Raw genomic sequence first — 64,984 nt, 5'->3', positions numbered from 1 at the left:
ATCTGTCTATACTGATTTTGATGCTCCAGACTGACAGACTTGACTCATCCAATAACATAATAAAGAAGGATGCCCACCACTATGAAAAAAACCAAAAAGTCAGGTTTCAAACTTAAAACCTGAAGATCTCAAACATTAACATTGGATCAAAAGACTAACAACTTACATTGATTTTAATTTTTAACTACACGTGATAGAAATACGAACTTAGCTAAAAGAAGGACAAAAAGTTAGTTAAAAGAAAGGAAAAAAGTTTACCCCCACCAATCTATAAGTGACACATAGGTATAGCTCATCCGGATAGCGATTTTTTTGGATGACCAAAACGTTTTATTATCAATCTAGAAGTCTCATTTTCACTTTTGTAAATATTTAACATTAGATATTGACACCACAAGGCAACTATAATATAAAGTCATGGCAATTATAATATAAAGTCATGGTGTGCATGTTGTTCACTTGAGACTTGACATCTCAACTCCTAACAACTACTAGAAAAGAGAAAATTTCTATTAGAAATTTGCGTAGGAAATTGCTAAATATTTCAAATGAAATTTGCGTATTTAGCGTCAGTATACCGACCAAATAGTATCAAAAAGCATGGTCCTTGGAAATACAGGGGAAACTTTCTACCCATTTCCGATAAAATGTTTAGTTTTTTGAAGTTAACTATATAGATGGTTCATGCGGTTTAGAAAGATTAAATGTTTGGGATAATATATGATATCAAGTTAATAAGTTTGGGTTTATGATTTTAATATTGTAACAATGACGGAGTCTAGCACCGGCTACTTTTGTTAAATATAATGTTAGTTTCGTGGAAGATAGTTGTACTACTTTTTGTGAGGGCTCAAATGTAAGAAAATAAATAATAGTGGTTGTTTCTTAATAATTTTAAACAATTTAAGAAAAAACTAAAATCTGTCTACGCACTCTAAATAAGATGACATGCCAACAACAACAATCTTTGGCATTGCACCACACACTACTACATTTATTGTCGTTGATTTGGAGATTTTGTTGTCATTTTCTCCCCAATCATCGCACCCATTTATTCCATTACTATAAATAATGTTGCTACACACTGAGCACCACACTACCACTACCACTACCACTACCACATTGACTAGTACAGCGCTGCCACCACATCGACTACCAAGCTGTCACTTAACACCACTGCTACCGTATCTTTCCCACCATCGCCGTACCTCCATCACCATCGTACCAACGTGAAAGGTAGTATAAAACCTGGATATTTTTTATAGTTAAATTGTTGGTTGATTTTGTTAGATTAACTCTAGAAAACAAAGGGTTTTGGAAAGGGATTTTTTTTTTAAATAAAAAATACTACGCAATTATGAAAAAAATGTGAGTAAAAAAAATCCTATGAGTTTTGTTACGGAATTGCGACAACAAAAATCCTTAATTTTACGGACACAATTGTGTTGCAAAATCGTAGAAAAACTAATTTTTTCTTAATTTGAATCAATATATAATAATAATAATAATAATAATAATAATATAAAAATATGCATCAATTATATATTAATTATTATTTAGGATTATTGGATTAAAATAATCTCACCTTTAATGAGTTGGCCAATAATAATCCCACCTGAGTTATTTTCCTCTGGCAGTACCACCTTTTTCATGTTTTTTGTTTTATGATCCCCCGTTAAAAATAATTAACGGGGTTAACTTTTTGCTGATGTGGCTAGATGAGTTGGCACACACCCCCCCCCAAAAAACCTACAAGGCTTTTAAGATCGCGCACACACACCCCAAAACACATGGCTGCTACGAAGTCGTTTTGCACCTCACTGTTTCACACCAAAATATCCTCTAACCACCATCGGATAACTCTACCGTCTTTAACCTCTATCCTGACCTTCACCATCCGCTCACCTACCTCTCTTCAGTTATCAATACGCCGTCCGGCGGTGGTTTGTGGCAGCTTCCAACGCCGCAGGAGTCGATAAACCGGCAGTTTCGAATTAGAGTTCAGATGACATCAGATCATCTTCTTCGAATTAGGGTTCAGATGACATCAATTTTTTGATCGTCTTCTTCGAATTAGGGTTTAAAAGATACCGTCTTCAACCTCTATCCTGACCTTCACCAGCCGCTCACCTACCTCTCTCCGGTCATCAATACACCGTCCGGCGGTGGTTGCGTCACCTTCCAATGCCGTGAATGTCGAGAAACCAGCGGTTTCGAATTGTAGTTTAATAAAATCAAAGAAAGAAAGAAAGCCATGTAGGATTTTTAAAATGCCAACTCATCTAGCCACATCAGCAAAAAGTTAACCCCGTTAATTATTTTTAACGGGGGATCATAAAACAAAAAAAAAACATGGAAAAAGTGGGACTGCCAGAGGGAAATAGCTCAGGTTGGAGTATTATTGGCCAACTCATTAAAGGTGGGATTATTTTAATCCAATAATCCTATTATTTAAGACGTGTTTACTACGCACAATTTAATTAAACAGAAAAATACAAGTTTTGTCGCAAATGAGTCACAATATGATTTAATTTTTTATAGTTTACGTCGCAAAATCTACATATTTTAATAAAGTAAAATAATTGTGGACAGTTATCATGTTTTGGTTAATTATCACAATTTTTTTCATAAAAAACTAAGATCTTAATTAACCCTAATATATGTAATAGATTAATAATTATTCACTTTTCTTTTACACACTATTTATATTATATGTATACATGTTTATAAAAATAAATATTAACATATTATTTTACTATACATTTTAAAATACTTGACGATATCAAAAGTAACAAACCATGTTTTTCAGATATTGAAAAGAATATAATTTCAAATGTTATCATAAACATATTATACTATGTATATCGTAGAAGATTGTGAAGAAAAACAAAACTGGAATATGATTTCATTTTACAAAGTAATTTTTTTAATCATTAAATTATAAATATATTCTTAAAAGTCGATCCATTTAAAAAAATCAATCCATTTATCTATTATTATTGCCAATTGTCATATAAATTTATAAATTATAAATATATGTTTTAAATTTATCCATTTATTTTTCGGTTAATTTAGTAAACTATATATATTATAAATATATAGTTTAGCTTAGAAAAACATAGTTTTTGAAAAACATCTATCGTTACAATTGAATGTTCTCATTTCCTTCGATTGGTGGTAAATTGATAAATATCAATAAAGATAACGCTCCTTCTGTATTTAGGCTGAGTGGTTAGAACTACTATTGTATGAGAAATCTTATTTCCTAAATTGGTTCATAATAAAAAAAATTTAAATTATACATAAATGACGATAAGAATGCAATTTTCAAAAGAAAGAGCATTCTCTGATACGTTTTAGCATGTGTATCTTTTATTAAGTTTATTAAAAAAATCATTTTGTGATATAAATAAAATCAATTTATGTAAACATACTATATATACAAGAATAGATGTAATATTTTTGTTCATATAAGTTATGTAATTATGTACACATAGTATATGAAACTAATCTAAATTTTCGTATCGAATACATTCATGATATGCTTGAGGATCCGATAACTAAAAGTCTCACCCATAAATATTATGAAAGCGCTTATAATAAGGATGGGTTATTGATGACTATGCGCAACTGCATATTATATTATGAATGATTAACTATTTAAATTCCTCATCAGTTTTGATTTTGTACGTCTCTTTATATGTTTTGCGTGCATAATGACATATAGACGAATTAATATACAAATCAAATGTTCTGAAGGGCTTATTTGAAAATTTTGATCATAACTACTTAGGTTTTAGATAAGGACTGCAATATGATTAATGATGGTCTTGAGCTGATGTTCAATTCAATGACCGTATTTCTCTGCTCTAGTTTAAGTTTAAAGCTCAAATGAGTGTTAACTCCTGATTAGGCTTATCTAATACTCATAATAAATGATTACTCGACCAAGTGGGAGAAAGTAAGATTAAATATATAATTATATATATATATATATATATATTTATATATGGCTATTATAATCATTTATATTATAATAGATCAAAATATTAACTATACCTTATTATATATTAGTTTGGTAATTGTTGATGGACCATATTACATATAATTAACTAATAAAGGGTTTCTCCTTGGGTGTATATAAAGAGAGATAAATATTAACATCATAACCTAATCTCACACACATAACAATTTTGTGTGCCCTCTCTCCTAAATCGGGTTACTCTAAAAAACCCAAACACCATCCTTAACTATACATCATAAAGGGGAACTCGATCAAGATGATAAACACGCCGGCTACATCACTCTGCTGCGGTTACTACTCTTTATGCTGTAACAGGTTCATAGATTTATTTTATTCATTTTCTATTATTTACATGAAAAACTGATCAACAACTATAAGCTAATAAGACATCACTAAACATAACAAAGCATTTTGTAAATTGTAATTAGCATAAAAAAATCCCCTAGTTTAGAAATTAGATATCTACTTGTAATTCTGTGGTGCCCTCTCGTAGGCTGCGAACGGTGGTGGTAGCTGAAAATTACGGTGGTGGTAGCCGAAAATTTAAATCTGAAACGCTTCAAATGCAAAAAAATTGAATCATAAAATAAGTATTAAAAGTTCATAATTAGTAATTCACGTTAAAAATTGAAATCACAAATTCATTGATTTCAAGTGCATATATGCCATGTAACTCGATTACAAGTTTATAGCAATATGCCTAAAATCAACTCGCAATTATTGAATTTAACAGTGTTACACAAATTTAGAGTTATTGTCACTTGCCAGAATACAAAATCGAGTAGACTGGCTGAGAGAAATAGAGGGGGTGCAGAAAGAATCGTTGTCGGTGCCGCTTTTGGCGATGGAAGCGAGGTGTAAAAGTCGGGTACTCAAAAGGTCATATCAGAAGGCTAGTGACCCGTCGATAATTTAAATTGTCGTTCAAAAAAGAAAAGAAAAGAAAAGAAAAAGACAACATGTGTATAGTAAAATAACCCGGTGTAAAGTAAAAGAACTATACAAAAACTTGTACAATAGGCAATAACACATCTACATTATTTAACTTTTTAATATATATTAAATGTTAATATTAGATAGGTGACTAAAGTAAACTCATTACAATGATGCATTTAACATGTACATATGTGACTAAAGTAAATTCATTACAATGATGCATTTAACATGTACATATACACACCCATCATTTTCATTTAAATTTTATAATGTGCGTTTGATTATAACAATGTCCAAATTATAGAGTTTTTGTTTTTGTTGTTAACGAAGTTTGATTGTGCAACTATGCTAGTACCCTCCCATTAAAATGGCAACTTTTGAAAATGGCACGTCTGACTCACATATATTGAACTTCATGTAATAAAATGAAAGCAAGTAACCTTTGCAACGAAACTCATGTACACATATCGAATCTATCTCATACCATACTAAAACAAGTTCATAGATTAAATGATACGGATTCGTATACGAGTGGACGCTAGAAACCCTAGCGTGATAACCTGCCTTCGATTACCCGAAAGACAAAGAACAAATATTGTTTAAGAAAATTCTTATTACTTAAACCTGAACCATCCAATAAGAGATTACAATGTTTAAATAAGAAACTAGAAACGACAATTATGGAATTCAAAATAAGATAAACATAGAAAAGATTATTACTAAATTTAAAGAGATAAATATGAAAACCAAAAGATTGGATGGGCAAGACTAAAGGGCTGGCAGCCTCTAGTCATGGTTCAATGGGCCCGATGGTTCTTCGAGTGGGCTCTGATCCTTATCATCCCCCCCCCCCTCTAAAAATGGACTCGACCCCGAGTCACCTGCATCCTCGGGAACGTATGGTGTTAGATCGGCGACGTTAAAAATGGCGGACACTTTATAATGTCTCGGGAGATCGATCTTGTACGCATTATCATTGATTCGTCTCAGGACACGGAAAGGACCATAAGCCCGTGGTTGAAGCTTCCCAAAACGTCCTTGTGGAAAACGTTCACGTCGCAAATAAACCCAAACCAAATCACCTTCATTAAAAACCACTTTTCGCCGGTGTTTATTAACCCTCGTTTGATATTGCAAATTATGCTTCACAATCTGCTCCCTAACTTGTTCATGTAGCTTTTTAATTTGGTTGGCTTGTTCATCACCTTCTGCACTGTAGTGGTCGAGCTCAGGAAAAGGAGCCAAATCAAGTGGAGTGAAAGGGTTTCTCCCATACACAACGAAGAATGGACTTCGTCCTGTTGCACTATGGTTGGATCTATTATATGCAAATTCGGCTTGAGGCAAAACCAAATCCCACTTCTTTGGGTTATCACCTACAAGGGCCCGAAGTAAATTTCCCAAACTCCGGTTGGTCACCTCAGTTTGACTGTCCGTTTGTGGATGGTGTGAACTACTAAATTTTAACTTTGCACCTAAACGCTTCCACAATGTTCGCCAAAAATGGCTAATGAACTTGAAATCACGATCAGACGTAATCGTCTTTGGAACCCCATGCAAACGTACGATTCCTGCAAAATAAAGTCGTGCAACTTGCGAGGCATCAAATGTCTATGACACATGGAACAAAATGATCCATCTTAGAAAAACGATCAACGACAACCATAATCGAGTCCTTCTTTCGTTGTGTGAAGGGTAAACCCAATACAAAATCGAGACTAACATCCTCCCATGGTCCTGTAGGGGCGGGCAACGGTGTGTATAAACCTTGTTTGTATTGTGAGTTTTAGCAATGTGGCAAACACGACATCTCTTCAAAACCATGGTAACGTCCCGTGTTAATTTCGGCCAAAAGAAACGATCTTGAACTAAAGAAACTGTTTTAGCCCTTCCAAAATGACTAGATAAAGCCCCTTGGTGGCATTCAACAATATGGCTTCCCTATAGGAGGATTGAGGCACACACAAGCATTTCCCTTTGTAAAACAACCCATTTTTTTGTATGAACGACTGATATGGTGCAGTTCTACTCTTATCCCAAACAACATGAAAATCAGGGTCATCTTGGTACAAATTAGAAAACGATTCAAACCCGGTTACCTGAAAAGTGACGGTAGTGATGAAAGTTGGCCGACGGCTTAAAGCGTCCGCGACGGAGTTGGCCGAACCTGCTTTGTGCCGGATAATAAACGTGAAATCCTGTAGAGTTTCGACCCATTTTGCGTGCCGGGGATTTAACTTTGCTTGGCCTTGAATGTGTTAGGTATTACGTGTACGCGGCTGACCCGAAAGGAGTCGGATAGGGTGACAGAAATCAATACAATACAACGGTATTTCTAATTGATTTCTAAAACGAACAATAATACGTAAACGCAGCGGATAAACGAGAAGTAAAACTGAACCAATAAATAACCCAAACAGAAAACTGAAACGAAAGCAATGAACCTGATTCCGCTTCTTTTCTGAACGAGAGGGTCAAACTTGATATACACTGCTTTGACTTTGCAATGACAATTTCAATATTAAACAATAATGGCGGCGGCAGTATAACTCAAGAACACATATAACAAATTCCAATCACACACATTCCTATCATGTAATAATAATTGTTATATGGCAGTGGCTTTTCACAAGCACACAATCATCCAAACAAAACAATATAAATATGCTTTTGGTGGTGGCAGTGGGGTTTACGAAACACAGATTCAAAACACAATAATAATAATAATAATAATCGTAAAGCAATAAAGATGAACACGGGATTTACGTGGTTCGGTCACGGTGTGTAACCTACGTCCACGGGCAACGAACAGGGTCTCTTCTTTTATTGAGGTGTTAAAGAAATTACAAGATACAACATTGTTTATATAGGGAGGCTAACTAGGGTTTATTTCTTTCTCCATAAGTTACAAGAAATAATATAAAACGGGCCACTAAAGTTGAGTGGGTGGCCAGCCCATTCAACCCTTCTAGTCTTCAACTGCCCAACCCAAGACGGGCCGGGGCAACACCCGTATTAAACCCAACAGAATGAACTTAAGCGCCTGATGGTCTGAATAAAGAACGAATTCATTGGGGAGTAGGTAATGTCGCCAATATTCAAGACTCCTAACAATAGCATAAAATTCTTTGTCATACGTGCTATATCGTCTCCGTGTATCACTTAGTTTTTCGCTAAAAAAAGCAATAGGATGTTGTTGTTGGCTCAAAACGCCCCCGAGGCATCACATTCGACATGAATAACGTGTTCAAAGTTTGGTAAGGCAAGAACGGGTGCGTTGGTGACGACGGTTTTAAGAGCATCAAACGAGTGTTGGGCGGTGGAGGACCAAGTAAACTTACTACTTTTTAAGCATTCCGTAAGAGGGGTGACAATAGTGCTAAAGTTGCGAATGAAGCGGAGATAGAAAGACGCGAGACCGTGAAAACTTCTAACCTCATGAAGCGACTATGGGGATGGCCATGATGTAATGGCTGAAACTTTAGAGTCGTCCATGCGGATGCCGTCACCTGAGACTAGATAACCCAAAAATATAATCTTTGTTGTCAAGAATTGGCACTTTGTTTCATTGGCATAAAGCTTTTGCTCTTGGAGGATCATTAAAACATCACGTAAGTGGGTTAAATGTGTGGGGACATCTTTGCTAAAAATCAATATATCATCAAAATAAACGACAACGCACTGGCCGATAAGAGGTTTGAAAATGTGATTCATTAACCGTATAAAAGTACTCGGTGCATTAGATAACCCAAATGGCATTATCATCCACTCATATAACCCATCTCGCGTTTTGAACGCGGTTTTCCACTCATTGCCAGGTCGCATTCGGATTTGGTGATACCCACTACGTAAATCAATCTTGGAAAAGACCTTTGCGCAATATAAGTGATCGAGTAAATCATCAAAACGCGGAATAGGAAACCGGTATTTTATTGTAATTTTGTTAACCGCGCGGCTGTCAATACACATTCGAAAAGTGCCATTTGGTGGGCACGAGTAGAGCCGGGACTGCACATGGACTCATACTCTCCCGAATGAGGCCTTTTTCCAACAATTCTGTTACTTGGCGATGTAATTCAGTAAACTCTTTGGGATTCATTCGATACGCGGGCTTGTTTGGAATACTTGCACCTGGAAAAAAATCAATACAATGTTGGATTTCCCGTATGAGGGGAAGACCAGCGGGAATGTCGGTAGGCAAAGAATCACGAAACTCGGTCAAGAGGGGTTGCACTTCTCGTGGAACTAGCGATACAGTGGGGTTTTCTTCGGCAATTAATAGCCCAAAAATAAGATGTTCTTGGTTATTCTTGGTGAGTTTTGTGAGTTCTGACTTTGCTACCAACAATGATGTGGACTCTTTTTGCTTTGGATCCAAGGGTGCCAATGTGATATTAAGACCATCCTTTTTAAAGGTGTAAGTATTGAAGAAGCCATCATGTTTTACGCGACAGTCATAAAGCCATGGACAGCCCAATAAAAGATGACATGCGTCCATAGGAATGACCTCACACCATAGTTCGTCACTATATTTATTACCAATGGAGAAAGGAACTAAACACCGATGAGTAACTTTAAGAAGATTACCTTTTTTTAACCATGTTACTTGGTACGGGTTGGGGTGGTCTTGAAGCGGTAATCTGAGTTTTTCCACCATGGTACTTGCTACCATATTTTCACAACAACCGCCATCAATGATAACGGTACAAACATTGCCTTTAGATGTACACTTTGTGCGAAAAATGTTGTTACGAAGCCATTGCGTGTCATCGGATGAATCTGCTACGGACGTGTTTAGAATACGTTGAACAACAAGTGCTTCACCTCGATCGGGATAAAGAATTTCAGTTTCCTCGTCATCGTCCTCAGTATCATATTTTGGTGCGGGTTCGTCAACAAAAGCAAGGACGTGTTTATTGGGACAATCCCGTTTGAGGTGACCAATGCCTTGGCATTTGTAACACCGATCGCGAAACGTACCACTTGATGAACCTGTTTGAGGCCCCGGCGATGGGAGAGGGTCGGGTTTGATGGGTCCGCCCCGTGGTTGAAAAGAGGTCGATGTCGGAGGCCGAGCAGTGGTTGTAGTGCGGGTGTTTGGTCGATGTTTAGCTAGCAACTGTTTCTCCACTTGTAGAGCTAACCTGCAAACGTCATTAAATGACCAATACTATTGTAAATAAACAACGTCCGAGATTTCGGACCGGAGTACCCCTAAAAAATGAGCAATAGTCTGTTCTTCATCTTCCTCTATGCCGCAACGCATACGCAAGTGTTCAAATTCAGCAATAATTTCTTGTACATACAACGATTGCTGTCGCAAATTGTGATACTCTAAGAAAGATTCTTGGCCGGGCGAAAACTTTGCTCGCAACAGCCTCTTCATCTTGTCCCATGATTCCACCTTGTTTTTACCCTTCTGATATCGTTGTTTCTTCACATGTTCCCACCACAACGAAGCATGTTTTTTTAATTTAATAGCAACAAGTTTTACCTTGAGATTGTCGGGAACATCCCGGAGGTCGAATATTCGTTCCACCGTTTGAAGCCAATCGATGAAGTCATCTGGTTGCATGTTGCCCTCGAATTTTGGAATCTCTGTACGAATACCCAAAGCGCAAATGGGGTCTGACGGTGGTGGTGGTGGCGGCGTACCATGACGGCGGCGCCGACCGAATATGTTGTGAAACCCGTCGTTCTCTTCTTCCCATATAACCGACTCTGTAGCGGAGTCATCTGTGTTGTGATGCTGATTGAGTTCAAGTTCACGAACCCGTTGTTGAAGACGTTCAATATCAGCAGTGTCTTGAGGATCACGTTGTACATGATCGTTGCCTCCAGCGGCGAATCTTTGGTGTTGACGACGATCTCTCCCCTGTGCAGACATCCTGAGTAACCCGAGCTGCTGATACCACTTGATACGGATTCGTATACGAGTGGACGCTAGAAACCTAGCGTGATAACCTGCCTTCGATTACCCGAAAGACAAAGAACAAATATTGTTCAAGAAAATTCTTATTACTCAAAACTGAACCATCCAATAAGAGATTACAATGTTTAAATAAGAAACTAGAAACGACAATTATGGAATTCAAAATAAGATAAACATAGAAAAGATTATTACCAAATTTAAAGAGATAAATATGAAAACCAAAAGATTGGATGGACAAGACTAAAGGGCTGGCAGCCTCTAGTCATGGTTCAATGGGCCCGATGGTTCTTCGAGTGGGCTCTGATCCATATCATTAAATAACATAATTTATTAGGTTGTGCTAAACGCACCTCAAATATAATTTTTACTGAATGTACACCGGCTTAATCCTTCGTATCATTACTTTACTTTTAGTCACATAGTTCTATGAACCTAATATATTTGTTTATATTTATATTTAACCCACCCAATAATATTTCTGAAAATGATGCGTTTAGCATCATTGAGATTGAAGTACATATGTAGTACAAAACACCAAGTACTAACATTCCACGTATAAATATTCAACTTCCTACGATAAGTGATCACAGAGGAACCGAATCAAGTTTGAGGTGTTTGTTGAATGACGAAGATCAAGGCCGTTGTCTATCTATTGTTCCAAGTCTTACGTCTTTTTAACCAACTGTCTATCTATCATCTCAACAGATAGCTGGGTTAGTTATTTGTCCATCATATCTGTTTATTTATTTCACTTTTTCCTCTCAAATAGTAAGTATTTTACGAAAGAACGTTTTTTTAGCGAATAACGAAGAATTACTATTACTAATACTAATAAGGTTAAAGGATAAGTTTGGTGCCGCAAAGTCATCATTGGGCCACTTGAGACTTGACGGCAACTAATTAATCGGTGACATTTTTTTTGTTTGTTTGTTTTAGTTAAAGTATTGCATAAAGAACGTAATGGAAACTGTCCGAATACAAAACTTTTATCACCCCAGTGTTTACCAGCACGACTCCTGCCGGTGAAACACTAGTTTTTAAATTAATTAAAGTTATTACAATACATTTATTCATTAAGGAAATTGAAAACACACCATTTGTTTCAATGGCAAGTAACATAAATATAATATATTTATTCATCAAGAGGCATGTCATTAGTCTAAATTATTATTGACGTTAAAAAAAACATGTTAAATTTAAAAAAAAACATTGAATTATTTATCAAGGACTTTTGTGAGAAAACATAGAATACAAAATATCTTGGACTTTAAGGTATTTTGAAATACAATGAATAATTTAGTAAATTGTTTTGGAAGAGTGTTTGTGTCGAAGTTCTAGATTTTAGGTAATTAAAAATGCTAAAATTTAAACTAAATTTTTACGGCAATTTTTACTACTGTGTTGTAATTTTTATTCATTTTGTCTTTAGTTTTTTACTGCTAGAAAACCAAAGTAAGATATTTTAATAACATTTTAAAATTATTTAAAATTTTTATATGATCACATTAAAAATAAGTGAAAAACCGCATTAAAAATTAATAGGTAAAGATATGATTAAAATCAGTAAAAAACTTTGGTAAAAATTTAAAATAAGGGCACCCTCTCTTTTTTTACTTCTATTTTCGAATTAAATAATTTAAAAAGGCAATGCATGTTACTCTTTGTTACATATTTTTAAACAAAAATATATTTTTTACTTTTTTACAAACTTATCTAACCATATATCATCAATACGAACGCAATCAATTTTTAAAATTTATTTTTCCTTCAATAGATTCTCATTGATAAAGGTAAATCAATTTAGAACAACAATTGAAAAATATATTATTTTGTTTTTGAAAAAAAAATATCAAATAAATAAAACCCACTCAATTAGCATCATGGCCCATGGTCTTTGTCGTTCACAAACACGTTAAACTTCACAGACTTCATGAATACATACAAGTTAGGTGAGGATAAACAAGCAACGACGCAAGCTATATCAAGTAAATAAATCTTAATTATATATATATATATATATATATATATATATATATATATATATATTTTTTTTAATTCTTGCACTCTAGTGATTTTACCATGTGTATGTGAAATGCTAACAATTCACATATTCTTCTTTAGATTTAGCAAAAAAATTATGTTCATCTCTAAATTTCATTTTTCTCTGTATTAATCTTTATTTAATTAAATAATATATGTTATTAATAATTAAATAATAGGAATGTTTTATTTTCCGTATTAATATATGTTAAAAATAATGAGATCTTTGAAAAAAACACTCATTGAAAAACTTCCACTCAATCAATGGGGACGATTAACTCTTCTCAATTTTTGTTTCAAGAATTTCAATTCTTTATATCTTCATCATAAATATGATACAATTACAACAGACTGATAGAAAGACAGGTAAGCGGTCAATAAGCTGTGCTATAACCCTCTTTCAAATGGCAAAATTAATCTTACTGAGAAAAACAAAGCCATGGTTCTTCGCCGTCGAAAGAAATCGGTTCTTGAAAGTCTATCGACTTATTGTTAGTACGTTTTTTCTTATATGAAGCTCCTTGGAACGTGATTAATGGGGTGGATGTGAGCGAAAAAAAATAAATTGGGCCGCATGCTATAGGGTAACAAAGTATAAAGGAAGAGGAGGTTAGGCTTTGTGTCCACTTAAATATTATAACAACGCATTGATCTCGTCTCGAAATGGTCAAATGGGCATAGTAGAAGATCAAAGGCTATGGAACTAAATGAATGACATATTTGCTCCAATTTACTCGAACATTTACACATTTCTTATGCGAATGACAATACGAATTGGTTTACCGTTGTCAAATTAATGGGCAGAAAGAATATGGATTGCTTTGGAAAGGAACACCAGTGATGTTTTCAGCTTCAAATGGTGCAAAAGTGTCCCAAGTAAGTACAGTATCTTTGGAAGGAAGGCGGAGATGGATAGGATACCAACCCTAACGACTGTTACTAGAAGAAATATCCGAATCAGTTCACAATTATGCTTTCTCCCCCTTTTGATAATGGGTACTCAGCTGCGGCAGAGGCTCAACCTTCCTCTGAGCCTACAAGATGTGGTCAATAAGTGTTATGTCCATTTTGTGCTTACATTTCTGTTTGAATATAATTGTTGGGATATTACTACAAATACCTTCATGTGCATATCACTTTATATATTGTTCAGCCTTTAATGTTCAATGTTATAATTATTCAGACAAAGTGGTATTAGAGTAGAGCTAAGATGAGCAATTTAGACAAATCAGAATTAGAATAAAAGAATAGAACCTGGAAGATCCGGATCACATATTATTTCCATTTTTGCTCAGTTATGTTCCATCTTATATCTTAGACAAACATGTCAATCATATATATACTACTTCAGGAAGAACAGTCGTAATAGAATATATGATACATCAAAAGGAAACAGGAGAAGATTAGAGGCATCAACAATTCTGGACAAAGTTCTCAATCAAAAGCTGCATATGATACAATCAGAAAATCAGATCAGAAAAATAATGTCGATAAAAGCCATTAAACTCTGGAAGAATTTGAACATAAGCCGTAGAACATTGTAGGCAGATGTTTCTATTAAGAACCGCAACTTTCTAGACAGTAGAATATAAGAAACCAGAGTAGAAGATTTTGAATACTAGAAGAAACAAGTTCGACAAAGATCTCAATTAGGACCATCAAACGCAAGACCAAAATCGAAGAAAACAGAACATATATTAAGGTGTTGCAGTAAAAGGAGAATGGCATAAAATAAACACACTATTGTTGTGTGTTCTACAAAATATATTGAGTATATACGAAAGTGATATTTCATTTCCGTGTACATATTCCGTGTGAGTAAACTCATATTAGATTTTGAGAATATTGAAGTGGAGTTAGATGATGTGGATCAGGGTATCATCTTTCTAACATCTTTGCCATCATCTTACGAGCATTTTGTTGACACATTAATGTATGGGAGGGAAACTTAATTTATCCATGGAAGAGGTGTTAGCTGCTCCGAATTCAAAAGAATTAAAGAAATGGTCAGATCATAAAGAAGATGGTGGAGAAGGTTTATTTGTTAGAGAGAGGCATGATCAAAGAGGTTCAAAAGAATCTAATATTTTTAACATATTTTGAATGATTTTATGTTATTTGATTATGAAGGTGATTTAAGTTGTCACAGAAGAAACTGGACAATAAAATGGGCGATCATCTAGGCCGGAGCAACTGACATTCGGCATCAAGGTTATGGAAAACCTCACAATTGACTCTCGCGCCTAGTTAAGTAAAAACTCGGATCATGGGTTTTAATATCACAATCGATAACTCGCAATGGATAGAGACATTCACGATTCAAGTGTTAGTTCGACATTCAAGAGTCAATCGTTTGTTGAATAGGTTTATTACCTCTAATTTAGGGATTTGTATATTGTAATCTTATCTACTTCGTGATTAGTTGACGTTTGCTTCTAATTTCGATTAACTTAATAAAGATATAAAATGCAGGTCTAGTGCAATGATATTGGTTAACTGATCTTCCTGGTGACAATGATTTTGTTCCTCCGGGGTTATTTCATAAGGCTTATGTGAATACAAATCACGAAACTAATGGATGTTCGAGATTTCCATAAAAATCCATTATCAGGCTATTCAGTTTTTAAAAGCAGTCCCAAACACTCTCCAGAGTCAAGACAACTTCTTAGTTGAGCTAATAACATGTATTCGTGTATTCGTGTTGTATGTTCATGGCTATACTAATTTACTATCGGTAATTAAGCATGGATAAAAGGGCCCCGAATTTTCATTTCGCTTTTAATTGAAGGCCCCCCATGAGGGTTGAGGAGCCCTTGAATGTTCTTAACAAGTTTGTGGTTCTAAACTTCTATTATCCTTTCCTACAACACCAAAATCCAGTCTTTTATAATTTTTTTTAATAAAATACAACTAGGTAGCGCCTCCCTTGAGATTTTGATTTTAATTATAGTCTGACAGGGTTCGAGTCCTGATCTCACCCGGTTTTACCGCCTCCTCGCTGTCGTGCCGTTTGGCGGACGTGGGGGTCGGGTTTTATCCGGTGAATCCCTCAACAAGTGGACCGCTAGGGGCTCCGTCCGTCCGGACTAGTGGCCGGCTCGGGCTACCTTTAGCCAATGGGGGCCGCGTACGGGATACCCGGCGTTACTTAGTTGGCCGTTAAAAAAAAAATTATAGTCTGACATCAACATCAACATGTACTCATAATGTGGTCATCCTAGAGATTCACATCAAATTTAATTGTCTACACCAGATTTGTATAACTTTTTATATCTAAATAACAATAAAAATGAAAAGTGGTACAAATCACATTCAAGCAATAGCAATACCATTTATTAACTAGCTTGTAAACAGTAAGATGAGTCACGGTTTGGTTTTATTTATAAACTTTCGACGATGTAAAATTTTAAATTGTATTTTATAAATTCACGCGGATTTAATACTAGTTGAATTAAATATTCAAAACGTAACGAATCATGTAAAACATTAAAATGTATTGCATATGCATGGGGGCATATGGAGATTCGAGACATATTTTCAATAAAAAAAAAATTACGTACCTCCGCATCTTTGCTTAAAAAATCGAAAGCCATTGCAATTTGCAATACACGTGATGCTATTATATAGATTTTAGATGTCATTTATTTATAAACAGTATAAAAAAGCAAAGCAATAACGGCGACATATGTCGTCGTTGATGACCCGCCACTAAAGGTTGCCGGTAATGTGATTGCCAATGAGTCAAAACATAAGATACAAAATTTTACTAAAATTGTTCTTCATGCCTCAACAAATGAGTCAATACATAATTTATTTCTCACTAAAATCGTTCTTACATAATTATACATACAAACATGAGATGCAAACAACGTCAAACACGAGATACGTACATAATAGAAAACACGGTCGACCTTGACGGTGGTGTTTGACGGAGATCTTGACGTTGGCGGATATTAAGACAGTTGACGGTGGCTAGAGCTTGAAAAACGAAGTGGCGACGTTAGAGGAGCAATGTCTCCATTGGATCATGTTTTAATAAAGGGAAAATTCCAAAAATAGCCATTTTAACCAAGCCATTTCCAACTTTAGTCATGGTTTTGAGAATACCCAAAATAGCTACCACGTTTCCTCTTATCCGATGGAACATTAAAACCTCAATAACCATTAAAACCTCGCCATGTGTCAACGTATTAATAGACCCGACGAAATACGAAAGTATTCCATCGTTCGACGAAACCTGTTTCGTCACAGATTAGGATGCGTCTTCCATGGAACACACCATCTCCTACATCTCAAACCCTAAACATTCATAATCAACTTTCATCTCCATCTTTCTTGTTTCTCCGCAACATCCAGCAAATCCATAGTGTAAACACTTAATTTTTCAATGAGAACACAACCATAGTACTTCTTTTCCACGAATCACATATATGATGTTAAGAACTATGCGCAAGAGAGTGACGAACCCTAGAGTTCATAGTATAAAAATCCTAAGGGAAGGAAAACTGTCGGACCTTCCACTCTTCCGTGGGATTCAAAGGAAAATTTGTACACGTGGCGAATTGTTATAGGCTCAGCTAATCCGTTGGAGAAGGTTGTGTTTACCTTGGATTTGAAGGATTAGAACGCGTATTATGATTTAGTATTATAACTATGTTATGTAATTATGTAATTAATTATTCTAGTATCGAATAATAAAGGAAATTCCATAAAGAAATAAAAGTCTTCTTTTCTTTTCAAATTTTCATACGTTTTGAAAATTCATCGTCATTAATATTTGAGAAAAAAAAATTAGAGTTATTTGAGCGGTTAAGTGATTGGTTGACCAAGAGATTTGAAATATCTACAACACAATACTATAATATAAATTGACATGATTCTCGTATCAATTATTTATTATCAACAAAACAGATATCAATGATCTTTTCACATGTGAAATGCATGGTGATACTAAAACATCTCGCTGGGGACCAAAAATATATACTTTGTTTACTCAACACAAACACAGCTGAAGGGTACATATATACATACACATACATAGCCGGTATTGAGAATTCACGTGCCTCAGCTGAGTCGGAAAAAAATGTCCCTTAAGCATTAATGTACAAAAAAAATGTAAATATTGTTTTTAAATGACGATTAAAGTTATGACAATAAACATAACACTTAACAAAATCATGGTATTAGAATGAGTCTATAATATACTAAATAGGCTAATAGCTAACTAAGGATTTGTGAAGCTCTTCTAACATTCTTGATAGTGAATTGGTGAATCAACTCATCGCAGTTTATGCTCCCTTATATCACGTTTTCGAAAGCTATCATCGCCAACTCACTAAATCTTTCTTGGAGCATTGTGGATCGTAAATAAGATTTCAATACAATTTCAATAACTCTTTTATACAGATGCTACCGTGACCGATGATGTACGAATTCGACACTATTATCCCGCCTATTTGTTTCATTTATTTATTTTATTTAACTTTTATTAATTAATTTCAAGTAATGGACATATTTTTTTAATTTTTAATGGGCCAATAAATCTTTGGATGATTTGAAAAAAGTGGGTTTAAAAAGTATATGGGTATCGTAAAATTAGTGAGATTATAAGCGTTCGGGTATCCTACATATATAATATTGAGAATTTTTAAAAATTTATGTGCCCTCAAAAAAGACATGCCCCGACCGGACGCCCACTTCACCCACCCATGGAGCCGGCCCTGCATGCATACATACATACATACATACATACATACATACATATGATGAGTATCATTACAAAACTCTTAAATTATTTAAGAACTTGACGACACTAATAACAACTAACATTTTTTTATGAAAAAATCGTATGATAATGTTATTTTATGTCAACTTTCTTTGTTCGTTTTGAAACCCCGATGGCTTCTTTACTTTCTCTTTCCTTTGTGATTTCTTCTTACTTGTTCCTTCCGTATTTTTATTAACCACCGTATATATCACAGTCTTGATATCATTTGTTGAACTAGACAACTCCCCAATTTGATTCTCTACCGTATTTAACACCATTTTCTCCTTCTCTCTATTTGACCTGTCAAACACAGAATACTCCTATTCGATATCATCCTCGTGTACGCGAGGAATACGCATGATAGTAGCACATGACCTAGAATATTTATTTTCAAAAGAATAATCATATGAATTTGAAAAGATATTTACAATTAACTTACGGTTACCAAAGGTCATGAAAACTGTTCCATCTCGGCATTTGATATGAGCATTTGATGTTGCCAAAAACGGTCTCTCCAATATCACCCCGGGTTATTCTTCATTCTCAGCTGGTTCATAATCAAGAACAAGAAAGTCTTCAAGATAATAGAAGTCTCAAAACTTTACCACAACGCTAACCAAATTCCTTCCAAGGTGGTGTCAACTTCTTGTAAATGCCCAAAATCACACCGGTCATACACACTCCCGGTACAACACTCACATTCACACCATAATCAACAAGTGCCTTTGTAGTTTTGAACCCCCCTCCCCCCATTTGAATGGGAATGAGTGGTTCTCCCGTTTCAAATTATTCAACTATGACATTCACCACATTATATTCAATGGTGATGGTACTAATGTGTGCATTTATGGGGTTTGACGAATTGTTGCTTTGATGAATCGGGTTCTTCAAAGTATCATTCATGAGCTTTGATGGATTTATTTTGAAACTTGCTATATCTTCAACTATCTTACTCACTTGTTTATCCCTTGCAACATTAGCTTTCTCCTGCGACTCTAGTATTTGATTAACAACTTTATTCTGAGCTTCATTATCTGTCTTCATTTTTTTAGGATATCCATGACATCTTTGATTGATTCTTCTTTCTTTCCCCCAGAATTCCAATTCTATTGATCATATCCATACGACATCTGATTTCAGTTATAGCTCGTCCTCTACGAACTACCCTGAAATTCGGGTTTGATTGGGTACTAGCATTCCCATAACTAAAGTTGGGATGATTTCTGAGGCTCGAATGTCATGTTTTTGAATTCATATTATCATTATTGTACCGCTTTTCTTTCTTGAACATAATTTACCTCTTCCTCATTCTTTTCATCATAGAGAGCCCCACATGTAGTTATGTCATGCTCCAATTCTCCATATTGTTCACACACCGGGTATGTTTCACCCATTTGTTTCGCCTGTTGCCATCAACTTCTCTATTGCCTTTTCCATTTGAGTCATTCTATCTTCAGATACACCACTCCCCACAACTTTTAAAGTTGACCTTTTCACCTTCCTATTTGACTGAGTTTGGTGTTTTGAATTAATTGCGTCTCTTCAAAAGCTCGGTCAACATTTTCAGCATTAGTCAAAAACAAACCATTTGTGGTAGTCTGGATTCCCGAATATCATCATTTGACAAGCTTTTATGGAACACCTTTATCAATTCTCACTGCGCGATCACGTGTTGTGGGCATGTTCTCAACGGTAGCTTGAACCTTTGACATGTTTCACGAAAGGTTTCACCTGAATGCTATTAATTTTGTTTATAGAACTACTTGCCTCAGATGTTCTTTATGGCGCGTAGTACTCATCTAAGAATTGTTGTTCCAGATCATACCATGTATAGATGTTGGCTTATGGCATTGACAAAAACCACTGATTGGCTGAATCTTTTTAAACTAAACCGAAAGACCATTAGTTTAACCTCAACAATTGTGAACCCCTGATTTGAAATAGTGACACATATGGAGTTGAAGTCACTCAAGTGGATATATGGTTCTTCACTCGCTTTCCCATGAAACATTGGTAACCCAATCAAACTAGATTGTCTCACTTAAAAAGGTTCTTCATTTCCTCACCTGGACAATGATCGGAAGGGAGTTTGCTGTCACTTGTGGAATGAAATGACTTTGAACCTCGCTGACCGGTGGTGGAAAATAAGCTCACGGAACCCCGTGATCATAATTATAATATTGTGCTGATGGTGGTTTGGTACTTGTTGCTGCTGGTTATACGGATACTAGTGTTGGTTATGGTTTTTTTGATGCCGGTGGTTTTGATTTTGCTGGGTGCTTGGTTATACAGTTGGAATGATGCTGATTCTGTGGGTAATAATCTCCCTTTTCATCTTCATACTCTTCTTCTCCTTCATCCAAATAAAAATCAACCCATTCATTACCGACGTTCCAGACTTCAACTCTTGCATTATGATTACCCAAATTTCCATCTTCTTTGAACTCAATGCCTTTAACGGTTCTGTGGGGCTGATACGACTGAGCGGTTTTCATCCCCGTGACCTCTCCGATTGTTCTGTTCTTCCATTGATGAAATATTTGGCCTTGGTAACTGTGAGGCTCGATGTTTGGGTAGGCCAAATGATCAATTTTGAGGTTAACAGGTTGTCTATGATTCTGTTCACCACGTAGGTTAGCTCTGTTCCGGTTTTGGTTTTAACCGGGTGGCGATGATGGATCATTAAGTGGGATTGGGTATTCTTGATTGATGGGTTGGTCTTGGTTTTCAAGGAGGTTAAAGGGTGGTTCTTGATCTTCGTGTTGACTCATGTTTTTGATTTTGGGTTTTGATGATTCCATTTCTAACTTTCTATTTAAACCTGTTTTGTGAGTTTCTCGGTTTCTCTTAGTTGTTTTCTCAATTTCTGGATCAAATTGTAGCGGCCCCTTGCTTCTTGAATACCTTGTATGTATAAACCTAGAAGATTATTTGCACACATGAAACACAAAAACCCCGTGTAAAATCAAACAAATAAAAACAAAAGCAAACTACTAAACTAAAATAACACTTTGCGCATTGATTCCCCAGCAACAACGCCATTTTGAAGTAGATGTCGTGCTCTAGTAAAAAACAAGTATTTATTAAGCTTATATACTTAAAACTAGCAAGGGTAAGTAAGATCATCTCCACAAGGAATCAATGGAACGTGCAAATGACGGTCATAGTTTACTAATTAATTATCTTAAATCGGACAAACGATGTCAAGTGGTTTCAAAGATTTGGTTATGAAAACACGATTATTTGTAAATTCAATACAAGAAAAGCGTGACTATACATCAGGTTCAAGTAATGCAATGAATTGTACAATGGTATGTCATGGATAACCACATAGACATGGTTCGTTAACCAATTTTGAAAAATAATTACTAGACACAGTAGATTGGTTATGATGATTCACATGATTTAATCCAACGAATTGACACAACTAGACGTGGTCTACCTAATTACCAGTTTATTAGTATAGGACTCCAAATAGATTAATAATCAAAGGTAAATGGTTCAATGATGAAAAGAACTTTATCATAAATGTTGATCAACACAAACCAACTGATTGATACGAAATATAAATCCCAGAAAAAGAAATGTTTAATCAGTTTAAATAAATGTAAAGCTAGATTTACCGAATGATTAATCAAACATTAATCCAATCATAGATAGAAATCACAAAAATGATTAGTTCATACAAACCTTACACCTAGAGCGGTCAAGAATGGCTTAGCCTTGCCTCTGCATCTTGGTTCTCTTGATTCTTAGTTTGAAGGATGAATTCATGGATGATTTGGTGTCTAGAAGGTGCTAATATGATGAAAATAGCCCCAAAAGTATCCTTGGTGGCTAGCGTATGAACATCCCTCGACTAAGGGGTTAAACCGGGCTTAAATATGGAAGAAAAACCCAAAAAAGGTACTTGTACGTCGACCCCCGCCGTAAGCTTCAGTGCTTACGGTGGACCCTGCCTTTACGGCGTCTTGTTTCTGCCTTACTGCGGTTTTTCCTTAGTATCCACCATAAGCTACAGTGGAGCCATTGTAGCTTACGGTGGACTCAACACCAACTTTCTCTTTTTCTATATTCTTGATGTTTTATCGCTGTTTCGAACCACCAGTTGCTTCCTTTTATGCGTAACTTGATTCATCACCGTCTTAATTGCTTCAAATTAGTTCCTTTAACCTCCGAGCACCTGCAATCATAAAACCAATCAAATTTCTCATGTTCGATATATACAAACAAGTAAAACACCATGCATTAGACACTTAAAAGTACATCATTTCAGCCACACATCTTTTGTGAGTAAGTATGAGATTGCAAGCAACTGAGGAGGTGCACAGTGTAGCGAAAGATACATTGTATAAGTCTCACGAGCAGGCATAGGAATGCGAACGCTTTCATGAGGACGTGCGAAAGTCATGTTGGCGTGAGTGTCACAGACCAAATATTCAAATATCATATTGCTTGTTTGTGCTGAACGCTTGGGTTTGCTTGCTAGTCTAAGGCTTCATCGGACGCATCCTCAGCGAGATAATGGATGTGTACTTGCCTAGTTCTGTTTGCAGAATGGACACATAAATGGCCGTGAACTGTTGCCGCTCACCTGATGAGTTCAAGTCAAGAAGAAACCAATAGAGCCTTATCAAAAGTCGGTTTTACCCTTGAATTAACGATGAAAATTAAAAAAGTTAATAATTTGAACGTAATTAACAAAATCTGAGAAACCTTAATGACCCAGTTACACAAACAAAACCTTTTAAACAAAATCAGATAATTAACAAAACCTCATAAATGATATTTATACTTTACTCAAATTAATTCATTACTAATGTCTAGTAATACTTTTGGGTTGCATTTTGTTGAGCCAACTAAAAAACTAATAATACAAGTGGGATAAATACAAATATGAAAATGGACAAGTGGTATTTGCTAAGTTGCCGTCCTCGGCATGAATCCCTATTGAATTGGATCTCAATCTCTATGATAAGATTACGACACTAAAAGATTTCATAAATCATAAAAAACTATATTTTTTTGATAAATAATTACATAAAGATAATTTACTTTTATTAATTCAATAATATGATTACAATAAGTTGTATTGCAATATATTCCCAACCCATAGTCGCGAATGAAAGTTAACTCGACGGATCACAAATTTTCTGTTTTGTGTTTCTGAAAAATAAAATAAAATTTGCGAACATGATAGTCGGAAATGGCTATTTGTTTTCGGGTTTGATATTGAAGTTGAGTTGCAAACATTTGGCTTAATCGTTTTTAGACGGGATCAAACTGTAAAAATTCTTGTGAGCTTGAATCCTTTTCCTTGTCGTAACACAATTACTGGTAATTCGGGTAGGGGGCCGGATTAGTATGTGAGGAAATTTATGTTCTAAGCATTACGACTATAAAGTAAAGCCGTTTAAAAGTAATCATACTTTTACGTCTATAAATACCTATCTCACAACTTATTTACAATATTTCTAAACTCAAACTCACAATCACACACTATGGATAGAATACCATTAAGAGTTTGGACCTACGACAAAGAAACCTCATTGGCAGCGACTGTGATGAATGCCTTGGATAACCAAACTTAGGAGCCGAATTTTGGACGACAAGTTTAGCTGAGGGATTTGAAATGCAAGATTAACGTGTTCAATGAACTCTACAATCGCGCACTTGATGGATGAATGGAGGATTAAGCACTTGTTGATGCCCTTCGTGAGTAAATACACAATGATATAAATGCATTAAACACTTGGCAACATGGAACGTTCTAAAAGATCATCCACTTATTCAACCCCCATGACGTGATGATTCCACAAGTTTTTTTTAAAGCCAATATTAATAAAACCAAAAGAGTACGCAAGTAGTCGACATGTTATTGTATATACTGATTGAACAGCCTGACACGTGTCTTTATACAATATTCCTACTTGGCTATGGAAGAATTTCTTCAACTGACTCGAAATTGGCTCGTCTAGTATGTGTTCAATTTCTAACAAATAAATATGATTTCTTGAACTAAGTTAAAGAAGTAAAATGCTACTTGTAAAATAGAATAATCTGAACTAAAATGTTACTTGCAAAATAGAATAATCTAAACTTAATTACTGTTTTATATTATATAATAGAGGATTAGAGGTCTATTAATTATTGTGTTTAGCATGTGATTGGATGCTAAAGAACACACAACTCACAACTCAAAGTTACTATAGATAGAAAAATCATATTTTCGACTTTAAAAGTATATTTTAGTGTTTGTTTCCTGCTAAAATTTGACGAGTTGCTATTAAACAATGCTCTTACCATTGGATTGCTAACTTTCCTATGTACTTAAAGATTGTATGAATTGTTTATAAGAATAAATTATTACTACTATCTTAATTGAAAACGTGGGGTGGTAGGTACCATTTTGATTTACCAGCTAATAATATAAATTATTGATAACATAAACATAAGTTACGGGATAAACTAAAGAAATAGACAAGTGGCATATGCTACTTGTCTTCCTTAAATATATTAAGCCATTTTTCACTAATAAATAGTCGCCCAAATCTTGCTTTTAGAATCACACATCTTTCTTAATCATGTCTTCTTCACTACTTCCACTTAGCTCCTCATTCACTTCCACTAACACCCAACGAGCCTTCAAGACTCGAACCAAACAAACCCAAGGGTTCAGAGTCTCATGCAACAATGCACCTGATAATATTAACAACAATGACACGAAACTTGTAATACCCGAAGCACAAAAGCTTGTGTTGCCGAATGTGGATCGAAGGAACTTGCTCGTGGGTCTTGGCGGCATTTGCACGGCCGCCAACCTCGCGTCCATGCCTGGGGCAATGGCTGCTCCCATCACAACTCCTGATATCACGTCCATTTGCAAGGACGCGAGTGATGGGATTAGGGACAAAGAAAACGCCAAACGGACAGTAAAATGTTGTCCTCCTAGCCTTGGGAAGCAGATTCAAGACTTCAAGTTTCCTACCGAAAGGACGGTGAGGAAGAGATGGCCGGCACACGCAGGGACACCAAAGCAAGTGAATGATTACATCAGAGCCATCGCAGCCATGCGAGCTCTCCCAGATGATGATCCACGTAGCTTCGTTAACCAAGCTAAAATCCATTGTGCTTATTGCAATGGAGGGTACACTCAAGCCGATAGCGGTACTGGTTTCCCTAATATCAACATCCAGATTCACAACTCATGGCTCTTCTTTCCGTTCCATCGATGGTACCTCTATTTCTACGAAAGAATACTCGGAAGCTTGATTGATGAGCCCGAGTTCGCCTTACCTTTCTGGAAATGGGACGAACCAGCTGGAATGCCGATTCCAAGCATCTTTTTGCCAGGGGAACCAAACCCCTTGTTTGATCAATACAGAGACCCAAATCACATCGAAGACCGACTATTGGATCTGGATTACAGTGGCACGGATAAGGAGATCCCAGATCAGCAACAAATATATTGCAATTTGAGTACAGTGTACCGAGACTTGGTTAGGAATGGAGGCGATCAACTCAGTTTCTTTGGGGGCAAATATGTTGCTGGCGATTCGCCTGTTGCTAATGGTGCTCCATCAGTTGGATCCGTGGAAGCCGGTTCTCACACTGCTGTTCATAGATGGGTTGGTGATCCAAGCCAGCCTAATGGTGAGGACATGGCTAACTTCTACTCCGCGGGTTATGATCCTATCTTTTATGTCCACCATGCTAATGTCGACCGTATGTGGAAGCTATGGAAGGATTTACGCCTTCCTGGACACGTTGACATAACCGATCCAGACTGGTTAAACGCGTCTTATGTGTTCTATGATGAGAATCAGAATCTTGTGCGTGTGTATAACAAAGACTGTGTCAACATAGACAAGCTCAAGTATAGATACATTGAGAACTCTAAGGAAGTGTTCCCATGGCGCAACAGTCGCCCACCGCAACGTAGAAAGAGTGCCCAGGTTGCGACGACTGGAGATGTGAAGACGGTGGAACAAACCAAGTTCCCGGTGCGTCTGAACCAGATCTTTAAGGTTCGTGTGAAGCGGCCGGCTGTGAATAGGACTAAAGAGGATAAGGCGAAATCCAATGAGGTGTTGGTGATCGATGGCATCAAGTACGACGGTAGGAAGTATGTCAAGTTCGATGTGTTTGTGAATGACAAACTCAAAGAAGGTGAAATCACGACGCCATGTGATCCTGAGTACGCGGGTGGGTTTGCACAGATTCCACACAGTGGTATGAAGAACATGTTAATGAATAGTGCTGCAAGGTTTGGGCTAAATGAGTTGTTGGACGACACACATACCGAAGGCGAAGAGTATGCAACCGTGACATTGGTGCCAAGGACCGGGACTGATGATCTCACTGTCGGCAAAATCAAGATCGAGTTGGTTCCAATCTCTTAAGCCTAGATGCTCATGATCGTCTGGTCGGGTCGGAGTCTAGAAGGCTTTATTAAAGGTTTCCGTTTGTTTCTGTTTGAATAAGGAGAGTTCTGATCTGTTTGAGTTTGTTTCTGTTTGATCTTGTAACGTTATGTTGCCGACTTTTATGTGTTGAATAAACGTCCGTCGAATCTACAATTATTTATATGTTTGCACCAAATTTTTATCCAGCATTGTGGAATCAACACTTCCAGGTTTTGATCAGTTTAAGGCAATCTGAAGTATAAGATGAACTGGTTACAACAAGGAGGTGACCGTTCATGCCTTCAAGAATTGAATCAGTATCACCACCACCACATAACAAATAAACAAACACACAATATTTAGAAAAAACTCATTTGTACTATAATGAGATAAAATATCCATTGCAGTAATTGCTTATCATACCTTACGTACGAGAGTACTAACACCAATGATTTCTAAAAATGTGCGAGCCTTGAAATCACAAATACGCAACCTGTGTCGTTTTCTCCTCACATAGTTAAAATTCATCATCGTCTTTCAAGCCTTGAACTAATCCACTAGGTAATTGACATGTTTCTATATCAATTTCTGTATCTGTGGTGGCTTTATTGAAGGGCTTCAAACAATTAAGGTTTACCAAGCGCCGCTATTTTGATTCGTGCCTCAATCAACAGAATTTAACTGGAAAATAAAGCCGGTCAATTGATAAATTAAACCTTGAAATTGATTAGTGAAACTAAATATCAAGATTTCAAAATCATCGATCTATATCCTAATTATCAATCGATCTAATTTTGCATTGAGCGCAATTGATTTTAACCATGAGTGTGTTTCATATACACCTTGAACATAATTAGGTTTTGTAATTCGATTTGAGCGTAATTGGTTTTTAACCTTGAGCGTGATTCACATACGTAATGCATGATAATATTGTACAATAACTTGCCCTATTATAATTAAGAAACTAACTCAAAACAACTTACAATAACTCTTTTAATCAAACCCTATGTAACAGCCTAGCTGGCGCCGCATCATAATATTGGCCGCTTTGGCCAGGACATACCATCATCGTCTCACGGATTTGCTTTTGGTTGCCCAGGTGAATACTTCCCAGGAGGTCACCAATCCTGATACTACTTCCACTTATGCATGCTTAATTGTAGAGTTCTTCTCTCATCCACTACCATTAGGCGCCCAAAACGCGTTATGATTGTGAAGGTATCCACCTCCTTATAAAGAAGGCTTAGTTCTCCTCCCAGCCGATGTGGGATTTTACAATTCACCCCCTTAGAGGTCCAGCGTCCTCGCGGGACATAGCACCACCGTTTCGGCTCTGATTTTGATACATTCTGTAATAGCTAAGCTATCGCCGCACCATAATATTGTCTGATTTGGCCGGAGGTACCACCATCGCCTCATGGATTTGCTTTTGGTAGCTCAGGTGAAGACTTCCCAAGAGGTCACCCATCCTAATACTACTTCCATAAGTGTCGAGTTCTTCTCTCATCCACTACCATTAAGCACCCAAAACGCGTTATGATAAGGAATGTATCCACCTCATTATAAAGAAGGTTTAGTTCTCATCCCCAACCGATGTGGGATGTCACACCCTACTTTGTAATGATCTATATAACAAATGATCAAATTAGAATAGAGAGACAAGTAAGCTAGCAGCAAGCTGCACCACAACCCATATTTGCGTCGCAATCCTCTTTTGGGCCGCAATAAACTGCAAGCAAGAAAACTATTAAACCCTGCTACCACTTAATGGGTTTAACCACCCCTTGTTAGAAAACCGTGCCCGCCACTAACCTGGCTTAAATAGAGATTATCGGGGCTCCTTTCACCCCCTAATTATATAGAATATTTCTTTTGTGTACTCTTTCTCACTCTTATTTGCACTGTCGATTTTATGACCCTAGATCCGAGTGTTGTGTTACTATTATGTGTTTTTACACCGAGGATTGATCCAATGGTATTGCTAGATCCATTACCTAATTATCCAAGACCTACACTCCTAAATGTTGGACTTGTTATCTAGCTATTTTTCCCGATTGAACCAAATAGGTCATGACTCATGATCGTTCTTTTTTCTTGCTCGTTCTTGCAACTTCTTTTTTAATTGCTCGTTCTTGCTACATTTTTTTTTCACTTGCTCCTGCCTTCTTCCACCTTTTATTATTCTTTGTTTTCTTTTTCTTTCTTTCTTCATTCGTTCTTTCTTTCTTCATGCTCCAACTCAAAATCGAGTTTCTTACCCTTGTTCTAACTATAATGGGTTTTTTACACATGCTTTAATCAAAGTTTCAAATTGATTACTTACTTCGTACTTGCTCTTAGCCAACTTGCTAATTAATTTTTGGCCTGCTTGCTAACTAGATTTTCTTGCTCTTGACTTACTAGCTAGTCAAGTTTTGTTGCTACAACCTACTTGCTGATAATATTTTCTTGCTACTGATATACTTGATTTTCTGATTGACCTACTTGTTGATCAAAATATCTTGCTATTTGCTGAAGTATGACATGCTACTTACTTGACCCTTTTTTTCTTGTTTACTTTTTCACCATGCTTTACTTTATTTAACTGATGCCTTACCTTTTCAGCTCGCAGCCTAAATGCGTTGCTCATCGATCTTTCTCGAAAAAACAACTCTCAAAACCTAAAAGTTTTGATACCAATTGCTGGAAATCAGGTCGAATAAGAACAAGAAATTTGAACTCAACGATGATAGACTCTTTATGTTTATTATAGTTCTTGACACACCAATTAGATACCCCTAACCTTCGTTGATTAAATTACTAATCTAACTCAAACAAACATAAATTAATTAAGCATGCTCAAATTCCTAACTTGTAGACATTCAAACAAATTATATAAACTTGCAAAACATTCAAAAGTGAAATAGAATATATTAAAACTCTTTCGAATATAATCTCTTCAACTTTCAGTTTATTTCAAAACTGAATCATCAACTTTCGTGAGTTCCTTCCAAAATAGAATATATTAAGATAGTTAACTTAAATTTGATAATAGAAGTTAATACAACAATAAAGGGTCCATTAATTATTGTGTTAGAGCACGTGATTAGATGATAAAAGTATTAATTAACACACAACTCAAAGTTGCTAGATGATAGAAAAACGATTTTTTTTTCTTATTTAAAAGTATTTATGGTGTTAGGTATGCTACGTAAAGATTGTATAGAATATTTATGGTAATATATCTCACATGGATCACAATGAACTAGAAAACATAAAAAAAAAATAATAGCTTAAGCGCAAATACGGGATTAGATATTAAATGGACATATGGCACATGCTACTTGTTTTCCTCTCATAATTTTTTAATCGAATTTTAACATCTAAATCTAAGATAAATATGAGCCAAAGTTTGCATTTAGAAGCACCCATCATTCTTTTAATCATGTCTACATCACTGCTTCCACTCACATCCACCAACAACCAACGAGCTTTCAAGACTCGAACCAACCAAACCCAAGGGTTCAGAGTCTCATGCAACAATGCACAAGATAATAATAACAACAATGACAAGAAACTTGTGCTACCCGAAGCACAAAAGCTTGTAGTGCCCAATGTAGACCGGAGGAACCTCCTCGTGGGGCTTGGCGGCCTCTGCACGGCCGCCAACCTCGCGTCCTTGCCAGGAGCAATGGCTGCTCCAATAAAAACTCCTGATATCACTTCGATATGCAAGGACGCGAGCGATGGCATTAAGCCTGATGCCCCTACAAGGACATAAAAATGCTGCCCTCCTAGCCTTGGGAAAACGATTAAAGATTTCAAGTTTCCAACCGAAAACACGGTGCGAATGAGATGGCCAGCACATAATGGAACAAAAGAGCAAGTGGATAAATATAGAAGAGCCATCCAAGCCATGAGAGACCTCCCTATAGATCACCCGCATAGCTTTGTCAGCCAAGCTAAAATCCATTGTGCTTATTGCAATGGAGGGCACACTCAAGTCGATAGCGGTTTCCCTGATATTAACCTTCAGATTCACAACTCATGGCTCTTCTTTCCTTTCCATCGTTGGTACCTTTATTTCTACGAAAGAATACTTGGAAAGTTGATCAACGATCCAACTTTCGCTTTACCTTTCTGGAAATGGGACGAACCAGCAGGCATGCCGATTCCAGAAATATTTTTGCCGGATACAATGAGCAACCCGAGCGATTATAACTCCCTGTATGAGATTTTCAGGGACGCCGATCATATGAAAACCAAATTAGTGGATCTGGACTACAATAGCAAGAATAAGGCCATTCCAGAGCAGCAACAAATAGCTTGCAATCTTAGTACAGTGTACCGAGACTTGGTCAGGAATGGAGGTGATACATTAAGCTTCTTTGGCGGTGAATACCGAGCTGGTGATTCCCCAGTTCGTAATGGTGCTCCGTCAATTGGATCCGTGGAAGCTGGATCTCACACTGCTGTACATAAATGGGTTGGTGATCCGTGGCAGATAAACAACGAGGACATGGGTAACTTCTACTCCGCGGGGTATGACCCAGTGTTCTACATCCACCATTCAAATGTCGACCGTATGTGGAAGCTATGGAAGGATCTGGCCCTTCCCGGACACGTGGACCCAACCCACCCAGACTGGTTAAACGCATCATATGTGTTCTATGACGAGAATGAGGATCTTGTGCGTGTTTATAACAAAGACTGCATCGACATAAACAAGCTCAAATACAATTTCATCGAAAACTCAACCGAAGTTTTCCCATGGCGCAATAGTCGACCTCCCCAACGTGAAAAGAGCTTGCAAGTTGCATCGAACGCAGATGTTAAAACCGTGGATCAGACCAAATTCCCGGTGAGTCTAAAGGAGATCCAGAAGATTCGCGTGAAGCGACCCACGATCAATAGGACTAAAGAAGACAAGAAGAATGCGAACGAGGTGTTGCTTATAAAGGATATTAAATACAATGGCGGAAACTTTGTCAAGTTTGATGTGTTTGTGAGTGACAAACTTAAAGAAGGTGAAATCACGACGGAATGCGATCCTGAGTATGCGGGTGGGTTTACACAGATTCCACACAATGATTCAAAAAACATGATCATGACCGGTTCTGCAAGGTTTGGGCTAAATGAGTTACTGGATGACACAAATACAGAAGGCGAAGAGTATGCAACTGTGACATTGGTGCCAAGGACAGGGACTGATGATCTCACCGTTGGCGAGATCAAGATCGAGTTGGTTCCTATTCCTAAAGGTTAGCCTCATGGGTTTGTGATAAAGTCTCAAAGGCTGTTGAGTCAAGCTCCTAATCAGTGTCAATCGTCGATCAAGTTCTTATGTTGAGTCTGTTGGTTATTTCTCTATTCCTTTTTACTATTACGCTATATCTTGTAATCTCAGTTTTATGTTACCGAATAATATAGCAACAACCTTTGAGTACAACTGATTTCTATTGAATAGATCAAGCACGTAAACAACACACTTTCGGGATAATTTTCTGGGTTTGTTATTTATACATAAGGGATGCATTATTTTAATTAATTAATTTAACAAAAAGCTAAGAACAATTCGGCTATGCGTGGTGAGCGTGAAGTTTGGGCGAAAAGGGGCTACAACACCGCCCCTGGGCGAATTGGGGGGGGGGGGGGGTCCAAGCTTTTGTCGCCAGCTTATGTTGTTTAGTTATTAATGTTATTATATTGTGATTGAGAGAGAGGGATATATATATATATATGTATATATATATATAGATCTACAACACCATTACACCCCAAAAACAAAAACCTAACCTTGCTGACTGGGCGCCACACGGCGCAAAACGACCCATATTGTAGCCCCTCCACTACACATAGCCTTATAAAGAAGTTTCTCATATCCTGGCCAGTAAGCTTTTCCTCAGTTTCTTCTCTTGTGCTTGACACTTCCCCTTTTCTGAGCTTCTGATCTCTGGCTCTCTGCTTAGTATATCTTGTTGTGTCATTCTCCTATCATGTATAGACATCTTCTAAGTGTATTATGAATATAACCAAGGGGTTGTTTATCTGGTTACTTTTTTAACATAATAAAGTTATAATCCTCCTAAGCACCAAATTGATGACTATGGAGTCATGGAGATAATTTTAGAACCTAAATTTCTTGAAATGTATAATAAACGATTTAATGAAAATGCTGCAAGTATATCCGGTAGATCAAACTATTTCTAAGAGTTTGTAGCTATTTTTGGTTCCTTTTTGTTTAAAAAGAAAGTTAAAATCCTTTGATGGCCCCAAATATATGACCATGAAAATGAATATAGAACCTGAAAAGCATATCATTCGTAAATAAAAACAATCAAGTATTGATGCTGTCTCCTCTTAACTTTTCATAAACTTGTTATACGCTTGACAAAAACATTTTTTATGATTAGAATTGTTAAAAAAAATCTTAGAGATTAAAACATTTATCTATTTTATCAATTGAATAATAACACTTTTACATAAATCTTATTGAACTTAATCTAAATACTTAACTCGCAATTGTTAACTTTTTACTTTATTCTATGTGGGTAAGCCAACGGTTCTGCAATGTATTGTGCTTCATATATACGTCGTACACTTAATTGGCTTAGCAGGCCTGTTTTATTGATAACATAATAGGCTTAATATATAGGAAACCATGCAACTCAAAGTACATTCTAGGATACATAACAGTTATTGTACATTAGGTTTAGGCTAACTTAGAGGAATCAACTTGATTGCGATTTCACCAATGGTGAGATCGTCGGTCCCAACCCTTGGCACCAATGTCACCGTCGCATATTCTTCGCCTTCAGTATTTGTGTCCTCCAACAACTCTGTTAGCCCAAACCTGGCTGCACTAGACATGTTCATTTTCATTGTATCATTATGTGGAATTTGTGCAAAACCACCCGCGTATTCAGGATCACAAGGTGTCGTAACCACACCGTCCTTAAGCTTGTCATTAACAAACACGTCGAACTTCACAAACTTATCAGCGTTAAACTTAATTCCATTAATCAACAGAATCTCGTTGGCTTTCGCCTTTTCGGCCTCAGTCCTGTTCACAGCCGGCCTCTTCACACGAAACTTCAAGATATTGTCTAGACTCACTGGGAACTTCAATTGGTCCACCGTTTGTACCTCACCCGTGGATGCAATTTGGGTACTTGGGTCACGTTTAGCGGGTCGACTCTTGCGCCATGGGAACACTTCCTTGGAGTTTTCGATGTAATTGTACTTGAGCTTGTCTAAGTTAACCGAGTCTTTGTTATAAACACGTACAAGGTCCTGATTCTCGTCATAGAACACATATGACGCGTTTAACCAGTCTGGATCCGTCGGTTCAACGTGTCCTGGAAGGGCTAATTCCTTCCATAGCTTCCACATTCGGTCTACATTTGCGGGGTGGACGTATAAGATAGGGTCATATCCCGCGGAGGAGAAGTTACCCATGTCCTCGTTATTAGGTTGGGTCAAGTCGCCTACCCATCTATGCACTGCCGTGTGACTACCAGCTTCCACGGACCCGACTGACTTTGCACCATTAGCAACAGGTTGATCTCCGGCAGCGTATTCTCCCCCAAAGAAGCTTAGTGTATCCGCTCCGTTTCTAACCAAATCTCGGTACACTGTACTAAGATTGCATGCTATTTGTGTCTGATCAGGAACCCCCTTTTCGGATCCGTCGTAGTCCAAATTCGAGTAATGTGCCAGGCAAATGACGAGCATCGCGGTAAACGTCATACACCGAGTTTGGCTTGCCATCAATATCTTTGTTTCCAAAGATTTCTGGAAATGGCATACCCGTGGGCTCGTCCCATTTCCAGAAAGGTAAGGCGAAAGTGGGATCGTTAATCAGCTTTCCGAGTATTCTTTCGTAGAAATAAAGGTACCAGCGATGGAAGGGAAAGAAGAGCCATGAGTTGTGAATCTGAATATCGGTATCAGGGAAACCGCTATCGACTTGTGTGTAACCTCCGTTGCAATAAGCACAATGGATTTTAGCTTGGTTGGCAAAGCTGTGCGGGTGATCATCTGGAAGCGCTCTCATGGCTTCAATGGCTTTTCGATATTTATTTACCTGCTCTTTGGTCCCGTTATGTGCCGGCCATCTATTTCTCACCGTGGTTTCAGTCGGAAACGTGAAATCTTTAATCGTCTTCCCAACGCTAGGAGGGCAACATTTTTGTGTCCTTACCGCGTTTGTAACATCCCCAATGCCAGAATTCGCATCCTTGCATATTGACGTGATGTCAGGGGATGTTATGGGCCGGGAGGTTGGCGGTCGTGTACAGGCCACCAAGCCCCACGAGGAGGTTCCTTCGGTCAACATTGGGCAACACAAGCTTTTGGGCTTTTGGGAGTACAAGTTTCTTGTCATTGTTGTTATTATTATTATCTTGTGCATTGTTGCATGAGATTCTGAACCCTTGGGTTTGATTGGTTCGAGTCTTGAAGGCTCGTTGGGTGTTAGTGGAAGGAAAGACAGTGAGTGTGGAGGCAACCGGAAGAAGTGAAGAAGACATAATCAGCTTAGAATAGAAGAAGGGTGGTTTGAAACCTAGACTTTGATATCTTTTTATAATGGTATAGAAACGTGCATTTGAATAACTTTTTAATATAACTATTCATTTTGCAAACGTTGTAAATTGTAATAGTGTCCAAAATGTTTATAGTTAGAGCCGATCAAAATTCTTAATATGTAAACTCCTTTATAACTTTATAATGATGTTTTTAGAGAACACGTTTATAAAAATGGATTAAAAAACTTCTTAAAAAGTAACATAGTATCTTGGTATATATAATAGGGTTCGGTAACTAATACATCTCTAATATCTCTTGCTAGGTAAAACCGCTACCGCCGTTACTGGTGCGACATGCTAAATGCACTTAGAGCACCAACATGGGCTCTCTTTTCCACTCGTCCGGATGACGTGAACATTGGCTGCTCTGAGAATGCACGTTTCCCAGTCGAGCCAGAAAAAATATTTTCATTGGGCCTTAATAAACTAAATAATGAAACTGTTTTTTAAAACGATAATTAAAGTTATAATAATAAACATAACAATTAGCAAAATAATGGTCTTAGAATGAGTTTATTACACTAGTGACCTTATAAGTGTTCGGATATTCTAAAAATATATGTATAATAAACATAATAATTAGCAAAATAATGGTCTTAGAATGAGTTTATTACACTAGTGGGCTTGTAAGTGTTCAGAACTTTTAAAAATTTTTGTGCTCTAGAAAAAAAACGTTTGCACTGCCCCTGGACGTGGATCAAGGAGGAAAGGCAGTTTCAGACGATGCTTGATTTGGGCTGAAGTCCGCTGGGTAAGTCTGCGGAAGCATACACCATCCAGACATCCAATGCTAGGCTACTCCCTCCTCCAACTGCTTCATTTATTTTTTTTTTTAATAAAAATTAAAAGTATCACTGGAGCATGAATGAATAAGATGAACTGATGAAGGCTGGAGGAAAAGATTTCTATAGATCAAGAAAGTTTGTAAAGAGTTAGGAGGAAGAAAAAAGAATAGTACTAAGCAATTAATTGTTGTAAAAATCGCTAGTCGCTAGTCGGGCGTTGGGGTGAGAACTAGTGATAGGATTAATTAGATTGGATTTTAATGTATAATATTTAATACACACACATTTTTATACTTAATTTTCAGTTTTATACATACACAAACATATTTTGGCTGGAATCTCGCTTGAAATCGCTGGTTTTTGATGGAATCTCGCACGGAACCACTAATTTTGGTTGAATCTCGCTGGAGATCACTGATTTTGGACGGAATCTTGCCGGAAACCGACGATTTTGGCCAGATTTGACCGAAACCGCCGATTTTGGCCGGATTTGACCGAAACCGCCGATTTTGTTGGGATTTGACCATTGACCGATTAATTGGCCGACTAAGTGAAGACTAGCGATTAATCGAGGATTAATCGATGACTAATTGAGATCTTTGCAACACTGACTAGGTTTCTTTTAATTAATATTGTAATAAATTAATTTAAGTAATTTGATTTTTAGTTTTAGCGGACAAGTGTGTTTCAATATCTTATGTTTAATTTATATTGAACGAATATTCTTTGTTAACATACATTTTTGTTCTTAATTTTATAATTTTCTAGCTATCAACTAACACTAACCAATTGTATCTATCTTAACGGTTATTAACTACCTTTATACGAATAACATATTGTTAGTGACATAATTAAATAATATAACACGTTAAGTTTAATACTAATCAAGGCCATCCCCTAAACTTAGTGTTAGAAGACAACTTTGGTGAGGAGACATACCTTCTTCTTCTTCTTCTTCTTCTTCTTCTTCTTCTTCTTCTTCTTCTTCTTCCTCCTCCTCCTGGCATGCATGCTGCCAAAGTGTTGTCATCTAACACAAAGGATTGATTATACCGTGACGTTTAGCCATGTGATTAAATCTACAACCATTCGTACAATTATGTATATTGCTTTCTCTTGGGAACGGGCTATATGCGAGGTGGATGCTAACAATGTCTTTCTTCATGGTGGTAATTACCCATGTGTTGCGTTGCCAGCATCGTCGGCCACCGACCACCATGGTGAGGCTAACCATTAGGTTCCCATAAGCCCATTTTTGTCCACCTACAAGTCTCCCACAAGGTTCATATCCATTTTAATAGAGAGTGGCCTAAGGGTGTTAGCCTCTTAATATGTATGTTTCAAAAACATATTGAACCATTAATTCAGAGGTTACCTCTTAATCAATGAGTCAGATCTCTTAATGTTTCAATACTAAAATATAATTTCGTACTTTGTTGAATGAGCTAGCCAATCAATCTACTAGGAAAATTCCCTAAAGAGTCTTTTTTAAGAGAGAAAAAAATGTGTTTTAGCTCTAAATCATCTAATATTTCTAAAATAGCCCATAAAATTTGGACTGAGACGACACATTAAGAAAATATCCGACCATATTTCTAAACTAATAGTATTTTGACACGTGTAAAGATTTCGGAAAATCCGACCAAATTTTTGAAAATATTGAGAGATCCGTCCATATTTCTCACTAAATCTTCTCCTCAAAAGCAGTCTTGCTAGACGGTTTTTAATGTTTCCTACCTGATCCCTAAAAATTCTAAAAACATGGAAATTGTGTCTTTAAATTCCGTCTTCCAAGACGCATTTGAGATGAATTTGTACCAAGGAGACAGTATTTTGGTTTTGTTCTTATAAGTTGAAATCTCGTCCACACAGACAAGATTAATTTTTAATCCGTCCACACCAACAATATTTAAGTTAATTCTGCCCACCCCGACATGTTCGTCCATTGAATATAATTTTCATTATTTTTCTTGTTTGTATATAATTTCCTTCGTATTCTTCCTCCTTCATCCATTAATAAACCTTCACCTTCGACCATTGTTCCATTGATTTTTTCAACTGCTTAATTGCTAGAGGTGCCTCAAATTAATATTTTCAGTGACCAGCTTTGCACCCTCATTTAAAATCGATGAAGATGAAGGTTTATCAATGGAAGAATGGATGGAGGAAGAAAATGAAGGAAATTATATACAAAATCCCTCAATTCATCCAAATTGAACGAGGGCTTTGGATCCAAGGATGATTTAAAACAACTTTGATGTACAAACCTACACAGGATTTGTTGAAGAATTCGAGAAGATAAAGAACTTGAACTTTGAAAGTCAAAGAGGCGGGAACTTGAGAAGTAGGGCACCAAATCACGATTGCAAGTGGAATAAAGGAGTAACAACAAATGAACATAGGCTAGGGATGTTTATATAGTGAGGGCTAGGCTTAGCAAATCTTGGAGATAAAGTTGAGGGGTTTTGCAAAAGAAAGGTTACAGAAACATTCTAAGTCGGTTAATCGAGTCAAAAACAGATTTGGGATTAGATTTATAGAGATCCCGATTTTAAGAAAGTTTGAAGCTTCCATCTATGCCCGTCGCGCATAGCGACGGCAGAACACCTTGGTTGTCACGTAGCGCGACGTCACGCCAAAACCCTCAGACAATCATCACTCATGGCGATGCGCGACGAGGTTAGATTCATCCGTCACATAGTGCGTCGAGACAACCATCAACAAAAATTGTATTTTGACACTTTTGACCCCTGGACTTTGATTATATACAATAATGCATAAAATGCTTGAAATTGTGTTAGCGATTGAGTCTGAAATATTCCAACATAAACAAATTTATCTTGATATAATTAGCATAAATAAGCAGGGAAAATTATCCAAAAAATCAAACGGGTTAGGTTTTCGAATTCAGAAATTAACAAATGTCACAGTATTCCCTACTTTTGGGAAATTCGTTCCAAATTTAAGGAAATACTATGACATGAGTCGTTAAATATATAAAAAATTTATGAAAATTTTCAAATAAAACATTTTAAAATTTTTAACATAACATAGACCTTCAAGTGGCCCGAGAAACACTACAAACTAAAATATGGCAAAGACACTTATATATAGGATGTACCAGGAACGTTTTCACCGTACGCTTATCATCTCACCATTTGTACTGTTTCCCAAAAACCATCATTGGTTCTAAATTATGACATACAACCGTGCATATTACTATTTTCATGCGAGGACTTGGATAATTACGTTTCAAACCATAATTATTTCTATTGTCGCATGGTCCACATGATCTGTCACATTGTATGGGTTATAAAAAAACAAGTTATTAATTATTAAAAATATTTCTTTGTGTGATATAAAATAACCACTAACTTTTGTAAACTTACCAAATAATAATAGAACTAAACATATAGTCATAAATGCACGAATGCATTATTAATAAACAACCGTTGGTTAAATAATGAAAGTCTTTGCTATAAACATCAACAAATAAATCATAAAATGATGATAAGCATGAAAACCTTTAAAGATTGTAAATATCTAGATGATGGATAACTGGGGTCAAGAATATAAATTCGAATATGATTGAATTAAAATTTTAGTACCTTGGATCAGGGCCGGCTATAAGGGAGGGCCGGGTGGTTGACGGAACCCGGCCCGACACCACGATAGGTCCGGATTTAAAAAAAAATAAAAATTATATATATATATATATATATATATATATTTTTTTTTGTGAAAACAATATGTATAAATAATGCTTAAACCAAATTGCACAACCACTAGTTTGGTTTGACGGTAAAGGGGTGTGGCTTTCAACCAAAAGGTTGTGGGTTCTAATCTCACTTGAGATATTTTAACCAAGTATTTTATCATAAGACCCAAAAAATTAAGGCTTATTAAAAAATAAAATTGTTTAAACCTAATAAGGTACCCTTTTTATTAAGGCCCAAAAAATTTTTCGCCTTCGGCCCAAATTTTTTAACCATTCTCGGAGCCGGGCCTGCCTTGGATGTGAATAGGTAGCATGCACTGAGTTTGCGTAGATGAGGTAATTAAGAAGTAACAACACAACAAAGATTTGTACATATGGATTCTATTAAATAGCTATGATTATAAACATGTTCATAACCTCTTATAAACATGTTCATAACCTCTGGTTATAATAAGCAACAAATGCTTGTGATAACCGGTCATAGGCAACCAAAGGTACGGATATGATATCTATTAGAAGACTATGCCCATAGCCATGTTCACAATCCCGATTTCAACTAACGATTACGTTGACAGATAACCGATCATAGACCGTTAGATTGAGTAATATAACAAAATTGTGAATGAAATATAGATGAGGAAAAACACATAATAATGAGGATAGATAACTAGAGTAAAGAACTTCAATACCATAAATAATAAAGAGTTATTACGATACTTAAACCAAAAAGGAAATAAACAAAATAGAAATATTGCACGCGATGAGTGTCTTCATGAACAACTTGAATCCTTAGTTGTGTTTTACTTGAAACATCTGGCCTTGCACACTATGGAGGGTTTGATCTTCATGGATTTGAGTAGTTGAGTTTGGTTGGCTTGGAATAGCTTGTATGGGTTGAGCTTGGATGGGCTACATGAATGGAATTTGATTGAACTTGTTTGATGAACTTGAGGTTGAGGAACTTAAGTTTGATTGGCTTGGCCTAGGTTGGCTTGAGTTGGGTAGACTTGAGCTTGATTCGCATATACAAGTCTAGGGCATGCATTAAGAAGATGACTTACATCACCACAATTGTTGCAAGCTCAATATTTCAGGAACGATATAGTAATGGGTTGAATATGTGGCATGACATGAGGTTGAGCAAAATGTGGAGCAACAGTTTGAGCTGTAGGTGAAATGTGCTGGCTTTGTAAATATTCACGACATGAGGTTGAGCAAAATGTGGAGCAACAGTTTGAGCTGTAGGTGAAATGTGCTGGCTTTGTAAATATTCACGACATGTATTGATGATATGACCATAATGTCTACGGTTGGTGCAATGACAGCATGACAAGGTAGTTGGATGGTGAAACTTGCATGTATAACACAATGGGTGAAGCCACGTGTATGGATTTTTGTCGGTTTGGGTTTGAGAGTCATGTGCTTGTGTGGGATCGAGTTGGTTAGGGCCTAGTTTTTGCGCTTCTTGGTATGGCGTGGTTGTTGAAGCTTTTGTTAGATCGGTAGCTGAGGTTTGTTGGGGATTCTGATTTGACCTCCTCGATGGGTTCGGTCTTAGCCTTTTTCATGGTTTTCGTAGCATCCTTCCGCGTCAAGGTCCTGGCCTTTACGCGATTTTCAGATAATGTGGCAGAAAGATTAATGGCTTCGGAAAGGGTAGGAGGGTTTCTAATGAGCACATATACTTTGATTTGCATGGGCAGATCCGAGATATACTTATCAATAGCTCTCTCGAGAGGAGTAACAATATACGGAACCAACAAGTTGAGCTCGTGAAAGCGGTTTGAGTAACTGGCGTTGTCACCGTTGTCTATTTGCATAATCATTATCTTGATAATCATTTATCTTTTTTAAAATACTTAGACCTTTAGTCCAAGAGGTTTAATCATTTAAACACTACGTTTCTTCTTCATGAAGAAACATATATACTAAGTTTCTTATTTCTTAATAAACATTATAAAATCTTTATAATTATAATATTTTATCTCTACCCTCGTCTTATGAAAACTATATTTCACTTATTATATGTTCAAGGTATAGACTATACCCTCGACAAAGGTTTAAGCCATATATAATAAAATAATCGGACGAAATCCCTACCTTGTGTGGCTTCTATAGAAATGCCTAAGCTTGACTCGGGCAGCACTCCTACTTGTCGTCGATATCGAGGGAATGAACTAACAATACTTCTATACAATGCACGTACTTCAAGAATGAATTGTCGGAACGTCGGGCTCGAGACACTTATTTCGAGACAATTGAACGTGAAGTGTGATTTGGGATGCATAAGGTAGAACCCGACACCCATATTTATAATGCTGAGATTGTGACCAATCGCGATACTCGATGGGCTAAAAGGGGATCCATCGCGTATCGTGATGGATCTCTTAACCGCCTCTGAATATTATATTCCATCGCTTATCGCGATGGAACTTTGGTTCGGTCATCGCGTATTGCGAGGCCGCCCACTAGGTCTGATTAGTCACCTAGTAGGCCTGCCACGTGGTGTTACGTGGTTGGACACGTGTCCACGATTACTTCGCCTGGTCATCGTGAATTGCGATGACCCAAAAGGTTAGGTGATCGCATATCGCGACACCGCCCATCCTGGGGCAATGTGATGTACCTATAACGTATTGCGATGGGTTATTCTTCTAATCCATCGCGTATCACGATGGGTAAGTGCGCCAACAAATCGCCACATTGCGCCTTTCGCCGTCGTCGTCGGTGTCGCCATCGTCCTCGTCCTCGCCCGAGTCCGTGCGCGTGCTCGTCGGGTGCTCCGCACCCTCCTCTAAGACCACTGGGTGCATGCTAAACATAAAAAAAATATTACAATGGAAACTCCATCCCTTATAAAGAGCTTCCAAGTATATCCCACTTTCTATGTGTGATGAAATTTATTTTCCTTATTTATACTCATGTGAAGGAATTCCATTTTCTTCCTCCTTTCCATGTGAGATGGAATCATTTTTCCCAATTCCTTAATATGAATTCTTCTAACTTAATATAATCCATATATATTATTTCTTTACCATATTTATTATTAAATTATTTTTGGGTTCTTCTATTTCCAAAGTTTACATTTTTAACCCAAAATAAATACACTACTAGAAAAAAAAACCTTTAATGACACACAAATGTGTGTCGTTGATAGACCAGTCATAAATTGAAAATGACATGCATCTGTGTGTCATGTATTATGACACGCACTAATGACACACATTTGTGACACGCATTTATGACACCAATACATGACAAGCATTTATGCGTGTCATCGTATGCCATGAACAAATTTGCTAAACCGGTCTGCACTACAATCCTTCAAAGTCATTCATATTATTCAATATCAAAGAACACATATTTAGATTTACTACATAAAACGGGCCAACCCATGAACCTGGTGGGCTGACTTGAACCTGACCCGCTTAGTTAGAAGGATTCACATGTTCGAACCAAAACTGGCCCGAACCCGTTTATACCAAACTCAAACCCGTTTAATTCGTGTTAGGTTATTGTCGGGATTTGGGATAATCATGTGTTTATATAACCTGCATTTTGGGATAAGCATGTAGCAAGCATACACCACTCAACAATAAAAGACCAATATCCAAGTATCCCTCCTCAACTATCAAAACCTTGACATTTTACACGCTCAAACCCTAATATTCCTTATTATTAAGCATAATTTATATACACAGTGCTACATATCTTTACAAAACATGTACCACACATATTCATCTATTACAACATTATCAAATAACCAGACAAGATTTTAATGTACCACAATCCATGTACAAAAGCAGCCGTAAAAGATCTCTAATGCTATCAAAAGAACACTTTAGCAATCATACCTACATGATCTAGTCAAATTAGTCCAATTTCCTTTAATAACCATCACAAATTTCAAAAATAATAATAAGAATAAGAATTATTAACAGTCAATATAACCATAGACGATTATGAAACCAACAATTAACTGTAGAACAAGGCATATACCTCATAGTAGAGGAATTTCTACAAATTCAAATAAGCAAACCCTAGCCGATTGAACCCTAAGATGGTAGTGTACTGAAAACAAAATTGTTGGACTTAAGGTGTAGCATCGTGGGACTGATGGAGAATGCCCAACCCTAGATTGCGTTCAATTGTGAGAAAATTGGTAAAAGATCGTGGGCTGATAGTTGAATAGGTACTGATAATTGGGCGTTCTTTTGAGATAAATATTGGGGGGGGGGTGTTCAAATTTTTTATTTGGATCTCAAGATGACATTCATATATGACATTCAAGATGACATTCATTATGACTCCTTTTTAACAACAACGCGTTTGCGTGTCATAAATCACTGCGTGTCATGGTGCGCATGTCATTAAAAGCATTTTTTTCTACTAGTGATATGGTATTTTTAGAGATGTTACACACATACATGTGTAAATTTTTTTTATTTCCGATTTTATTTTTGATAGGCCCAACACCCCCATGTGCCATAGAAATCTATGTTTCAATAAAGTAAAATATTATATCGTTCATTCCTCCAATGACGTGAAAACTCTTTAATGTAATTTTACGTGCTTTCAATTTTTTCTCTTGTTTTCGTCTTTGTAATTTACATTTTATTCTAAATTCGTAACATTTTTTTTACATTTTATACTCTTTAGTATAATCAAACACATAGTTATGTAAAATGTAACAAAATGGATAACTAAAGAGTTAATAAACTATATTAAAGAACACTAGTTTATAATTAAAAATGATAGATAGCTCCCGGTCACGAAGCAATCATTCGATTATGTCTCATGTGACGTCCACAGGGTAGCAATTTCATTGTGCTTATGGGTCCTTATTGATTTCAACCCACCCTAATCTAATAAGGCAAGCTGTCACAGCTAGCAACTAGTGTTGTTTCGGATGTGCAAACTCTCTAAGACTTAAACATCTTCTTATCCCTCTAAGGCCGTACCCAATAAAGTCCATGACTAGCTAGCAAACCCAAGTGTACAAGAACAAACAAGCAATCTAATCTTGAAATATTTAGTTTGTGACACTCTCCAAGCCACCATGACTATGCACATCCTCTTGCATGCATCTCGGTGTCCTATACATGCGCACAAGACCTGGAAATGTGTCTTCCCTTTAGCCATGCACTTAGTCGAGCATGTTCGCAATCCCTAACTTGCTCACACCTGAAAGACCATTCTTTTTTATAATGATTCATTTTGGTAACAAGGACACCCATGAGTTCATATTTTTATTCTAATATTTTACTAGTTTAGAATTACAATAAACATAGAGAATAAAAAATATATATATAATAGTCTAGAACTCAAATTTAAAGTTCAAACTTCAAAAAATAAAATAAATAAATTGTTAGGGTTATTATTGAATTGTTAATGGTTTGGGCCATAACCCACTAAAACATGTTTCTTATTCGGATTATACGGATATCTAAATAATCCGAACAATCTATTTTTTTAAAAAATAACATATTTGAATCTAAAACGAATCTAATTTAGTTATTTGATATTCGGATCGATGCGATCTAAATATTTGAACAATAATTCAGATCGTGTTATTTCTTTCGGTTTCGGTTCGGACTTCGATTTGTTTTCAAATTTCAATTTTCTTGAACACCCCTACCCCCCAAACCTCAAATCTACTCCGCTCTTGATTCTAATCCTTCCCCTTTTATTTTTAGTCCGCTACGTAAATCCAGCCTACACCATCGTCCATCCATCCTCACGCTCCAGAGCAACCAGACCAAACACATATTCCTTTACCAAACAACCAGGGATGACAGGGTTGACACATCGGTATTACAAAGTAAGGCTAGTGTGTTAGCAAAGATGAAGTTGTTTCGTGCACACCATAATATCGAACAAGCCGCTATCACAAATGGTTGCACTGCCTTTTGCTTGTTAGATTCACCTGGGATATTCTTGTACCTCATAGAGAAAGTCAAGATGGAACCATTTACTTAATTCTTGCCATAACACCGCCATCACATAATATCCTCTAAACAAAAGCTCCACGGTCTCAATATTGGACCAACAAAGCAAGCAAACATTTGGACTGTTCGAAACTCTTCGTTTAATTAGAGCGTTGGTAGTAGTCTGTAACCTAGACATGATAGCCATCCACCCAAACAAATTAACTTGTTATGAAACCCAAAGATTGGTGGTTGAACTCTTAACATACAATAGTTTTTTGACTTAAGTCACGGAAAACGAAGCCAATTTATCACTTAACCATCGCCATATATCCGGACCTCCTTTGAAACCGTAAGATCATAACAAAGACATAAGACGTGGTGATACATTTTCTTAGTTAACCCCCTTCGAGTACACATGGTCTAAAAGTTGTAATTATCTAAAGTACTCTTCTTAGGCCAAGTGTAGTGGGCGACTTGTTTGGGCGGATAGGGGCGAAATCGGGTGCAAACACCGCCCCAGGCGATTTTTGGGGCAAGGAGGGGGGGGGGTGGATTAATGTCTCGCCTACTATTAATATTATTATATTAAAACGACCGTTGGGAAAGGTCATAACTTAAAAAACAAAATTAATTAAAACAATATATATATACATATACCTCTTTTTCTCCAACCTCATATCCATTTCATACAAAGCATTAACCAAATTCTTAAAAAAACAACAAACATGAATCCTATAAACAACCTGAACCACCCGAACAAACCATTCAATCCTTTCGGTCAATACCATGGTTCACAAAACCAACCGAACGTAAGCATGCAATGGACCCCAAACATTGGAAACCAACCGAACCTAAACTATCCGTTTCCTTTTCACGACCCGAACTTAAACATGTATGCCAACTACCTCATGCCCCAAAACCTCATTCCGGCATTCGGGTCTACTTAACCGGAGCCGGAGCCGGTGACAATGTCGGAGACTCAAATAGCACGGGCCTCCGGTTCAAGCTAAAAGTCGACCCGTAAAACAAAAAAAATCAAACAAACAAACAGGGGAGCTGATGGCACAACGTGATCCATACAAACAATGGACTGAGGACGAGGAAGTAGCCCTCGCAAGGGATTGGATCGTCGTTTCGGAGGATCCTGACGTTAGTAAGTTTTTTAATATTAAGTATTTATATAACTTTATTTAGTGTTTATTAAAAATGTATATTAATTGTGACAAATAAGTTTAATATGTAGCTAACTTTTAAGCCGTCCGAATATTTTGGAGGAAAGTATTTGAAGCTTGGCTCGCTCTAACGGATAAACTGGAAGACTACCGGGGTAAAGAAGCGGTTCAAGCCCACTGGAAGGCCATTAATTTGGAATGCCAAAACTTTTCCAGGATATACAACCTCTTGCGTGAGAGCGGTTGGCGTAGCGGGCAAAACGACACCGACATCCAATCTAAAGCGTTAACCGACTTTCGAACTCAAGGACAAACCGAAGGGCGGATCGAGAAAGCGTTTAAGCATTAAGTTGTTGGGAAAAACTAAGGGTATGCCTGAAATGTGATGGGGCACCGACCGTTACGGTCGCTCGACGAGCCGCTGCATCATCCCGAGCTTCAAAAAAGTCGAGGACATCGTCATCGACAAATCCGAGCACACCAAACACACCCTCCGATGCTCGTAACTTCAACCTAGTTGACGAACACGACACGACTAATTTAGACGCCGCCGACAAAGTACATAAGTTGGCTCGACCCCCGCGAGAGAGTAAGAAAAAATAATACGAAAAAAGGGGATGGTTCGTCGTCGTCAAGATTCAATACGGCGGTCAGTGAAGAAGTCGTAATCTAAACGAGGTGTTCGGTTGTTTCGAAACATATACCGTTGAAATGGTAAAGGACATGAAAGAATCCAACAAATACCAAGAAAAGCTAGCCCAGACATTGGAATTGCGACAAATGGATAAAGACTATGAATCCATCAAAGCGGCCGGGTTTCACGAAGTGACCGCATTATTGCATCGACAACATGTTGAAAAAATGCACGAATATTATGGATATTAGTTATTATTATTTTTTTATTTCCCTTTTAATTTTAATGTATTTTTATTTAATTATTTAATTTAATGGGTTTTTATTTGTTTACTTTATTTATAAAAAGAAAAAAATAAAAAAAAGGTGACGTGGCAAAAGAGGGACCACAACATCATTACATCCAAAAACAAAAACCTACCATTTGCTAACTGGTCGCCACGTATCGCAATTCACCCTAAGTTGTAGCATCTCTACTCCACATAGCCTTATAATTATATGCATTTATCTTTTTGTCATCATAACATTTATTATTATCCAATATACAGATATGTAATTTTATTTCACAAATTATACTTTTACAAAATGAAAATTTAACTAGAGGCTTTTAGGTTTATTATCTTCTTTGACAAATAGATAATACAAAGCCACGATCAGATCACACATCATGTTTATGATACAAACAAAATGCCTTCACGTGTTTTCTTAAAACGATTTGTCACATATGAATTCCTAATAAATAGCATCTGGTAGTCTACGTATGGACCATTTGGCGACAATGTCGAATAGAAACAAAATCTGAAAATCTACGTATGGACCATATGGTGAGAACATGGAGGCGAGTTGTCACATATGAATCCTAAAAAATAGGATCCGGACGTCTACATATGGACCATACGGTGAGAATATGCATTAAAAACAATATCTAATTTTTGAACGGTGATTTGGATATTGTTGATGGGCCACTAACTCACCCGGTTATCTTTATTCTTACCCTAAAAAAAAATCCATTGTAGGTGAAAAAACCTCAGTGGTCCGACCTAAATCCTCTATTTTTTGTTATCAAATGTAGGACTTAAATACACGACCTCTCAAGTTTAAATTGAAAATAATGTGCTTTACTTGACCAAGACCTCCACATATATAAAAACGTCTTTTACACGTAAAAAGTTTATAAAATACTAATTTTTACATATAACAAACTCGTTCTTGTATAATCTTTATAGGAGTTTCTCATATAAAGACATGTATAAGAGAAAGTTCATTAGCTAGTTCCATACATAACTCCTTGTATTCGTGAGTACCATTTTGTTACATAAAAAATAATATTTAAATAAAATACTAAAATTATGTTGTACACTTATATATATATATATATTAAAAAGATCCAATACACTAATCCTTAACGTACATTAACGTACGCGAATCCCGTTTTTCACGAATCGATCCATGAAATCACATCTCAACATCTCGGAATCGTCAATACATATCCAATTAATCATTGGTTAACCCAAAAAAACAGTTTTGGATAGTTAATCGATCAATTTTTTACTTTTTTCAGGAAGACCGTTTTTTGAGCGTTTAAGGTTTTTTGAGCGTTTTAGGTTTTTGCCTTTAAGCGTCTCGCGTATCTCTCGTACGTTAAGGCATTAGCGTACAGTATCTCTTATATATATATATATATATATATAGGATTAGGCTCATTTCAGAAGTATTTTTATTGCGAGAAGTGCGAGAAGTGATATCAACCAATCAAAATTTTTCTTTTTATTTTATCTTTAAATTATGTAAAAGGGTATACTGGTAATATCTACAAATGTTTTATTTTGGTAACTATTAAATATAGGAGAAGGTTTCAAATTATATTATTTTTTAATTTATATCAATTCAAAAAGCTTTCATATTAATAATTCATCAAACTTTTTTTATAATATAATATTCAAGGATCATCATTACTAGTAATATCCACCAGAATATTATTGTTGAAGCAAAAAAAGACGTTTTTGCCTATTATTCAACAAAAGTTGGTTTTTACTCCTTACATTATTTTTATTCTCAATAATTAATCATTGTATTATCTACTACTTCTAGACAAAGTTGAAACAAAAAAACACATAATCGATTGTATTTCATGGAGTACGTAGAAATCAATAATTGTTATGTATATTATTAATAGCTTGCTGCAAGGTAGGTTTTACCCTTAGGACGTGTGTGCTTTTTAAAATCTTCATGATAAAACCGCGATAAAGAACTTATATCGTCATTGATCCGACACGGTTCCGCAAAATCATTAAACCAATGATATTAAACAATAAAAACTTAAGAGTTCAATTTTTATTCAAATCACATAAACGGTTGTATATCAAATAATAAAAACACTAGGTTCCCTATAGTTTATCCTAAACAAAACACGATGCCGAAAGCAGACTTGTCATTTTCTGCATGCTCATTCATCAACAAAACAATCATTTAGAATTGTGAAGCTCTTTAGAAGCTCCAAAATATCTGATTCTTTAGTGGTTACGTCTTATCCGGGCCTCCATCTTTTACCGGGTAACTTTGAAAGTTGAAATAATCTCATTCTGTTTCTACAATAAAACAAACCAGCATTGTTAAAAACATTAGACATGTAACTAGTATATTAAAATATTTTTATAAACCACTACAAACAAATATATGTTGCACCTACATAGCTACATATCATCATATAAATACAGAGAATAGTAGCACGCATATACACGAACCTAAATCTAATGCTTAAAATATGTAAAATAGTTTTAGTTTTTGTATTTAAAATATTGTTCATATTTAATTCCTTAGCTGGTTATAAATTCAAATTATGTAAAAAAGAAAAATGTTGGTGTCACTCTACCGAATTTGACCTGCACTAACATGAGTTTTTCCCGTTACCTAATCCGTTCATTTTTTTCATCTCTAGGTTACGACTCATCATTGTAAGAAATATGAATATACCTGCATATTTTACACCTGATCATAGCACCACCTACAACGATCATAATATTCATAATGTGCAGTGTAGGAACTTTGAGCTTTCTGTAATGGTTGTGTATGGATATTCGTACACGTGTACACACATACACATAAAATCATTACACTAACTAAACAATTAATCATGTTACACAAATGCAACCAACATATCGCTACACAACCATTGATATCCCTACACATATGCAACCAAATATATCCGTACACAACCATTGATATCCCCACACATACACAAATTAATATGGCTACACATATGCAAACTTTATATCCCTGCACAACCATTAATATCCCTACACATATGCATTCTAAATGTTTAGAACTTGCACAACACAAGAAAAAACATTATATCACATCAACCAACACATGCTCTATACACACTACATACACATATATTACATATACAACCTAAACAAAAAACAATTATGCCATACATATAACATGTTTAGCACCACCAAAAAAACGTCCAACCTACACAACCACATTCTAAATGTTAAACACCTGCACAAATAAAATTATGCAACAAGCTACTCATACACAAGTATTACAACATATACAACCTGCATAACAAAGAATTGTAACCTACACAACAAAAAATTGCGCCCTACATATAACATGTTTGGTACCTACACAAAAAACCTACAACATACACACACATTCTAAGTGTTTAGGCATCTGCAGAAAAAAAAACATTATATAAATAAAGCTGCACATACACATATATTACATCATATACAACCTACACAACACACGAATATGTGCTACACAGTACAATTATACCTCAAGCACAAGTTTCTAGAACCTTACACGTAACACATAATTTCAGCAACATAAATATTTAATATGAAATCATACTACAAAGCACACATGAAGAACCAAAAACCAAGTAAACAAAAAAACTAAGTAACCAGTGAATATAAAAACCAAAATCCTAGTAAATCACAAAGTTTTGTAGTATTAATAAACAATAAGAAGAAGAAATTTCAGATGTAGGTATACAATTGAGATGATGAAGTCGATATGATAGATTTTTTCTAAAAAAAAAGAGCATAACCTTGATACGGTTTAAAGCATCAATGTTGTAACCTCAAACAATCCCCAATTTGTTTTAAACGAGAACTCGTTGAAAAAATCATTCGTATACCCTCTCGAACTAAATCTTATAGTAAACATCAAATATTATGGGAATTAAATATCGATTTCTACAGTTCTAAATAAATACAACATTAGAAAATCTTATAATACTACTAACTACACACACAAAAAAAACCCCACCAGATGTATGTGTAGACTTTGTAATATGAATTAAAATATGACATTCCAAGGAGAATTCGATGAACTAAAGTTGAATTAGTTTGACTAATATGCACTATTTACCTTATAAGCTACTTTGATTGAAAAACACAGCACGATATACACAACATACCTTCAATTCCTTGTGTAGGGTTTCGATCACTATAGCAAAATTAAGCTTAAAATCCAACTTGTAGACAACATGGATGACCGATTGCTTCCTATTGTCACCCAAAAAGAATCAATTGTCATTAATCTACTCGATTTTGTGTATCAATTTCATATGAGCAGAGGATTTCGTGCGACGAGTTATGTGGAGCAGTTTTGGAATAAAAACAGGGATGTTCTACACGTTACATATTCTAAGCTACACAAAATTGACCTTTATACCCTTTTATGCATAAAATATCTGTCCAAAGGTTTAAAATATTTACAAAAATGCCATGTTGTATTATTAACCATTGATTTGTGTAATTAACGGTTGAGATTCACTTCTCGCACTTCTCGCTATAAAATCACTTCTCGCATGAACCATCCCCATATATATATATATGTTGTATAACATGATTGTGATAGAGTTTTTGTGTTTTAAAACCTAAAACAGCATATTTAGAGCTAAAATTTGCATAATAAAAACTTTTCAGCACACTTATCTCTTAAAAAAAATAGAGGGTTATGATGCTGATGTGATAGTCCCAAAATTCATTATTTGGCCAATTTTCCCGCTTATTTTTCTAATCTTCTCTGAGAGTAATTACATGGAATTAATATTTCGGTAATGTGAAAATAATCTGTTAATAAAAAGACCCCAAACACTATTTAGAACATTCTAAAGTTATACTAATATTTAGTTAACTATTAGTCTATTAATATCAAGGAAAAAGTAAATATGAGGTTGTAACACATGCAAGCTTAAATGCGAAACTCTTAAACTATCCGTTTTGATCAAATTAATACACTTAAAAATTATATTTTATAAAACTACTTCCGAAGTTATATCATCCTTTGTTCCTCGTTTTCAAACCTACACCTATTTTCATCAAGACGAAATCATCTGGCATCTGTAATTTACATTTGAATTGGAGCACATATGTTTTTGTGTGTAATTTCACATTTTTAAAGAATTAGCTCTGTGTATAGCCAAGACCAAAAGTTGAATTGGAGTACATATGTAATGATGTACCCACCGCCACAAATATAAAAATGTGAACTCACATATGATTTTATTAATTAATATTATAACTATATAAACGTGCCATTAATTGTTGATGCAAATTCTTTTTTGAAAATATGAAATCACTAGTAGATGGTTATAAGGAGAAGGCAAAACGATGGATTGCACAAAAAGATATGAAACTGAGTAAAGGTTTGAACTGAGGAAGACGAGATCATTTAGGAAGCAATATCAAAATTAATTTTCGAACAGTGACTTTTTTGTATTTAGGCTATCGCACTCTTCAAATTTGGAGAACCTGATATCCCACTCTGGTCAGACTATGTTGTCTTAACCGGGCCCACGCTGGCTTCAGAGTTTGACTTGAGCGTTCCGCCATGAAACTATACCGCCGACCGCCACTCGATAGTCGTGCCACCAAAAGAGTAGAACACTCTGGCATAACACACGATGGAACTGACAACCTTTCCACAAGGTATAGCTCAAATTTTTCACTGCCAATATTCCTCCAAAAGTGACACAAGTCGGATTCGAACTTGGGTGATCACTGGGAAACTCAAGCTTTCTACCACTATGTCATAAGTGAGGGATGTCACAAGTGAGGGATGTAAGCAATACCAATTAATTTAGGGAAGAATTTTTTTTGGGACATTTAATCTTTAATTGTTTTTAAATAAATTAGCGTAGCTGTAATGTTCATGTAGACAAAACGATGTAGTTTTGGAGAGTTTCACATGTAAGCTTGCATATGTGATAACCTCATATTCACTTTCTCCATATGTAAATAGTTTGGCCAACATATTCCTGGAAAGTTTACGAAGACATTTTCGACTTTTTACTGTGAAGACGTTGATAAATTATTTAGCCACAGATTCCGTTACGGATTCCGTTAGAAGGCGTTGATGACACGATGGGAATAAATGAAAGGTTTCCCCATGAACAATTGCACCGTGGTATGCTCATTTTGTGAATTATTTAGCCACGGGTTCCATTCCAAGCCATTAGGTAAAGAAGAGAAGACAACGGTTTATGACTCAAGTGAAATAGTATATTTGGGATGAACCGGACCTTTTCAAGGTTGGGTCGAATCAAGTAATTCAAAGGTGTATTCCCGACACCGAGGTGCTGGAGATTTTCACTCATGCACATGCATCGGCGTGTGGGGGTCATTTTAGTGGTCAAAAAACAGGTTATCGTTTTTCAATTTGGGTTTTATTGGCCCACCATTTTCAAGAATTTATGTGATTATGCCCGACATTTTTTAAATTGTCAAAAGATGGGTAGTATCTCAGAAAGGATGAAATGTCATTGCAACCTATTTTGATGATAGAGATTTTTGATGTGTAGGGAACTGACTTTATGGGCCTGTTTCCAAATTCAAATGGGTTTTTATATATTTTGGTTGCGGTGGATTATGTGTCAAAGTGGGTCCAAGCAATAGCCACGAGAACTAACGATCATTCGGTGGTGTGCAAATTCGTCTAATCAAACATCTTTGCTCGTTTTGGTATTCCGCGGGTTATCATTAGTGATGGTGGGTCACATTTCAAAATTTTCAACTTTGGGAAGCTCTTAAAACGATATAATGTGAATAACCCCATTGCTACTCCATATCATCCGCAAACGAGTGGACAAATCGAAGTGTCCAACAAGAAAATCAAAGAAATTTTGATGAAGACGGTACGGGTCGATCGAAAGGATTGATCATCTAAATTAGATTATCTGTTGTGGGCATACCAGACCGCCTATAAAACTCCCATTGGTACAACTCCTTATTGGTTAATGTATGAAAAAGGATGTCACTTACCAATGGAGTTGGCGCATCGGGCGATAAAGACTATTAATGCGGATTTCAAGGAAGTAAGTTGCAATTTAATGAAAGTGAAGAAATCCGGGATGAGGCATACGAATGTGCTTCTGCATATAAAAACAAGCCTAAAAATGTTCACGATGAAAAGTTGAGGAAAAAAACTTTTGAACTGGGTCAAAAGGTGTGGTTGTATAATTCGAGACTGAAGATATTTCCGAGTAAGCTCAAGAGTAAATGGATGCGTCCAACGTAGGCTACGGTGGATTTTCGAGAAGGCTAATCTAGTTTAAAACCGTCTTACGGTGAGAATAAGGTGTCAGAGGCCACAGTAAGCTACTGTGGCATCGTAAGCGACGGTGGCTACCGTAGCTTACGGTAGCCGCTGGACAAAGGGGACCGGAGTTTTGGTTTAGAAAAAAACTTTACAATTAAAATATTGTATGGAAGTCTCCAATACCGAATCTCTGATCCGATTCAGTGGTTTGACCCATACTCAGTTTTTTCTCCGACTCGGTGAACATACCCCTTTGGTAATACTGGCAAAATTTCGAACGAACCCCGAGGTGGCTTCAGGGCATAGTTATTGATTCGATTCTATCGTATGTTTATAAAATATTGTATGGAAGTCTCCAAGACCGAATTTCTGATCCGATTCAGTGGTTCGACCCATAATCAGTTTTTTCTCCGGCTCGGTGAACATACCCCTTTGGCAATACTGGCAAAATTTCGAACGGGCCCCGGGGTGGCGTCAGGGCATAATTATTGATCCGATTCTTTCGTATATGTATAAAATATTGTATGAAAGTCTCAAAGACCGATTTTTTTAATCCGATTCAGTGGTTCGACCCTTACTCAGTCTTTCTCCGTCTCGGTGAACATACTTCTTTGGCAATGCTGGCAAAGTTTCGAACGGACCGTGGGGTTGCGTCAGGGCATAATTATTTATCCGATTCGATCGTATGTTTATAAAATATTGTATGAAAGTCTTGAAGACCAAAATCTAGATCTGATTCAGTGGTTCGACCCATACTCAATTTTTTATCTGGCTCAGTGAACATACCCCTTTGGCAATACTGGTAAAATTTAGAAAGGCCCCATGGTGGCGTCAAGGCATAACTATTGATCTGATTCTTTCGTATGTGCATAAAATATTGTATGAAAGTTTCCAAGGCCGAATCTCTTATCCGATTCAGTGGTTCGACCAATACTCAATTTTTCTCCGGCTCGGTGAACATACCCCTTTGGCGATACTGGCAAAATTTCGAACGGGCCCCAAGGTGGCTTCAAGGCATAATTATTGATCCGATTCTATCGTAGATTTATAAAATATTGTATGAAAGTCATGAAGACCGAATTTCTGATCCGATTCAGTGGTTCACCCACATTCAGTTTTTTCTCCTGTTCGGTGAACATACCCCTTTGGAAATACTTACAAAATTTCGAACGGGCCGCGGGGTGGCGTCAAGGCATAATTATTGATCTGATTCTTTCGTATGTGTATAAAATATTGTATGGAAGTCTCCAAGACCAAATTTCTGATCCGATTCAGTTTTTCGTCCCATACTCAGTTTTTTCTCCGGCTCGGTGAACATACCCCATTGGCAATACTAGAAAAATTTTGAACGGGCCCCGGGGTGACTTCAGGGCATAATTATTAATCCGATTCTTTCATATTTGTATAAAATATTGTATGGAAGTCTTCAAGACCGAATTTGTGATCCGATTCAGTGGTTCGACCCATACTTAGTTTTTTCTCCTGCTCGGTGAACATACCCCTTTAAAATACCGACAAAATTTCAAACGGGCCCGGGGTGGCGTCAGCGCATAATTATTGATCCGATTCTTTCGTATGTGTATAAAATATTGTATGGAAGTCTTGAAGACCGAATTTCTGATCCGATTCAGTGGTTCGAGCCATACTCAGTTTTTTCTCCGGCTCAGTGAACATAACCCTTTGGCAATACAGGAAAAATTTTGAACGGGCCCCGAGGTGGCGTCATGGCATAATTATTGATCCGATTCTATCGTATGTTTATAAAATATTGTATGGAAGTATTGAAGACCGAAATTCTGATCCGATTCAGTGGTTCAACCCATACTCAATTTTTCTCCGGCTCGGTGAACATACCCCTTTGGCAATACTGGCAAAATTTTGAATGGGCCGCGGGGTGGCGTCAGGGCATAATTATTGATCCGATTCATTCGTATGTGTATAAAATATTGTATAGAAGTCTCTAAGACCGAATTTCAGATACGATTCAGTGGTTTGACCCATACTCAGTTTTTTCTCCGGCTCGTTGAACATACCCCTTTGGCAATACTGGCAAAATTTCTAACGGGCCGCGGGATGGTTCAGGGCATAATTATTGATCCTATTCAATCATATGTTTATAAAATATTTTATGGAAATCTTCAAGACCGAATTTCTGATCCGATTAAGTGGTTCGACCCATACTCAGTTTTTACTCCGGCTCGGTGAACATACCCCTTTGGCAATACTGGCAATATTTAGAACGTGCCCCGGGGTGGCGTCAGGGCATAATTATTGATCCGATTCATTCGTATGTGTATAAAATATTGTATGGAAGTCTTCAAGATCGAAATTCTGATCCGATTCAGTGGTTCGACCCATACTCAGTTTTTTCTCCGGCTCGGTGAACATACCCCTTTAGTAATACTGGCAAAATTTCAACAGGCCCCGGGGTGGCGTTAGGGCATAATTATTGATCCGATTCTATCGTATGTTTATAAAATATTGTATGGAGTCTTGAAGACCGAATTTCTGATCCGATTCAGTTTTTCGACCCATACTCAGCTTTTTCTCCGGCTCGGTGAACATACCCCTTTGTCAATACTGACAAAATTTCGAACGGGCCCCGGGGTGACTTCAGGGCATAATTATTGATCTGATTCTTTCATATGTGTATAAAATATTGTATGGAAGTCTTTAAGAACGAATTTCTGATCCGATTTCGTGGTTCGACCAATACTTAGTTTTTTCTTCGGCTCGGTGAACATACCCTGTAGAATACCGGCAAAATTTCTAACGGGCCCCGGGATGGTTCACGGCATAATTATTGATCCTATTCAATCGTATGTTTATAAAATATTGTTTGGAAGTATTCAAGACCGAATTTCTGATCCCATTAAGTTGTTAGACCCATACTTAGTTTTTTCTCCGGCTCGGTGAACATACCCCTTTAGAATACCGGCAAAATTTCTAACGGGCCCCGGGATGGTTCAGGGCATAATTATTGATCTTATTCAATCGTATGTTTATAAAATATTGTATGGAAGTCTTCAAGACCGAATTTCTTATCCGATTCAGTGTTTCGACCCATACTTAGTTTTTTCTCTTGCTCGGTGAACATACCCCTTTAGAATACTGGCAAAATTTCTAACGGGCCCCGGGATGGTTCAGGGCATAATTATTGATCCTATTCAATCGTATGTTTATAAAATATTGTATGGAAGTCTTCAAGACCGAATTTCTGATCCGATTAAGTGGTTAGACCCATACTCCGTTTTTTCTCCGGCTCGCTGAACATAGCCCTTTAGCAATACTGGCAAAATTTCGAACGGGCCCCGAGGTGACGTCAGGGCATAATTATTGATCCGATTCTATCGTATGTTTATAAAATATTGAATGGAAGTCTTGAAGACCGAAATTCTGATCCGATTCAGTGGTTCGACCCATATTCAATTTTTTCTCCGGCTCGGTTAACATACCCCTTTGGCAATACTAGCAAAAATTTGAAAGGGCCGCGGGGTGGCGTCAGGGTATAATTATTGATCCGATTCATTCGTATGTGTATAAAATATTGTATGGAAGTCTCCAAGACCGAATTTCTGATCCGATTCAGTGGTTCGACCCATACTCAGTTTTCTCTCCGGCTCAGTAAACAAACCCCTTTGGCGATACTGGCAAAATTTAAAACGGGCCCCGGGATGGTTCAGGGCATTATTATTGATCCTATTCAATCGTATGTTTATAAAATATTGTATGGAAGTCTTTAAGATCGAATTTTTGATCTGATTAAGTGGTTCGACCCATACTCAGTTTTTTCTCCGGCTCGGTAAACATACCCCTTTGGCAATACTGGCAAAATTTAGAACGGGCCCCGGGTGGCGTCAGGTCATAATTATTGATCCGATTCATTCGTATGTGTATATAATACTGTATGGAAGTCTTCAAGACCGAATTTCTAATCCGATTCAGTGGTTCGAGTCATACTCAGTTTTTTCTCCGGCTCGGTGAACATAACCCTTTGGCAATACTGGCAAAAATTCAAACGGGCCCCGGGATAGTTCAGGGCATAATTATTGACTATTCAATCACATGTTTATAACAGATTGTATGGAAGTCTTTAAGACCGAATTTCTGATCTGATTCAGTGGTTCGAACCATACTCAGTTTTTTCTCCGGCTCGGTGAACATACCCTTTGGCAATACTGGCAAAATTTAGAACTGGCCACGGGGTGGCGTTCGGGAATAATTATTGATCCGATTCTTTCGTATGTGTATAAAATATTGTATAGAAGTCTCCAAAACCGAATCTCGGATCCGATTCAGTGGTTTGACCCATGCTCAGTTTTTTCTCCGGCTCGGTGAAAATACCCACTTGGTAATACTGGCAAAAATTCGAACGAGCCCGGAGGTGGCGTCAAGGCATAATTATTGATCCTATTCAATCGTATGTTTATAAAATATTGTATGGAAGTCTCCAAGACCGAGTCTCTAATCCGATTCAGTGGTTCGACCTATACTCAGTTTTTTCTCCGGCTCGGTGAACATACCCACTTGGTAATACTGGCAAAATTTCGAACGAGCCCGGAGGTGGCGTCACGGTATAATTATTGATCCTATTCAATCGTATGTTTATAAAATATTGTATGGAAGTCTCCAAGACCGAATCTCTAATCCGATTCAGTGGTTCGACCCATACTCAGTTTTTTCTCCGGCTCGGTGAACATACCCACTTGGTAATACTGGCAAAATTTCGAACGAGCCCGGAGGTGGCGTCAGGGCATAATTATTGACCCTATTCCATCGTATGTTTATAAAATATTGTATGGAATTTTTCAAGACCGAATCTCTAAACCGATTCAGTGGTTCACCCACACTTAGTTTTTTCTCGGGTTCGGTGAACATACCCCTTTGGCAATACTTGCAAAATTTCGAACGGGCCGTGGGGTGGCGTCAGGGCATCATTATTGATCTGATTCTTTCGTATGTGTATAAAATAATGTCTGGAAGTCTCCAAGACTGAATTTCTGATCCGATTCAGTTTTTCGACCCGTACCCAGCTTTTTCTCCAGCTCGGTGAACATACCCCTTTGGCAATACTGGCAAAATTTCGAACGGGCCCCGGGGTGACTTTAGGGCATAATTATTGATCCGATTCTTTCATATGTGTATAAAATATTGTATGGAAGCCTTCAAGCCCGAATTTCTGATCCGAATTAAGTGGTTCGACCCATACTTAGTTTTTACTCTTGCTCGGTGAACATACCCCTTTAGAATACCGGCAAAATTTCAAACGGGCCCCGGGATGGTTCAGGGCATAATTATTGATCCTATTCAATCGTATATTTATAAAATATTGTATGAAAGTTTTCAAGACTGAATTTCTGATCCGATTAAGTGGTTAGACCCATACTCAGTTTTTTATCCGGCTCGCTGAACATAACCCTTTGGCAATACTGGCAAAATTTCGAACGGGCCCCGAGGTGGTGTCAAGGCATAATTATTGATCCGATTCTATCGTATGTTTATAAAATATTGTATGGAAGTCTTGAAGACCGAAATTCTGATCCTTTTCACTGGTTCGACCCATACTCAATTTTTTCTCCGGCTCGGTCAACATACCCTTTTGGCAATACTGACAAAATTTTGAAAGGGCCGCGGGGTGGCGTCAGGGCATAATTAATGATCCGATTCATTCGTAAGTGTATGAAATATTGTATGAAAGTCTACAAGACCGAATTTCTGATCCGATTCAGTGGTTCGACCCATACTCAGTTTTTCTCCGGCTCGGTGAACAAACCCTTTTGGCAATACTTGAAAATTTCAAACGGGCCCCGGGATGGTTCAGGGCATAATTATTGATCATATTCAATCATATGTTTATAAAATATTGTATGGAAGTCCATAAGACCGAATTTCTGATCCGATTCAGTGGTTCGACCCATACTCAGTTTTATCTCCGGCTCGGCGAAGATACCCCTTTGGCAATACCGGCAAAATTTAGAACGGGCCCGTGGTGGCGTCAGGGCATAATTATAGATCCGATTCTTTCGTATGTGTATAAAATATTGTATAGAAGTCTCCATGACCGAATCTCTGACCCGATTCAGTGGTTCGACCCATACTCCGTTTTTCTCCGGCTCGGTGAACATACCCCTTTGGCAATACTTGCAAAACTTCAAACGGGCCTCAGGATGGTTCAGGGTATAATTATTAATCCTATTCAATCGTATGTTTATTAAATATTGTATGGAAGTCTTCAAGACCGAATTTAGTCGTTCGACCCATACTCAGTTTTTTCTCCGGATCGGTGAACATACCTCTCTAGCAATACTGGAAAAATTTTGAAAAGGCCGCGGGGTGGCGTCAGGGCATAATTATTGATTCGATTCTTTTGTATGTGTATAATAAATTGTATGGAAGTCTCCAAGACCAAATTTCTGATTCGATTCAGTGGTTCGACTCATACTCAGTTTTTTCTCCGGCTATATGAACATACCCCTTTGGCAATACTGGCAAAATTTCGAACGGGCCCCGGGGCGGCTTCAGGGCATAATTATTGATCCAATTCTTTCGTATGTGTATACAGTAATTTATGGAAGTCTTCAAGACCGAATTTCTGATCCGATTCAGTGGTTCGACTCATACTCAGTATTTTCTCCGTCTCGGTGAACATACCCCTTTGGCAATACTGGCAAAATTTCGAATGGGCCGCGGGGTGGTGTCAGGACATAATTATTAATCCGATTCTATCGTATGTTTATAAAATATTGTATGGAAGTCTTGAAGGCCGAATTTCTGATCCGATTCAGTGGTTCGACCCATACTCTGTTTTTTCTCTGTCTCGGTGAACATACCCCTTTGGCAATACTGGCAAAATTTCGAACGGGCCCCGGGGTGGCTTCAGAGAAAAATCATTTATCCGATTCTTTCGTATGTGTATAAAATATTATATGGAAGTCTCCAAGACCGAATTTCTGATCCGATTTAGTGGTTCGATCGATACTCGGCTTTTTCTCCCTCTCGGTGAACATACCCTTTTGGCAATAACGACAATATTTCGAACGGGCCGCGGGGTGGCGTCAGGGCATAGTTATTGATCCGATTATTTCGTATGTGTATAAAGTAATGAATGGAAGTCTTCAAGACTGAATTTCTGATCCGATTCAGTGGTTCGACTCATACCCAGTATTTTCTCCGTCTCGGTGAACATACCCCTTTGGCAATACTGGCAAAATTTCGAATGGGCCGCGGGGTGGTGTCAGGGCATAATTATTAATTCGATTCTATCGTATGTTTATAAAATATTGTATAGAAGTCTTGAAGTCCAAATTTCTGATCAGATTCAGTGGTTCGACCCATACTCAAGTTTTTCTCTGGCTCGGTGAACATACCCCTTTGGAAATACTCGCAAAATTTCGAACGGGCCCCGGGTGGCTTCAGGGCATAATTATTGATCCGACTCTTTCGTATGTGTATAAATTATTATATAGAAGTCTTCAAGACCGAATCTCTGATTCGATTCAGCGTTTCGTTTCATACTCAGTTTTTTCTCCGGCTAGGTGAACATACCTCTTTGGCAATACTGGCAAAATTTCGAACGCGCACCGGGCTGGCTTCAGGGCATAATTTTTGATCCGATTCTTTCGTATGTGTATAAAATAATGTATGGAAGTCTTGAAGACCGAGTTTCTGATCCGATTCAGTTGCTCGACTCATACTCAGTATTTTCTCCGTCTCGGTGAACATACCCCTTTGGCAATACTGGCAAAATTTCGAATGGGTCGCGGGGTGGTGTCAGGGCATAATTATTAATCCGATTCTATCGTATGTTTATTAAATATTGTATGGAAGTCTTGAAGACCAAATTTCTGATCAGATTCCGTGGTTCGACCCATACTCAAGTTTTTCTCCGGCTCGGTGAACATTCCCTTTTGGAAATACTCGCAAATTTCGAACGGGCCCCGGGGTGGCTTCAGGGCATATTTATTGATCCGATTCTTTCGTACGTGTATAAAATATTATATGGAAGTCTCCAAGACCGAATTTCTGATTCGATTCAGTTGTTCAACCCATACTTAGTTTTTTCTCCGTCTCGGCGTACATACCCCTTTTGCAATACTGGCAAAATTTCGAACGGGTCTTGGGTGGAGTCAGGGCATAATTATTGATTTGAATCTATCGTATGTTTATAAAATATTGTATGGAAGTCTTGAAGGCCGAATTTCTGATCCGATTCAGTGGTTCGACCCATACTCAGTTTTTTCTCTGTCTCGGTGAACATACCCCTTTGGAAATACTGGCTAAATTTCGAACGGGCCCCGGGGTGGTTTCAGAGCATAATCATTGATCCGATTCTTTCGTATGTGTATAAAATATTAAATGGAAGTCTCCAAGAACGAATCTCTGATTCGATTCAGTGGTTCGACTCATGCTCAGTTTTTTCTCCGGCTCGATGAACCATTTGGCAATACTCGCAAAATTTCGAACGGGCCCAGGGGTGGCTTCAGGGCATAATTGTTGATCTGATTCTTTCGTATGTGTATAAAATATTATATGGAAGTCTCCAAGACCGAATCTCTGATTCGATTCAGTGGTTCGACCCATACTCAAGTTTTTCTCTAGCTCGGTGAACATACCCCTTTGGCAATACTCGCAAAATTTCGAACGGACCCCGGGGTGGCTTCAGGGCAAAATTTCGATTCAGTGATTCGACCCATACTCAGTTTTTTCTCCGTCTAGGCGAACATACCCCTTTGGCAATACTGGCAATATTTCAACAGGCCCCGGGGTGGCGACAGGGCATAATTATTCATCCGATTCTATCGTGTGTTTATAAAATATTGTATGGAAGTCTTTAAGACCGAATTTCTGATCTGATTTAATGGTTCGACCCAAAATCAGGTTTTCACCGGCTCAGTGAACATACCCCTTTGGCAATACTTGCAAAATTTAAACGGGCCCCGAGGTGGCGCTAGGGCATAATTATCGATCCGATTCAATCGTACGTTTATAAAATATTGTATGGAAGTCTCCAAGACCGAATCTCTGATCCGATTCAGTGGTTCGACCCATACTCAGTTTTTTCTCCTGCTTGGTGAACATACCCCTTTTGCAATACTGGCAAAAATTTCGAAAGGGCCTCGGGGTGACGTCAGGGTATAAATATTCATCTGATTTTATCGTATGTTTTTAAAATATTGTATGGAAGTCTTGAAGACCGAATTTCTGATCCGATACAGTGGTTCGACCCATACTCAATTTTTTCCTCGGCTCGGTGAACATACCATTTTGGCAATACTGGCAAAATTTTGAACGAGCCCCGATGTGGTTTAGGGCATAATTATTGATCTGATTCTTTCGTATGTGTATAAAATATTATATGGAGGTCTCCAAGACCGAATCTCTGATCCGATTATGTGGTTCGATCCATACTCAGTTTTTTTCCGGCTCGGTGAACAAACCCCTTTGGCAAAATTTCGAACGGGCCCCGAGGTGGCTTCAGGGCATAAATACTGATCCGATTCTTTCGTATGTGTATAAAATAT

General features: G+C 37.0%; 2 protein-coding genes and 2 pseudogenes across 2 annotated transcripts; 2 read left to right on the top strand and 2 right to left on the bottom strand.

Moving 5' to 3' along the window:
* Positions 1–5,746: 5,746 nt before the first annotated feature.
* On the bottom strand, positions 5,747–10,847 carry LOC143579600 (uncharacterized). Its single transcript, XM_077062856.1, has 3 exons — positions 10,165–10,847; positions 8,987–10,104; positions 5,747–6,531 (listed from the first exon to the last, which is right to left on the bottom strand). Exons 1-3 carry the CDS (start codon positions 10,845–10,847, stop codon positions 5,747–5,749), a joined length of 2,586 nt encoding a protein of 861 aa, XP_076918971.1.
* A 14,388-nt stretch (positions 10,848–25,235) lies between these two features.
* On the top strand, positions 25,236–27,129 carry LOC143579603 (polyphenol oxidase I, chloroplastic-like). Its single transcript, XM_077062857.1, has one exon. It carries the CDS (start codon positions 25,284–25,286, stop codon positions 27,099–27,101), a length of 1,818 nt encoding a protein of 605 aa, XP_076918972.1. The 5' UTR covers positions 25,236–25,283; the 3' UTR covers positions 27,102–27,129.
* Positions 27,130–30,525: 3,396 nt separating this feature from the next.
* LOC143579599 (polyphenol oxidase I, chloroplastic pseudogene) lies at positions 30,526–32,349 on the top strand (annotated as a pseudogene).
* A 1,330-nt stretch (positions 32,350–33,679) lies between these two features.
* Positions 33,680–35,649, bottom strand: LOC143579602 (polyphenol oxidase I, chloroplastic pseudogene; annotated as a pseudogene).
* Between the last annotated feature and the right edge of the window lie 29,335 nt (positions 35,650–64,984).

This window comes from Bidens hawaiensis, unplaced genomic scaffold (assembly GCF_021521415.1).
Source record: "Bidens hawaiensis isolate Kalapana, Puna unplaced genomic scaffold, B.hawaiensis_p1.1 tig00029884_1, whole genome shotgun sequence".
In the NCBI taxonomy this organism is placed as follows: Eukaryota; Viridiplantae; Streptophyta; class Magnoliopsida; order Asterales; family Asteraceae; genus Bidens; species Bidens hawaiensis.
This window is presented reverse-complemented; position numbering and strand designations above follow the sequence as displayed.

What these genes read in the sequence shown, in the direction of transcription:
- LOC143579600 (XM_077062856.1), bottom strand. Translation starts at nt 10,847, where the DNA reads ATGTCTGCACAGGGGAGAGATCGTCGTCAACACCAAAGATTCGCCGCT. An exon ending in CATTTTTTAGGGGTACTCCG is followed by an intron (nt 10,105 to 10,164) that starts GTCCGAAATCTC and finishes TGACGTTTGCAG; the next exon opens with GTTAGCTCTACAAGTGGAGA. An exon ending in AAAAGGCCTCATTCGGGAGA is followed by an intron (nt 6,532 to 8,986) that starts GTATGAGTCCAT and finishes TTTATTTTGCAG; the next exon opens with GAATCGTACGTTTGCATGGG.
- LOC143579603 (XM_077062857.1), top strand. Translation starts at nt 25,284, where the DNA reads ATGTCTTCTTCACTACTTCCACTTAGCTCCTCATTCACTTCCACTAAC.